Source organism: Malus sylvestris, chromosome 12, assembly GCF_916048215.2.
Source record: "Malus sylvestris chromosome 12, drMalSylv7.2, whole genome shotgun sequence".
NCBI classification, from domain to species: Eukaryota; Viridiplantae; Streptophyta; class Magnoliopsida; order Rosales; family Rosaceae; genus Malus; species Malus sylvestris.
Window position 1 is genome coordinate 30860612 of NC_062271.1, and position 58152 is coordinate 30918763.

General features: G+C 38.4%; 5 protein-coding genes and 2 long non-coding RNA genes across 11 annotated transcripts; 6 read left to right on the forward strand and 1 right to left on the reverse strand.

Moving 5' to 3' along the window:
* Positions 1 to 4469: 4469 nt before the first annotated feature.
* LOC126592629 (uncharacterized) lies at positions 4470 to 6368 on the forward strand. The gene is made up of 3 exons (XR_007612733.1): positions 4470 to 4790; positions 5421 to 5480; positions 6159 to 6368. It is a non-coding gene; the product is annotated as an uncharacterized LOC126592629 (long non-coding RNA).
* A 2684-nt stretch (positions 6369 to 9052) lies between these two features.
* On the forward strand, positions 9053 to 9541 carry LOC126592369 (uncharacterized). The gene has a single exon (XM_050258057.1). The coding sequence runs from the start codon at positions 9053 to 9055 to the stop codon at positions 9539 to 9541; it is 489 nt and encodes a 162-aa protein (XP_050114014.1).
* A 6701-nt stretch (positions 9542 to 16242) lies between these two features.
* Positions 16243 to 20322, reverse strand: LOC126594265 (uncharacterized). 3 transcript variants are annotated; one of them, XM_050260506.1, is made up of 2 exons: positions 19911 to 20322; positions 16243 to 18889 (listed from the first exon to the last, which is right to left on the reverse strand). In XM_050260506.1, exon 2 carries the CDS (start codon positions 18698 to 18700, stop codon positions 16451 to 16453), a length of 2250 nt encoding a protein of 749 aa, XP_050116463.1. In that variant the 5' UTR covers positions 18701 to 18889; positions 19911 to 20322; the 3' UTR covers positions 16243 to 16450. The 3 variants fall into 3 exon arrangements, with proteins under 3 accessions (XP_050116463.1, XP_050116464.1, XP_050116462.1); XM_050260507.1 differs by having other exon boundaries at positions 16243 to 18899; XM_050260505.1 differs by having other exon boundaries at positions 16243 to 18819; positions 19911 to 20321.
* Positions 20323 to 25041: 4719 nt separating this feature from the next.
* LOC126593781 (myosin-binding protein 1-like) lies at positions 25042 to 30149 on the forward strand. Its single transcript, XM_050259894.1, has 4 exons — positions 25042 to 25268; positions 26090 to 27316; positions 27490 to 29076; positions 29469 to 30149. Exons 2-3 carry the CDS (start codon positions 26236 to 26238, stop codon positions 29052 to 29054), a joined length of 2646 nt encoding a protein of 881 aa, XP_050115851.1. The 5' UTR covers positions 25042 to 25268; positions 26090 to 26235; the 3' UTR covers positions 29055 to 29076; positions 29469 to 30149.
* A 746-nt stretch (positions 30150 to 30895) lies between these two features.
* LOC126594208 (phosphoribosylaminoimidazole carboxylase, chloroplastic-like) lies at positions 30896 to 35760 on the forward strand. 3 transcript variants are annotated; one of them, XM_050260421.1, is made up of 17 exons: positions 30896 to 31048; positions 31134 to 31419; positions 31530 to 31745; positions 31844 to 31955; positions 32202 to 32264; positions 32383 to 32521; positions 32609 to 32664; positions 32803 to 32876; positions 33014 to 33161; positions 33295 to 33468; positions 33621 to 33708; positions 33800 to 33916; positions 34347 to 34444; positions 34546 to 34663; positions 34753 to 34847; positions 35037 to 35143; positions 35235 to 35760. In XM_050260421.1, the coding sequence occupies exons 2-17, from the start codon at positions 31187 to 31189 to the stop codon at positions 35326 to 35328; spliced, it is 1932 nt and encodes a 643-aa protein (XP_050116378.1). In that variant the 5' UTR covers positions 30896 to 31048; positions 31134 to 31186; the 3' UTR covers positions 35329 to 35760. The 3 variants fall into 3 exon arrangements, with proteins under 3 accessions (XP_050116378.1, XP_050116379.1, XP_050116380.1); XM_050260422.1 differs by lacking the exons at positions 30896 to 31048; positions 31134 to 31419; positions 31530 to 31745 and having other exon boundaries at positions 31874 to 31955; positions 32399 to 32521; XM_050260423.1 differs by lacking the exons at positions 30896 to 31048; positions 31134 to 31419; positions 31530 to 31745; ... (1 more) ...; positions 32202 to 32264; positions 32383 to 32521 and having other exon boundaries at positions 32955 to 33161.
* Positions 35761 to 42561: 6801 nt separating this feature from the next.
* LOC126594566 (uncharacterized) lies at positions 42562 to 44193 on the forward strand. The gene is made up of 2 exons (XR_007613330.1): positions 42562 to 42729; positions 44014 to 44193. It is a non-coding gene; the product is annotated as an uncharacterized LOC126594566 (long non-coding RNA).
* Positions 44194 to 49596: 5403 nt separating this feature from the next.
* LOC126594040 (GRF1-interacting factor 1-like) lies at positions 49597 to 53003 on the forward strand. Its single transcript, XM_050260240.1, has 4 exons — positions 49597 to 49913; positions 51622 to 51698; positions 52169 to 52253; positions 52385 to 53003. The coding sequence occupies exons 1-4, from the start codon at positions 49833 to 49835 to the stop codon at positions 52790 to 52792; spliced, it is 651 nt and encodes a 216-aa protein (XP_050116197.1). The 5' UTR covers positions 49597 to 49832; the 3' UTR covers positions 52793 to 53003.
* The last annotated feature ends 5149 nt before the right edge of the window (positions 53004 to 58152 follow it).

Consider the following 58152-nt stretch of genomic DNA (forward strand, 5'->3'; position numbering starts at 1 on the left):
TCACAACTTTGTGTCAATCAACCTTGTGTCAACTTTGTGTCAACTCCTTAATTCAAGGAGCTTGTCTTCCCTAAACCATTTGGTCGGTTGTCTTCCCTAAGCCACCTTTGTGGTGTAAATCAAGAGGTCAATCTCCTTATATATTGTTGTACAATTGTAATGATATTATGATGAAAATACAAAACATACTTTGAAAATCAATATCACCACATCTTTTCCTTCACTAATCTGTTGTTTTTCTGTGAACTCATTTTCCAAAACTTGCTCCGTTTTCGAATTTCTTACAAATATCAATGGGAAATAGTCAAGCAAAACAGCAAGAACGCCGCAAGCATTACGAATTTCCGGCCTCTCATTCTCCAAACACTTCACTTCTGAGCCATGATCATACTCGCTATTCGAATAGTATCCAGGTCAAACTAACTAATGTGTCTGGAGATGAAGCTGTGCAGACTGGAACTGCACGAGTGCACAAGGGGGAGATGAGAATGGAAGGCAATGATGCATTTTCTGACTACATTAATCGCACGAAATTTAAGATCAGACCTACGACCTCCAATGTTGGTCTCGAGAAGGTTGCATCCATAGCAAATGGTGTTTGTGAAACAAAGCAAGAAGATAATGAATATGAAATGTTTACGGATTTTGTCAATCGCTCTAAGTTTAAGATTAGAAAGACATCCAGCATCGGGAGCAGAAACAACATCTCCTTTAAGAAGTAGGAGACCCAAATTCTGCAACCACATGAGTGGTGGTGATTGCCGGCATGTTCATGGATTATGTTCTCCCTCTTTAATTCTTTCTCATATTTACGTCCTGGATACACAGGTTATATGATGTTGTTGATAATATAACGTGTATGTATTTCTCAGTCAATAATATTAAATCATTCTTCTTTCATGTGTTTCTAGAGCCCATTATAAATATGCTATTCTCGAGCAATCTTAGCGAATGCAGGTAACGATGATGTTAGAATGAAAAAATATCCCATCAGTTTACCCACGTAATTAGGGATCTTTAATACATACGCCTATAAATCATAGGACAGAGATGAGGAGATCCATCCATGAGAGGGTGACAATTGTTCTCTGAGATGATAGTCTGTAGGTTCCATCTTAGGAGAAATTTTTAGTTGTGATGGGAATACAAATGGTACATCACGTGTTTTTATGTAAGCGGTGAAAGTTTTTAATTTTTAAGTTATTAACCTTTTAACACACATATCTCACCATTTATATAGAGACACATGGTGTACCACCTCATGTGACGGTCATACTGAAAAATCCCTTCCATCTTAAGACTGCTACTGTAAAATTTCCATAGTAATGACACGATGATTGGCATACGGTTACTAAGAAAACATCTTTCTAGAAAGAAAATCTTCTCTGTAGAATAAAGTTAAAATGTCTTTTTCCCTTTCACAATTTTCCATGCGTTCTAGATCACAGAATTTACTCATTTAGTAGATATTGTTTGTTGAGAACAGCGAATTTAATGGACATGCTATTATTAGTAGCTTGGCACATTGTTTTCCAGTTGATGCGTTCAGGAGAAACCGTTACAGTTTTAGCATGAAGCATTCTAGCATGGAAGAAAAGGAACAAAAAAATGCATCTGGAAAATCACATTAAGATATGTTTTATGTTGAAATACGATGTCGAGTATTTGCAAGGTTATGTTAAAATATGAATTTTATCATATATTGAGTCTAAAAAGGGTGACTTAAGCCAACAAGGCTCACATGACATAATGAGTGGGGAAGGTACAAAGGAAAAGGCAAGATGAGAAGATAGCTAGCATTCCTCGTAATGTATTGAATGAATTTTAAAAAGTTTAGTGATGCAAAAATACCACAAAAACTATAAAATAAGTTAGTTTTCCTAATATTTTTTTTTGTTGAAATTTTCCTAAATTACAATAATGCATATATGCAGAACTTTGCTAAACTGATTAGAAGGACTCGCTGATTTTGATAAAAATGTAAGGGCAACTTACACTTTACAACCTCAGGTTTAGGGTCTATAACTGTATACAACATCTTCAAAACGCATTCACTGCCATACATCAACTACAATTTTATTTCAATATAATACCTCCATTAGATTTTCATCCAATCCTCCATTAAAAGCTAACGTGGCAGCATGATGTCTTCTGTCATGTCAACTTTTAATGGAGGATTGGATGGAAAACCTAATGGATGTATTATATTGAAATAAAACAGTACGTGATGTGTGAGAGTGAAATATTTTAAAGATGTTGTATAAGGTTGCAATAGACCCCAAACCTGAAAAGATAGAGTGTAATTTAGCCAACATGTAATAAACCATGCTATTAATAAAATAACCCATAAGTATTTTTTTATTAAATTCAAATTGGAAAAAAAGAAAAATCCAATAAAATAAAATAATAGCAGGGATCATATAACATAGCCATAGGACTTCCGTCATCTTGAACATCACCACAATTTTCTTTGTGTGATTTAGCAGATGAATACATTGAATCGTTTGGTCCATCCTGCTTGTTTAAGATTTTGAACTATTAAACAATGGATTATTAATATCCAAGGTCGCCAATTTGGAAGAGCGAGGGTTTCTCCATGTGCCAAAGTTTCATTTTTCAACTACCATCCAAGATTCTCTATCTTTCCTGCATCAACTTTTCATTGCTTTTGGAAATTAATTAATTAATTAAGCTTTGATATAATTTTAATAAATAGCTGGCCAAGATATTAATTACATAATCCTTTTCAATTGCTACTTTGCTAGTGGCTTAGTGCTGTATTAATTAGTTGTGTTTAAAGCAGGATTTAATTTCAAAACCTTAGAAAATTGGAGCCGAAATAACGTGGGAATATTTTCGAAACATCACATTCTTTAGAAAAAAATATTGAGAAAGTTCTTCCTTCATTAGGAATCTAAGCCAAACTTCTCCCTTCAATTCTGCAGAAAAATCAATTACTTTCCACACAAGGAACTTTCTCCTTAAACTTTCATTCATGCAGACTATAAATATCGACCTCTCTAGCTTTCAATTACAACTTAACCTTGGAAATTGTCTTTAGTCACCACATCTTTTCCCGCACTAATCGGTTATTTCTCTGTAGTTCCGTCACTCATATTTCCAAAACTTGCTCAGTTTTTCGAATTTCTTACATATATCAATGGGAAATAGTCAAGCAAAACAGCAAGCACGCCGCAAGCAATTCGAATTTCCCGCCTCTACTGCTCCAAACACTTCACTTCCGAGCCATGATCATACTCGCTATTCGAATAATATCCAGGTCAAACTAACCGATGTGTCTGGAGCTGAAGCTGCGCAGACTAGAACGGCACAAGTGCACGAGGTAGAGATGAGAATGGAAGACAATGATGCATTTTCTGACTACATTAACCGCACAAAATATAAGATCAGAGCTACGACCTCCAATGCTGGTCTCGAGAAGGTTGCATCCATAGCAGATGGTGTTTATGAAACAAAGCAAGACGATAATGGATATGAAATGTTTACGGATTTTGTCAATCGCTCTAAGTTTAAGATTAGAAAGACATCCAGCATCGGAAGCAGAAACAACATCTCCTTTAAGAAATAGGAGACTCAAATTCTACAACCACATGTGTGTGGTGGTGATTGCAATCATGTTCATGGATTGTGTTCTCCCTCTTTAATTCTTTCTCATATTTACCTCCCGGAATAAACAAGTTATGTGATGTTGTTGAATTGTCATGTACGTATTTCTCAGTCAATAATATTAAATCATTCTTTTTTCATATGTTTCTAAAGCTCATGTGCTATTATAAATCTACTATTTTCTAGCAATCTTAGTGAATGCAGGTAACGGTGAGTTAGAATGTAAAAAGATCTCATCAGTTTACCCACTTAATTAGGGAACTTTAATATGCATATAAATCATATGATTCAGGAAAATGCGACTGCATTTCTTCACTGAAGTGGAGAGATACTTCTTAATAGTGATTTATATGCATTGCAGCAAGCTTCAGACAGGTAATTTTTCGCCAAGTCCTTGACAATTGGCATCTGTTTCTTTACCTCTTCGAAAGTCTATAATTTAAAAGGCGAGACTCCTTTGCATGGCTAGCTAAGCAAAGATAGATGTTTGGAAAGAGCTCAACCATGAAGTGCTTCTGCATGTTGATATTCAAAGATTACTAACTCAATACCAAAAATATGTGGGTAATAAGTTTTTCTAACTTTATCACACATCTCACTATCACTCTCAATTGGACAAGGAAATAAAGAAGTAAATGAAGAAGCAAGCTTTTGTGTTGGACAAACTGCACGGAAAACAAGCAAAACACTTTGATATATTTAATAAGAGTTTACAAACTCAATTACTTACAAGCTGAAATGGAAATGGAATTCTGATGTAATGTCCTAAAGCCTTACAAGAGGCTTAGTTATACATGCAAAAAGTGATGAACCAAGTGCTTTTAATAAACAAATACTGAAACACCCCACCCCATTTTTTTTAAAATATTGTTAGTCTTAATTGGTGAGCCAAGGGGGACCCACCCCTGATTTCTGTCCCCAGCCTCCCATCTCTCTCTTCCTTCTTCTTCGTCTCTCTCTCCCGTAACTCTCCCTTAGCTCTCTCCCTCTCAGCTATCCCGTACCTCTCTCCCTCAACCTCTCGCATCTCTCTCTTCCCCTGGACTCACTAGGACCGAGTCACCATCGAAGAGAGGCTCGCAACGAACCCCGGACCGGAGTAAGCTCCGGCGACTTTCGAGGCAATTTACGGCCAAACCACGGCGAATTAGACGTCGTGTGAGGTACCATTCTCTTCGTCTCTTCAAGGGCTACAACTTTTGTTTTTGTCTCGCTTAATTTCGTTGAGTAGTGATAAAGGTATGGCCGTTTAAAGTTAGGTGGTTTTCCGGCCGAATTTCCGGCCTTCCCTCTCTCGGCAAAACCAGGCCATCCGGCCTCTCCCCTTCCCCCCCCCCCCTCGGGCCTTAGGCCCGTGATGTCTTAAGCCCAGTTCCCTAACCCATTCAGTTTTTATTTTTAGTTATATGTTTTTAAAACCCAAAGGGCTCGGGCCCTAGTTTTGGTTGGCCTTGGGCCGGTTTTCAACCAAGGGCTTAAAGCCCTGATTTCTGTTAGGAGGCCTTAGGGCCTTGTGTAGTGTGTGTGTGTGTGTGTGTGTGTGTTTATAGTATATGTATGTGTTTGGGCTTAAACCCAAACCCCTTTCCTAACCCTAAACCATTTTAACCCAAAACCTTAGAAATCCTAAAACCCATTAAAACCCTAAACCCATCCAATTCCAAATTCCCTATTTTATTTAATTCAAACCCTTCTTAGGGTAATTCGACGCTCTGGATCCGTTTCCAATGTTCGTTTTCCCAAATTCAATTTCTATTATATAGTTTTATTTATTGTACCATTTATGTGCTTAGGGGCAATTATTGTGACGTTTCCGTCTTCGCTAGTGGCGCAGCTTTTGGCAACTAAGTACTGTGAGTGGACCCCTTCTAAAATGCATGTTTTATAGTAGAAATGCATACATGAAAAACATGATTTAATAGTTATGTTTTATGAAGTACTTTATGAGATGATATGCTTACTGATGCTACTTTGAATTATTACTATTTTTCCTATAACCCGTGTTCTTATAGAATATCTGATGGATGACGATATGATACTAGAACATGTTTCGAACACCTCTTTATAGTATAGATGATGAATGACTTTATACTATGAAGTTGTTTTTCAATATATATATGTTCAATGGTTTTGTACTTACCTAGTGGTCCTTTCCGCTACGGGACGTAGGGATAGATTCCGGTCCGTCCCGGGCGACGGTTTGGTGTTGGCATAGGGCCTGGAGTGTGTTTCCTCTGGCTATTTAGCACAGGGACGGGGAGCCGGCATGGGGCCTGAAGTGTATTTTCCTCTGACTGTCTGCTCAGAGACGGGGAGCCGGCATGGGGCCTGGGGGTTATCGGACAATTCACTAGTGATTATTATATATGAGTTATGATTTGAGACATTGCACGGCATTCTAGGTTTCGGAAAACCTATGTTTAACATTATATATGTGTTTTTATAAAACCTGGGGGTTAGTATGTTGATAACTGTTTTATTATATATATATCAACTTGGTCCACTCACCTTTGTTTTGCGCCCCCATTCAGGACTTAGATTCAAAGCACCTAATCCTGGCGTGAAGACACTTCCGCAGCAGCATCTTCGAGTCCTCTCGGGGAAGGACCCACTCCTTTGTTCTTACAATCTTATCTTAATTCTTTTTAGTGATTAGGTTTAGTTGTATGCTCTGAGCACGTTCCTAAACTGTTAACTCATTGTATTTCAAATTTCTAACCCTTATCTATTTCTTATTCTTAGCTTTTGTATCAATTAATGGCTTTCGTCACCCTCGGGTGTCGGCCAGCACGTGTCGGTCCTGGTATTCGGGGAATATCAGGGTCGGGGCGTGTCAAATACAACATGTTAGCTTTCCTAAAAGCAGTTCAGCTATCACATGGTAGCACACTGCTGTCTTGTAATCACCTTTCGACTGACAGATAGAGGGAGCAATGATGTTTGTAGTTGTAGGTGAACAACCTGAAAAAACAACATACTAGCTAAAAACTGTTCCACCACTTTCTGAAAAGTGTTTCAACAATTTCTGAAAAGTATTACACCAATTTCTGAAAAGTGTTCCACCAATTTCGGTCACTGTATTTGATTTGAACTTCCAACACTGCATCTCTATTTTTGTACGCGCTAATTGGGGACCGAGATAATATAAAACAAATCCAACCTAAGCTACATATGTAGGGTTGACTCCATTCAGGCAATAAAACATCTAAATAATATTCTGGTTTGTACGCGCTTGCTGGATCCTACTTTTATGAAGAGTTTCTGGCTAAGAAGCTGGGAATATGATTCCCATACACCACTTCAATTGAAGAAATCGCTCCTTTACGAGTAATTTTTTACTATTCAGCCAAAGTGGTTTTCCCTTCATTTCTGTATATATTTTTCAGTTTTCGAGCAAGGATCGCAAGAACATGCTCTCGAGATTTCTCATTACTTCATCTCCTAAACTTAGCATACAAGCTTGCACAATTTAATTTCTAACATACAAAAACAAAAAAACAAAAACTCAAAGTAATGACGTGAAAAAGAAAGAACTAGTCTGTTTATTCCCTTCGGGATCTTCAATATGCGTAGAAATCATGTGATGCGGGAAAATGTAACTGAAGTTAAAGACTTCCGAAAAGTGGTCATGACTTTTATTAACTTCAAAAAGGAAGGAATCAGATGATAAGTTTTGGATAAAAGGAAAGACTTGATTATGATTGCAAAAACCAACCCAGTGTAATAAAAGCTACAGCTTGGTGCAACATATATACATTTCCTCCAATACCATCCTCAGGAAAATGTACTGTAACTGGGCTAGTGTTTAAACAAATTCATCTTTGAACTACGTATGCATCTCCATTTTTGTGCGCGCTTATTGAACGAAAGAACATAAAATAAATCCAGCTAAGCTACATATTTTGCCGGATTCCATTCAGATGATAAAACATCTAAATATATTAGCTTGTTTACAAATAATGCCTAGAGAATTTGGAAACCAGTAGTAATAGGGTGCCCTTCCACTTAAAGAAATTAGGGGTAAAACAAGTGGGAATACGATCCCATATATCACTAATTCATTTTAAAAAATAAAATAGATCTCCTTGATGAAGAATTTTTTAATATTTTAGACAAAGTTTCCCCTTCATTATTTCTGCATATATTTTTAGTTTTCGAGCAAGGATCGCAACAATATGCTCCCAAGATACCTAACTTCTCCACCCATCTTACAAATAAGCTCAAGGTCTCTCATCTTTCCATTAAAGCCAGCGAAAAATACTTCTCCTGCCATTCTTCATTAAGCTATCAAATTATTTCGTCTCCTAAAAACCAAATGGGCAAGAGTCAGCATAGCTCAAACTCCAAGTGTTTGTGCAAGCACATCTTCAGTTCTCCCTGCCCCATTTGCAAATTAGCTGCAGCACCAATTCATGCTTCAAAGCTGGAGAAAAACGTGAATAAAGCAAATATGACTCCACCAACGAAGGTTCTTGCTGAGCTCAGTCATGCCAAGGCTAGTTCAAAAGTTAAGAAGCAAAAGTCCAAACTAGTGCCACAAATTACGAAAGCAAGTAGGACAATAAGTCTGGGTTACAATGATGCATTTTCTGACTACATTAATCGTGCAAGACTTAGGATCCAAGCTATGTCCAACGTTGGAATGGAGAAGATTGCGTCCAGATCAAGAGATGATGGATATGATACAAAGAAAGAAGACGATTCAAAAGATGCATTTTCCAATTATATAAATCGTGCGAAGATGAGGATCAGAAAGACATAAAGCATTGGAAGTAGAAAGATCTTCTCCTTCAAACGAGAGTAATTAAGGAGAGTGCAATTAAACAAGGGAGATTTAACGTTTGTATAAAATAATGAAAGTGGCTATGCTTAAAGTCTTGATGTGAAAAACTTAGTAAGGGCTGTGTGTGATTGTAGTGATTATCTTCCTAGTTTGTTTTTATGCTTAATTACTGTATCATTTACTTGTAATTTCTGTGCTCCTCCAAATAATATGGTGGTTCCTTCTGTTTGTTATTCAAGATTTCACTTTATGGGCTGTACGATTTCCGTCTCGGCACGTTAAATCTAAATCTTTAAGTTGATTTTATTCAGAACAAAGCTGGTGTCTTCTGTACAATATAATGCCTAGAGAATTTGGAACTTGTAATTGGCTGCGCTTGCTGGATTCCACTTCATTAATTAGGGGTAGAGAAATCTGGGAATATGATCCCACACATCACTTCATTTGAAGAAATCATGAAGTACTCCTTTGAGAGGAATTTGACTATTTCAGCCAAAGTTTTCCCATCCATTTCTGCATATATCTTTAGTCTTCGAGCAAGGATCACAAGGGCTTATATACATATGCATGCTCTGGACATTTCTCATTACTTCATCTTCTAAACTTACGACAAGCTTGTTCATTTCAATTTCTTGAAAAACAATGGCAAAGAGTCAGCATAGCTCAAAATCCAAGTGTTTCTGCAAGAAAATCTTCAGTTCTCCTTGCCCAATTTGTAAAATGGCAGCAATGGCTCATGTTTCAGCCGCACAGGAGGAAAGCAAGACCAAGGAAAAGATGCCTCCGCCAACAAAGGTTCTTGTTGAGCTGAGTCACACCAGTGCTAGTTCAGAAGTTGAGAAGAAAAATCCAAAAGTAGAGGCACAACTTACAAAAGAAAATGGGACAGAAAATATGGGTGACAATGATGCATTTTCCGACTACATTAGTCGCACAAAAATTAAGATCAGAGCTGTATCCAATGTTGGTATGGAAAATATTGCCTCTGGATCAACAGATGATGGATATGATACAAAGAATGAAGACAACGTGAAAGATACGTTTTCAGATTATATAAATCGCGCGAAGATGAGGATCAGAAAGACATCAAGTATTGGAAGCAGAAAGGTTATCTCCTTCAAACAAGAATAATTGGTAGAGTGAAAATATACAAGGGTGCTTTACAGTTTGCTTAGAGGATCTCGATCTCCAATGACAGTTTCCATATTTATGTCTATGATTCTGCTTAAACTCTTGATTAATAAGGGATGTGTTGGTGATTCCAGTGATTATCTTCCTAGTTTGTTCGAATACTTTACCTGTATCATTGCTTGCAATTTCAGTTTCTGTTCTAAATACTATGGTTCCTAGTTTGTTTGAATGCTTAAGCTGTATCATCGTTGGTAGTTTCGGTTCTTCCTAAAAGAAATTATTGTCATTTAAAATGTAGGTATTCGAGATTTCACCTTACCGTTATAGTTTTCAGCCACAGTTGTTAATTCAAGATCTTTGTTAGTCGGCAATTTGGTATTAGATAGAAAATTGAATTGATTGAAATAGCTGTGATTTTCAGAATTACATGATCGAGAATGAAGAACTTGTACGTAAAACATGAATATGGTTCGAAATTAAAGAACAAAGTTCAGCAAATGACAATCATGTTCTACAACCAAGTGTTACATTCACAAGCTGGTTTGGTAGTGTCGAAGCTGCTCAAGCAGATTGCAAACGCAAACAGTATAGCGGGTAGCGACAATCCAAGGTGAAGACATCTTTTCCAATCTTTCCAAACTGTAGGATTACCCTCTCTTGCTATTCAGCCGAAACATTGCGGGACCGATCAACAGTTAACACAAGCTGGAAATTTTTAACAGAAGCCACTGTAACACGCCCTCTAAAGTTAAGGCACCAGCATTGTAGCTGCTCATGCCACCTAGGAGACTTATTTTTCAACACCATTGGTTCTGCACCCGGGAAGCATCACCAAAGGAAGCATCTTGACTTCAAGGAAGAAAGTGAATTCTTCTTGACTTTAGGATAGTTTAAGATTCTCCCAGAATAATTTTCCACCCAAAGTAAATCATTATTTCGAACTTTCAATTTATTTATAATTAGTGGAATCATTACATTTTTGAGCTTCGACTATAAGACAGAGGCTCAGGGAAAAGCGGTAGAGAAAAAACCTAAGAAGACTTGGAACTAACGGAAGACATATTGCGCAAAACCAAGCGCATTGACATTCTAGGATTCATACAGTCGACCTCACTTAGTAGGATTAGGCTTGGTTGTTGTTGTTCGGTAAGCATCACATAATTAGCAGATTCGTACGTATCAACATGTTGTGTAAAACTGTTGGAAAGCATCTAAAATCTCACCACGTCTAATGTGCTTGCTAGATTCTGTATTTGTGGAGATAAGGACGCATTGTGTGTGGGAATATGATCCCAAACATCATATCACTCAGAAAAATATGAAAAGTCTACTTTATGAAGAACCTTAGCCCAATATGTTTCTCCCAGCTGGTTTCTTTCACACACCGCCAACAAAACCGTGTCCCTGCCTTCCATACTCCAAATCCTTCACCATCAACCCAAGTTCAGAAAGCTAAGAAAGATAATGATGATCAAAAACCCATGTCAGAGCTCAGAAATCAGAACTGGATACCAATGATATATTTTCTGAATACATTCATCTCGCAAAGATGAAGATCAAAAGTAGTAGGAATGTTCGCGGTGGGAATAGGAGTGCCTCTAAGTTCTAACTCCAAATTAGATGATGTACATGTTGAAAAGAATGAGGATCATACCAGGGACATATTGAGTACATTAAACGTGTCAAGACTAAGATCAGAAAGACGACGAGTAGTATTGGAAGCAGCAGAAAGAGAATTTCAAAGGAGGGCACACACGAGAAATTGGATAGCCTTGAATTTGAGTAGAAAAGGCCGGTTGACAAATCCTGGTATTAAATGTTGGTACTCCCTGAATAATTTGATGTGAAGTCCAAGTTGAGAATAAACTTCTTGTTGCTGTGAAATAGTTTCTTTCGCTCAGTTGTATTTTTATATACTATAGTTTGTGCCGGAGGCTTGCTTGATCAAATTTTCTCTGAACCTTACCTGTTTTTGGTTTAATGGATATGTTTTGTTGTGTACTTCGCTGCTCAGTTACGTCATAATTAGTTTGATAGAATTTGTTAACAACAACCAAACCTTATCCCACTAAGTGGAGTTGGTTGTATGAATCCTAGAACGTTACTGTTTGAATTTAGCAATCAAATCATAGAGAAGCTGGTAAGCTAGCCAAGCGAGGATTTTCGAAATGAATGGTCACAGAACCTCATGAGCGTTTTTTGATGTACCTGTTGATCTGTTGGGACTTTATGAACTGAGGAGCGCCTGGTGTTTGTCCTACTTGTAAAGCCCCATATTTGCAATTGCCCATTTAGCTTCTGTTGTGCTAGGATAATACCAAACCAATTGGAACCAACTCAAGCTAACCCACATGAAATATATCAAATGAAATGCAAGAACAAAATATTAAAGACACCAAGATTTTAACGAGGTTCCTCAACAATCAGTTTAACTGGAGTACGTCCTCGGAGCAGTAAGAGCTCACCCAATAATTTACTATCAACCAAATGGGAATTTACAAAGTGTTGGCAAGCTAACAACCCAAAGGCCCAATACACCCAATAACTCTCACACACCAAAGAAACCAATAGAGAGAAATATAATGAATAATTTTCTCTCTATACAAAGTTCAAAGCTATTACAACAACAACTACCTTGGTGGATGATTACTAACCAAAGAGATGAGCTCTCTTTCAATGAGAGATGAGGCAGTCTTCTTTGTTCTGCTGCTCTGCTGCTCTCTCAAAGATGGGCTGCTAAAACAAATGGTGTTCTCTTCCTTCTCTCACATTCGGCTGCACACCTTCATCCATCCAAAAGTACCCAAAAACAAAACCAATAATAAGGCTACTTGCTAGCCTTTACCTTTTTTTCTACAAACATCATCATGACCCTTTTTATCTTTTCAACAAACATAATGATATTTTCTACCTCCTTTTGTTTATTTTATTTAGCCGAAAGTTGTTTTGTCATTTGGCCATTATCCAACAGCTTCCTTACTTATCCCTTCCACTTTTTGCCTGTGGCTCTTCCTCATGTTGCCTACTTCCTCCTGGACAAAAGCCATGGAGGCATCCTTTCAGTCTGCAGATAACGATCCTCATATTCAATTATCTCATCCGCCAACTTGTCCACATTTCACTGAAGCAGCGGATTTGGTTCTCATGGAAGCAATAGTTGCACTTCAGTATCAGCAAACAACTTCTTCTCCTCTTTGGGTTTAAACACATAAGGCACGTAATAATCAAGTCTCCTTAGGATACTGTCTTCGTCCGCCTTCTCCATTCGTTCCATCAAAGCAGCCCTATCAGTGAAGCCCAGGACAAATATTGAACGTGATCAGGAACGCCATCAATGAGATTATATGGAATCCAGTTCATACTCATCTGCTCCAGTGGGATGGTTCCTTCTGTAGTAGCCCGAATAGGGCAAAGCAGATTTCTTGGGACGGTGGGATAGGTGATACAACAGCCACCAAAGCAGGTGGAAACGAAAAATCAGATGTCGATGCAGGATCCAGTTGTACAAACAGATCAAGTTTATTAAACAAAGCTTTTGGTCGACGTTCCAATATGAACCAATAATCTATCCATATAATGCACAACCACAAGTCAGATAATGACCAGTATCTTATGAAGCTCTCAATTGGAAATCTGCTGTTCGATGTTTATGGCATTGCTGACACCCGTAGTGATCTCTTGTGGACACAATGTGAACCATGTGATACATGGCTACTATAAGCAGATTAATCCGAAGTTCAAACCGAAAAAGTCCTCAACATACAAACCTCGTGAAGTACGAGAGTGCCATACAAATAGCACAGGCAGATGTTCACCTCAACACTCTTGCAGTTACAGTTATGCGTTTGGATGCGGTTCGATGTCCCAGGGGGTATTGGCGAAAAAGGCAATTACCATAAATGTGAAACCCGTCCCAAAGTTTGTATATTGTCATTTTTACGGAATTATGAAATTACATTTTTGCCTCTTACCCCCTTACCCTATCCGGATTCCCCTACTATTTTTAGATTTTTTAGTCATTATTTTATAACTCTTCCCCTTTCTCTCTCTCTCTCATTGCCATATGGCACCACCTCATCCCTTTTCTCTCCTTCTCTCTTCTTTCCCCTAATCTCTCTCTCAACTCACTCACACTCTCTCTCTCATCAAACTCTTTCTCCTTCTCCCCGATCTAGACACACACCTTCACACCCTAAAAATCGAGAACACCACGACGGCGACAACACCCCCACCATCACCTCACCCAGTATTTTCTTTCCCTCCTCATCTGTGAAGCACAGAGAGCCCATGAAAACCCTCCGGCGAGCCCCGTGGCTTCCGAGCCAAAATCCGGCCAACTTCGGCCACTACTTAGGAAACCAAAGGTACCATTCTAACTTACACTCTTTTATCTTCATTTTGGTAGGCAGTTTGTAGGTTATGGTGGAGAAACGAGGTCGATTGGAGCTTGGGAAGCTCCGACTTCCTCCTTCGTGAATCCAGCCTGAGAACCGGGTTGTTTCGACCCAAACCCGAAAACCCAATTATTACTGACCCAAATCTTTGGGCCAAACTTTTAACCCAAACCCCATTTTAACATAGGCTTTAGGCCGTCCAACTCTGGCCTTAGGCCCATTAAACCCAAGCCTAATCCCCTTTCGAAGCCCAACCCAAAACCCAAGTGACCCCAGGCCATTGGGCAGTGCAAGCTTGGGCCTTCAGCCTAAGGACAAGCCTAGAAACCTTTTAGGCCCAAGCCCAAACCCGGTCCAACCCAGAACCCAGGCCGTGCGTGGGCCTGCATATGGGTGTGAGTGAGGTCGTGCTCGTGCTGGATGAAGTGTTCTAAATGAAGAGTTCTATATGACTTCGGGCAATACTGATACCACTTTTTAGCACACTGTATACGATATATGTTTTACGAAGGTTTTATGGCATGCTAGGGTTTTTGGAAAACCTATTACATATTATACTATTGAGTTTTCATAAAACTTTGGGGGTTAGTACGTTGATGATAACTATTTAGTATTATATATATATATATATATATATATATATATATATCAACTTGGTCCACTCACGTTTGTTTTGCACCCCCTCATGACATAGGAACGAGGCATACGATCTGATCTACGAGGCATTCCCCTATCAGTGATATCGCGTCATCCTTTCTGCTTGACATCATTGTAATAACACCTTCTGTTTGTATTTTGAATTAGATGTATGCTCTGAACATGTCATGCATTACCACTATCACTATCATTGTTGGCAGTTGAATATTATTTTATAAGGTTTATGTTGGAATATTACATTGTGTAGTTCGTGCGAAATTTACATGCATGTTTCACATGTTCTCAGCATATGCATTCATTAAATGACTTGCGTTACTCTTGGGTGTCGGCCAGTACGTGGCCATCCCGATATCCCCTGGACATTGGGATCGGGGCGTGTCAATAAACCTACCTCAATCTTGGGAAAGTTAGTGAAGTAATTGGGACGGTGTGGTTACAACGCCTTTGAAGATGACAAGACTCCATATTTTGAAGAATGGGAGGATTGGTAGGAAGCTACCGATTCTTACCTAGAACTCTCGGGAAAAAACTGCCGACTTGAAATCGAGAGAATCAGTAGTTTCATACCGATCCTCCCATTCTTCCTTCCATAACACTAAATTTGGTGACGGTGTGGTTTCGACGCCTTTGGTTACCAAAGAAGACAAGACTCCATATTTTGTAAGCCCACAGGGGATTAGTGTGCCTTTTAGTTCTTCAGGCAATGTTTCAAAAGGCAACATGTTCATGGACACTGGCACGCCTCCAACCCTAATTCGCAAGATTTTTATGATTGTTTGGTGGCGGAAGTAAGAGGAGTCAGATTCCAATGACACCAATTGGAATTGATCCATGTTTGGGAACTCAGCTTTGCTCAAAGGGCAAGAATACTCTGAAAGGGCCAATACTGATTGTGCACTTTTGAGGGTGCTGATGTGAAGTTTAACACCAATACAAGCATTCATACCACCAAAAGATTATGTGATTCGTGTAGGAAGCACTTTAAGTGTTTTGTCAGGGTTCACTTGCATTTTTATTAAAAATAGATTTAAAAAACATTTTCATTAAAAGCGCTTTCAACCATTTTAAAATTTCTTTCGAAATGAGCCGAGATTTTTTACTTTGCAATGCAAAGTTTTCCTTGGGATCATGGTATTAATGGAAACTTTGCTCAGTCCAATTTCTTGATTGTTTATGACCTAGAGAAAAATGGTGGCATTTTTTAAGCCAACTGACTTCCTTAAGATTAACATAGAAGTTACATTACATAACAATAAAGGTTCTTTGGACCATGATTGTTATCAGTCTTGTATTTCACGTTTTGTTTAGTTTTCTTAAATTTTTAAGTTGGGCGTAGTCAAGGAGAAATTCTTGGATTTGGTCCCTTGTGCCACGTCAGTGGTCCATCCCTTCTCAAAAAAGAGGGAAATCCTCGTATTTGGTAACACCCAACCCTACACATTTCACCCACCTCTTCAAGTCTACCGCCCTATACAGGCATCTGCACACAAGAATCTCTCGTACTAATACGAGCCCTGCAAAAGAGAACTGGGATACGAGCCAACATGTGCTAACAGGCCCTACAAATTTAGGACTGCACCAAGGCTTGTTGCTCCCTTTTGGCACGGCAAAATCTCAAAGTGTATAACCAGTGATACAAACACCATGATATCACCGTCAACGTTGAAAATTATTGGTGTTAATAACATTCATATTATGACAGGATATCCATATAACTTCCACGAAATACACTATATAATTACCGAACTAACTAACAAAAACTACATAAATAATCACAAAGCAATAATTCCTTTGCACAAACGAGGGACGTACTCAGATTGTATAGCAGCAGCAACTAATCTCCAAGCAGTGACACAATCTAGATGGGGGCCGCACAAGTCGTCCTAAAGTGGCCGGTTTGATTGCACCGACTACAATGCACCACTCGCTTCACACGGCCACGGTCTTCTGCTCGGACACGCTTCTTTCTCGGCCGTCCTGGTGGGCGGAGGGACTTAGGTGGATTGATTAGAACATCAACAATCATGCTCCCATTTGGATCTCCCTCGGATAACTCCTTCCAGAGGGACTTGTCTGGAATAGGATGTATTGTTTGTGAGTATGTCTTCCGATAGGTGGTGACTGTGAAGCAGCTCTCTGTAAATCGGTTGACTTGCTGCCTGCACGATTTAAGTGCTGCAACGGCATGTGCACATGGCAAACCATAAAGCTGCCAGGCCCGACAAAGGCAGCAACGGTTTCGAATGTCCACTATGTTCGTCCCTTCATGGGATATAACTTCAAATTCAGCCTCATTAGCACGAAGGACCTGATAAGTGCGTGCACGCTCTTCAGCGTCCAAAACACGTCTCTCTGCACTGGGCACAAGAATCGATGTCCACTGCATACTGATCTCTCGACGCTCATTGAACCAAGTCATCAGCTGCCTTCTGACGTATTCCATCATCTGAATGATTGGAAGCCCCGACGCCTCCAATATCCAAGCATTTAGAGATTCAACTACGTTAGCTGTCAAATGCCCAAATCTTGTTCCCTCAAAATAAGCAGTAGCCCACAAGCGAGGTGGAATTCGCCGAATCCAATATGCAGCATCTTGTGATATCTCTTCAATCTCCAAAATTTTTGCTTCAAATTCTATAACAGTGAGAACTTGAGCAGCCTCCCATAAAAGATTAACAAGCATTGTATTGTTAAACTCTTTGCGGAAGCTATCACTCAAGTGACGCATGCAAAATCCATGAAAAGCAGTGGGAAAGTTTGCTTCAACTCCATCTACAATGCCCTTCTGCCTGTCTGACAAAATTGTAAGCCTAGGCATATTTTCTGTATTAATCTCAAGCAGATTATGAAGTTCAGAAAGAAACCACATCCAGTTATCATCATTCTCCTCATCAACAACCCCAAATGCCAGAGGAAAGAGAGCACCATCACCATCAAAACCGGTCGCAAGAAGCAAAGTTCCCAGATACTTACTTTTCAAATATGTCCTATCAAGTCCAAGGAGGGGCCGACAAGCATTCAGGAAACCATAAATTGATGCCTGATATGATATGAAGAGGCGTTGGAAGCTGTTATCATCCACGCATGCATAGACGGATGCAATACTCCCTGGGTTTGTCCGTTTAAGCTGTTCACAATATTGTGGAAGCAAGCGATACCCTTCTTCAAAGGAACCACGCATTGCAGCCATGATACGCTCCTTGCCTCGCCAAGCTTGCTTGTATGATAAGGTGATACCATGAACTCGGTGAATCTCCTCCAGTATCTCCTTTGGCTTGTAATTAGGGTTCTCTCTAAGCCGTTGCTCCACAGAATTTGCAACCCATTGAACTGAGGCTTGCTGATGGCCAAGATGAGAAATTCCTCCACATGTATGATTATCAATGATGGTCCTGATTGTGAAAGTTGGAACTCCAGGAAGCTTTGCAGCATGAATACGCCATGGGCATCCCTCAGTGGCACATTTGGCAGTGAAGCGAGTCTTGTCAGATTTAATAGTCTGCATTTCAAAGTGTAAAGCAATAGCAGTATCCCTTAGTGCCCTCCGGCAGCTCTTGACATCAGGGAACTCTTGCCCCACTGACAATTCATAATTGGGATTTACATGCGCCGTACGGGCCTGAATCACAGGACTGGGGCTGAGTGCAAAATCAGATTCCTGGATACTCAAACCATGGGCAGATTCTATCCCCATTTCATTATTTTGAACCATAGACAGTTCCATATTTTCATCAAGTTCTTGGCCCTCTGAGACGGCCAGTTCATTGTTCTCTAAGACCATACTATGGTTCTGAGTAGGAAGAGCCATTTCATGGTCATCATGATTAGGTTTCTGATCCACACCTAACTCGTTATCATGCCCATAGCTGTGACCATCATCCCCTTCTTGGTCATGGCTCTGTCCTAAACCCAATTCATGATCAGCATGCCCTAAACCCACGTCATGGTCATGGGCCTGTCCCAAACCCAAATGATGCTCACTAGACTGTCCCAATTGAAAATCATGATTTTGCCCAAGTCCTATGTTATGATTGTGGCCCAGTACTTGCTGATTCTGCCCAAGCGCTAAATTGTGACTTTGCCCAAGCATCAAATCGTGGTTAGCCATCAAAGAAGTCAAACCCGCTGTATTAGGTATAACAAAGACAGCAATAGCTCCACAGTCTCCCAAAGAAACAACCAATTTATAGTTGGAAGCACTGCCTTTCAAACTGTACTAAAGCATGTCTACAAATCAATATAACTACGGTCAGTAAAGATTCACATGCCTCTATCACATCAAGCATCAACTCTGAATCTGCACACATCTCCATACACAAGAAAATAATACAATAAATATGGAAAATATGAAAAACACACTTAGCAAGACAAACAGTCAGCAATTTCAACGCATTCTTTCACTTCTCAAATCTGCATGCCTCCAAAGCAAGTAACAGCTACAAACAAATGCCTAAACCGTGATCAGAAGCAATGCAATTGAAAAGACAAAGAAAGTAGAAGAAATTTATACGTCGGTGCACCAATTTGTCATAATAATACCATAAAATATATATACACACAACCCAAGCCAGATTCATGAACACAACATACCAGACTGAACAACCCACCTTTCAGATGCTTATACCAAATTTACATCAAACCAAAAATTGCCACGACATTTTACCCCGACACATTTAAAACATACAACCGTGGCTATTGGAGATCTAAACCAGTCAGACAAACCAAGTATCTCCTCTGCTTCTGCTGAGAACAGTATAAAAACAAATGAAATCGAAAAGTCTAACTAAGCCTTTCACATTCTAGATCTCTTACAGCACAAGCGTCACTCGGGTATCTCACCTATGCCCTGGACATTATATAAACCAAGCTTGCATTCTTCAAACCGAAACATAAAATAATCAAAAAATCTATAATTGAACTCCCCTCCCCCTTGCTTTGAAACATTTTCCCAGCCACAGAATCAACATATTTATCTCATTCACAAATCACAGAACAGTAACTCTTACTTCATACAAGAACAGTAACCACAGAATCAACATATTTATCTCATTCACAAATCATCATGGACAGTGAAGCCAAAGCAATAATCTTTCAACCAGACCAATCGTTAATCCCAAATTAACAGCAAAACAAGCTAATTTAACACAAAATAACACAACCATTAAAATGCCACTCAAGAAATAAACGATCATATTCATTAAACTTTCAAATATTAATCAACTTTCAAAAAATTGAAATAAACTCCAAACAACACAGACCCATCAAAGAAAACCCACAAAATAAAAGCTCTCAACAGTGTAAATCAAGCAAAAAGGTACCTGAAATTATCCAAACCCTAGCTCCAGCCAATTAAATTCACAAGCTCATCTTCAAAATCGATCAAATCGATCAAATCAACAGAAAGACGAACTGGGTTTTACTCAAAACACCAAGAATCGAAATCCCGAAGCTGCAGAAGGCGGATCGAGCTCGAAAGTGGAGGTCTTGGAATTGCAGGAAGAAGAGAAACAGAGGGTGCAGAAGAAAAAAGGGGCAAAAAACAACGACAATTTGAAAAGACGGAGTGGAAGGAAATTGGCGGGTAAATTGTGGAGAAAATCGTGAAGGGCAAGAAGGAGAGGAAGAGAGATTGGGAATTACAGGGGCAGAAGAGGCAGTGTATGTTTAGGGTTGAGAAGGGAAATACAGGTATGAGGGCTTTGAGAAAAAAAGGGGGTATTTAGGTCAAAGAAATTGGGAATGGTTTTTTCGAATTCCTGTTTTGCCCTACTTGGTTTAGATTGGCTTTGCCTTACCCGGAATGGCAAAAGGAACACACAAAAGAAAAATAAAGAGCTCGTCTGAATGTAATTTGAAAATGACTGAAAGTGCTTTTAGAAAAAATCTTTTTAGGTTTTAAAGGCATTTAAAGTGTTTTCTACAAAAAGCATCAGTTATGTGATTCCTTCAGAAAGCACTTTAAGTGCTTTTTTAGGTTTACTTGCATTTTTACTAAGGATTTGTTCTAAAAACATTTTCACTAAAAGAGTTTTCAATCATTTTGAAAGTATATCCAAATGAGCTCTTTGTAATTGTGGCCTAATGGATGGACTCATGATACAAATTTGCAGTAAGAACACGTACTCAATATAAACACCTAAATACGTCGTTGATATGATCTATCGAATCACATGTATGGCCTGATAATTTGTGCATGTGTCGCACCATTCACTATTGGTATTCCTCTTTACTTGTAAGTAAGAGGTTTTATATTCGAATCTTGTGGATGTCGAATTCGGTACCAAATTAGGTTGCATGTTGTGTGGCTTAGCCGACTACCCCTCCCCTTAGTGTAAAATATAACTTTTTTCAGGCGGTGAAATAAATCGGCACACTCATTTTTACCTTTCAGACACTTTTTTAGTTTTGACCGTCGGGTCGAATAAACTAACCATGATCAAAAGATAGAAATTGATAAATAAAAAAAATATGTAGCAGATAAAAATAAGTATGTGAATATCATTACTCTTTTTTTCCGTCTCAAATCAAATTGGTCTTTAAACTTCTTAAAAAATTGGAGCATTGATCTTTGTATTTTGATAAGTTCGAAGAATATAAATGTCCAATGGTTTGTAATAATGTCATTGTAGGCGAGAATACATCACTAGAAACATGAGTATTTTTCCAAGATGCAGCTTCTCTCTTAATCTTATTTACGTTTGTAATGATTATGTAGGGCATTTCTAATCCTTCCTATGGTTTTGGGATGCATTCCGATATCACCTTTTCTGCGTACAATAGTTTCACTATAATTTGGCATTTTCATTTGCACGCTAAATCTTCCCTTGAAACCATTTGAATTTGCATTTTGTACGTTTTAAACAAACCTTTATAAATGAACCCTGAAATTGTTTTGGATTATAAAAGTGTTTTCTCGAGAAATTTTAGATATTTATTAAAATTTTCAACATGTTTCTTATAGCTAAACAGTTTGTGAACAAAAATGTTTCTTTAAAGAACAATTCCCAACAAGTATTAACAAAACTATTTCGTACCAAAAAAATAACACTCAAATTCTTCCTCCAAAATCCCTTAAAAGCTAAAACATAAAAGAGAAAATTGTAATAGTGATCCATCAACTTTAACCCAATTAGAGTAATAGTCCATCATCTATGATCATTTTCGTCGACTCCATCAGAACTTTTGTAAAAAAATGAGTCATGTTTGAAAAATCATTTATGCAATTGTTGACCCTAAAAACTACCAAACCTACGTGGCGCGCAGGCCGAGTAATTAGTAAGTTAACTACGTTATTCGATTGTATGCGGGGCGTGCCAACTCGTCGGCCGAGCTCGGCCGAGGAGCAAAATTTGTTAATGTTGTGTTGGGTGCGCAGCTGACTTCTTGATTTTGCGATTGTGGCCGAGGAAGGAACACGTCTCGGCCTTCGGGTTCTAGAGCCTGAAGACAAGGCTGCTAACTTAGCGAAGTTCAATATCAAATTCGGCTTTCAATGTGCCGAATGTAGTAACTCGTAACACCTCACTTCGCCGAGAAGGCTGATGAAATGACCTCAACCAATAAAGATTCAGAAATCTTTCTCGACCGAGACTTGGATAGGTAATCAACCGTCCTCGCTGCAGTGCTGTTGATGCCAACGGAAGATGCTGCGAGATCGGCTGATTCTACGGTGACAGAGCTATCTATGCCGACTTAAGATATCACCGGTTGCTTTCACAGTGCTGTTGATGCCAACGGAAGATGTGTCAGCGAAAAGAGAAAATAAAAATCTCAGTTGTTGAGAGAGTTTGCGCAGGGCAGTTGTGTGTTGAATTGGAGATCCTTAACCGTTGTCTGCGACTTTGTATCTATAAGTATCATCCTCATCCTGACAACCGCCGCCAACATCAAAGTCCTCCTTCATAACAATCTCATGCAAAATAAAAGATTGTTATCACTTACCAACACGAAACCATCTCGTGCTAATTAATAGCATATTAGCATATACCAATTAGTGCTAATAAGCATCTTGACTTGAAATAATGATATGCATGCATGGCTCCACCAAATCCAATCACACGTGGCTATCCATCTCCAATTTAACATCTTCATCTTCATGCAAGCATAATTCGTCGGGCGCTGTCCAAAAGCATATACCATTTAGAATCCTTCACGCATTCTGGCGTGGATCAGACCCAACTGCATGCAATTACCCAACCTGATTAAAAATCCCCACCATTATCTCAATATTTTACGCAAGTAAATCCTGATCCAAACGTTTAATGGCCTCCACGTGCTGGAACCATGCAATCACACAAAAAATATTCAACTTGATCACATCTCCCATTTATCCATGTCGTCTTATCCTTGGATTTCGATAAGTATCACTTTTCCGTGTTGATCAGGATGCGAACCAAATGTACAGTCCTTGTACAATGCAACTTCTTTTATTTATTTGACTCTTCGAGCTGCAACTATAAGATAATTACCAATTTAATAAATTCCTAACATAATGGTAATATCAAATATGGCCTCTTTGATCGAATGACTCAAAGTATACAGGCCGAGTTCGTGCAAAATTACGGCCTCTTAATATTCAGAATCATCCGACCGTATAGAATTCTGCTCATTCAACGGTCTCTATTACTCGGACCAATGGTGTAAATTTGGGTCCAAACAGCAACTAGGTTAAAGTTGAGGGACTATTGTTCCAATTGGGTTAAGGTTAAGAGACAATTTCTCTCATTAGGTTAAAGTTGATGGATCATTTATACAATTTTTTTATTTAATTTTCAATATTTGTTTCTTGATTCAGCCTCAGTGGCTCGTAACTCATTGTGACAAAAGTTTTAACGGAGCTGACAAAAAGGACCATAACTGCACGTTTCGAGGAGTTAAATGACCAATGATCATAAATTTTAAGTTTAAGGATCATACCTACCCATCAAGTGACAGTACGATACGGGCCCGCTCCTGGCTCTGATACTACATGCCCCCTCACATGGGACCTAATTAGTGGATCACACGTGGGAGATCCACACATCGATAACCACGTGGAGCCAATGAAACTCACCCTATACGCGGGACCAAGGAACCCACCATCATCGCGCAAGGCTAATGGGACCCAACCATCAAGTGGCAGTACAGTATGAGCATGCTCCTCACCATTATCGCGCGAGGCTAAGGGGACCCACTTGTCACATCCCGGCTCGGGACGGATCACTTCCCAGGCCCACTTCACCACCGTAGCACGATATTGTCCGTTTTGGGCCCCGACCACGCCCTCACGGTTTTGTTTCTGGGAACTCACACGAGAACTTCCCAATGGGTCACCCATCCTGAGAGTGCTCTCGCGCGCTACTTGCTTAACTTCGGAGTTCCTACGAAACCCGAAGCCAGTGAGCTCCCAAAAAGCCTCGTGCTAGGTAGGGATGAGAATATACATTTAAGGATCACTCCCCTAAACGATATGGAATGTTACAATCCACCCCCTTAAGGGCCCGATGTCCTCGTCGGCACACCACGGCCAGGGTTAGGCTCTGATACCATTTGTCACATCCCGGCCCGGGACGGATCACTTCCCGGCCCCGCCCCACCACCATAGCACGATATTGTCCGCTTTAAGCCCCGACCACGCCCTCACGGTTTTGATTCTGGGAACTCACGAGCAACTTTCCAGCGGGTCACTCATCCTGGGAGTGCTCTGGCCTCCTTCCTGCTTAACTTCGGAGTTCCTACAGAACCCGAAACCAGTGAACTCCCAAAATGCCAGGTAGGGATGAGAATATACATTTAAGGATCACTCTCCTGGGCGATGTGGGATGTTACACCCACCCATCAAGTGGCAGTATGGTACAGGCCCGCTCCTGGCTCTGATACCATGTAGAATTATCAGAGAGACGGATCATATAGCTCACTTCCAACAATACCGATATTGTCTCCAATTTGGTAATTACTAAGTGCACAATTCGTCAGGTGTGAGGTTTTATCACAAAAAACTTCCGTATAATTGGAGTGGGATTAGGGTATTTAAACTCTTCTTTTGTCATTAATAAGGTCGATGGAACATTTCAACAGTACAAAGTTTCAATCCGTGGCCTCAATTCTTGCTACAATTCTGGTTTTCCAATTTACTGATTTTATCCCCTCCAATTTTTCTCCGACAATGCTACTCTTATTACATTTTTTATACAACATATGTTGATGGATCCATCTCTATTTAAAAACTGATACAAATATAATTAAAAAAAAGAAGAACTTTAATGTAATAAGAGTAGCGTTGCTCATCTTCTCTAATCCACGTTTTCTTCTCTTTTAAGAATTTTTTTTTTCCTGGGAATCTTTGCTGTTCGTATTTTTTTTTGGTGGGAAAATCCTCGCTGTTGATCCAACAGCCCATCCAATCTTTTTATTTTCTTTTTATAGTGGGCACTTTCGGTACTGTGTCGTTTTCTGCTTTATGTGCAGCCGACTTTTTGGCGTCTGTCAGCCGACTTTTGAATTCTAACAATGTGGGACGGCAACGTGCGTCGTCTGTTGTTGTAAAGCTTCAATCTTTCGGTTGGCCTTTCGTTGCTGTCTGTCTCTCGGAAACTCTCTCACGAAACCCATTTACTCGTTTGTTGGTTTTGTTTTTGTCATTAGTTCTGAAAAATTCACTCATTCCACTTCTTTCTTTGGTTCCACCACATGAACAGGTCAGTTTCTAATTTCGTAGTTATCTGATCCCATTTGCTACATTGATATGTTGTCGTTATTTGATCCTCATGTCGTAAATATTTAATCTTTATATTATTTGATTTTGATCAGACTAATTGCGATTTGATTTCTGATCATTTTAGTCAACTTTTTGAATTGTAAATGATATGATCTGAAATTTTTGTTGCTGATTGAATTGGGTTTCGGTTAAATAATCTTGTTTCTGTTGTGTAAAGTCAAGTCTGCTTAATTAGATTGAATCAGGCCATTAAACCTTCTGATGGGGTATTGGTGTTTCAAGTGTTGAAATTTAATTTCTAAATTTTTTTTGTTTTTTTGTTTTATTTCTTAGAATCTTTGCTTTTGGTAAAATTGTATCTGCAATTTTGGATATTGGTTGTTTCAGATTTTTTTGTTTGATCTTCTGGGATTAATTGGTTACTGTCTGTTGATATGAATTTGTGCTTTTTAAGGCGTTGACCCTCAAAAGTTTCTGGTTTTGATGGAAATTTAAGCTTTGGATTATGTGGGTTTTGATCCTGTTAAGAAATAAGATTTGGGGTCATTAGCATTGGTTTAATCTGCATTTGATCGATTCTTTCGCTGTCTGGTTTTCGATGAGAAAGGGGGGTTTCTGTGAGAAATGAGGTTGTGTTTCATAGAGGAATGTTTTGTCTATGCATGTCACTTGCCTTTTCTGTTTTCGGGTTAAGATGTTTCCTTTTCAGAACTATTTTCGATCAATGTAAATTTAGGGATCATTTTGTTATGTTTAGATTGTTCTGTGGTGCTCTCTCAGCTAACGGAAGTTGTAATGCAGGCCTAGATTCCGGTGTTAAGTTAGCTGTTTCGTTGATTGTTCTGAATCTCCCTTATCTTCCTTGTCTGCTGCGAGAAACGTTACTGAATTTCACCTTGGATTACTGATTCACATTTGAAGGACTGGAGTGTTTCCTCTTCGAGCACATGGCTGCCTCGGGGACTTCATCTGCATTGTCGCGGAAAGCCCCCCAGGATTGGTCTAAAGCTTTGGTATACGCTTTTTTTGAATGGCTGCTAATTTTTGTGCTGTTTGTTGACGCCATATTCTCATACATAATTACGAAGTTTGCTTATTACTGTGGATTGCGAGCGCCTTGCCTGCTGTGTTCAAGAATTGATCATGTTTTGGGCAAGGAAAAACGTGGTTATTATTGGGACCTGTTCTGCGGCAATCATAAGTCAGAGATTTCTTCGTTAGTTCTTTGCCGCGCTCACAATAAGCTTGTAGATGTTCATGGAATGTGTGAGAGTTGCCTCTTCTCATTTGCAACAATTAATAGATCCAATGCTGAGACATACAGATTACTGGTGGGTAAGTTGGGGGATGATCCTAAATTTGATTTCGATCAGGATCCATTACTTGGGGGTCATAATCCTTGCTCTTCGAGCAGAACATTTTGTTCTTGTTGCAATCAGCCGTGGATTTCTCAGGGGGATTCTCAAAAGTTGATTCAGAAAAAGATTTTAGAATCTGAGGCTGAACTTGATGTGCCCGCCTCTCATGTTATTGAACGTAATCATAAAGAACCGAGGAAACAAGATGAACCATCTATGTCAGTGAGAACCACTCATATTCGAGACAGCGGGCTACACCCTTTATCTCATGTTGGATATACCGAGCTCAAGGTTAATTCTGATACTGAATCGGAAGTTCATTATTCTGACGATGATGATGATGCGAGTGCTTTGATTCATGAAAGCCACGATCGCAAGAAAGATTTATCTGCTCAATATGTTGAGCCTCGCGTTATTACTCCAGCTCCGAGAGATCCAACATCTGTTCCTGAGCCTCCAGTTTTGGTGTCAGAGGTACAAGTTGATCTTATGTCCCACGGTAGTACATCTGTGGCATCTACTGTAGCTATTTCCCATGGACTGGAGGAACTTAACTGGCAACAAGTTGAGAGCAAGGCTGATGGCCCTGCGTCAACTGGACCCGTTGTTGACAATCCAGCTCCATCATCAAGTGCAATAAAACCCCCAATTGAAGTATCAAAACAAAGAAGTGAGTTTGAACTTTTTTCAATTTCCTATTGTCTTGATTTCGCTAATTTTATCCTCTCTGAATTCAACATATTATTGCTTCTTGTATGACATGCTTCTGCATTAAGCTCCCATTGTTTACTGCAGTAAATTAACTTCACAATCATCATTCTTGTCTGTGGTGGTTTCTCTCAGTTGACGTTACTGGAACTTGTGAAATTGATCAAACATCTGTGGTGGAATCTGGGGAATTGTACAAGGGAGAAGTCGGGCCACTTACAACATCTGAAACAGGTGTGGAAACAAACCCCGTTTCAAGCAATGCTGATGAGCAAGTAACCAATGTTCTAGATCTTGGTGATGCTTATAAGCTTGTTGTTGTTAGTAAAGGAAAGCATTTGTCTGGTGGGGTTGCAGAAAAATGGATTGGGAAGGACTCTTCAAAAGTTAGTGAAGATTTGAAGGTCTTGCTGTCACAATTATCTGCTAATCAAGGGCTTGAGCAATCAACAAGCACAATGAGTCCGAGATTGTCTGCAAATAGTGGAAGGGCATTGAGTCCGAGATTGTCTGCAAATAGTGGAAGAGTAATGAGTCCGAGATTGTCTGCAAATAGTGGTGATTTGAAAGCTTCCGATACTTCCAATTCTTTTGGAATGCAGATACTTAACAAGAGGATCTCACTTGAAAGAAATGAGTCTGGGCTGTCTCTGGACGGGAGCATTGTCAGTGAAATTGAGGGTGAGAGTATGTTTGATCGATTAAAGCGGCAGGTTGAGCATGATAAGAAAATTATGAGCGCTTTGTATAAGGAGTTGGAGGAAGAAAGAAATGCTTCTGCAATTGCTTCAGATCAAGCAATGGCCATGATTACGAGATTGCAAGAGGAGAAAGCAGCGCTCCATATGGAAGCACTCCAGCAGCTAAGAATGATAGAAGAGCAAGCCGAGTATGATAACGAAGCGCTGCAAAAGACAGAAGACCTTCTTGTCGAGAAAGAGAAGGAGATACAAGATCTAGAAGAGGAGCTGGAATTGTATAGGAATAAGTATCCCAATGAATCGATGCTCGCTAATATAGCAGAGACAACTGGTGATATCCAGGCAAGGGATATTGGGATTGATCATTCCGAATCAAGCAACATGGAACACAGTTCAAGTGTACATAAACACGTGGATAATGGAAAGCCTCGTACACACAGCAAAGTTGAAGGAGCCGCGACGACTTTTGGTGATGAGGACGGTGGTAGTGTAAAAACTTCACTTTTGGATTTCGAAGATGAGAAGAAACAAATCTTACAATATCTAGAGATTTTAGAGAAGTCACTTTCTTTGTTCTCTACCAATGGGATAAACTCGGATTCGTCCAAAGGTGATTGTTCTGAAAATGGAGGCTCCCAAGAAGCTGTTGCAAAACGAGAGAATGACCTGCCAGTGCAACATGAAGTGTCTGTATCATCGTCGGGACATACTGATTCACTTGAAAACCCTCTGTCAAACGGCAAGGGACAGTGTGAAATTCATAGCAGCGAGCCAAACTCTGCAGATCTCTGTCAAGTGACAGATTTAGCTTCTCTCCGGGTCCTGATTTCCAATGTGCTTAAGAGGTTGAAGACACTCGAGGCAGACCGAGAGTTTCTTGAACACACGATTAAGTCGCTTAGATACGGTGAGGAGGGACTGACGTTCATTCAAGATATAGCTTCTTACCCGGGGGAATTACGAAAAATCGGGATAAGAAGTGATCAAACATCAGCTTGAGTCTGCAACGCCATAACAACAGGTGATTTCCTTATTCAAACATCATAGGGCTCGTTTAGTGCTTTTAAAATGATTGAAAGCGCTTTTAAAGAATATGTTTTTGGGTTCCAAAAACACTTGAAGGAAGTACTTCGAGTGCCTTTTCAGGATTCACCTGCATTTTTACGGATTGGTTTCAAAAACATTTTCACCAAAAACGCTTTTAGCTATTTTAAAAGCACGTCCTAGTCTTGCCAGCGTATCTTATATCTCTTCCGAGTACATAGCTAGGTCTGTTAACAGCTGTTTCGTTTCAATTTACAGACTCACGAGAAACATAACGCATGGATAACACAAGTATTGCAGTTATGTTCGTGTCGAATAAATTTAGAAAGTTTTTCCCTTTTCCCTAATATGTACATTGTTCTATGTCAGGTGGCGAGTAGTAGTTTTCACTCTTCTCTGTTTTGTCTAGTCTTTGGAGTGAATAAATCAAAGAACAATCGAGGGACAAAAGAAACGGGAGGAGCACAAATTGAGAAAACGGGAGTTTGAAAATCACTACCCTCGAAGATTTGGCGTAGCAGGTGTACAGTAATATAGCTTTTTTTTCCCTCCACAGTCGACAAAAAGAATATGATAGGAGTTGAGTCCCTCCCTTATACTATACAGTTGGTCGTTTTTCTCCCTTCCACCACCTTTTGTGGATAGATTTTTCTGTGTGCCGGAAATAATTTGGTACACCAAGTATACTAATACAATTAGTTGGAAATTTAAAAAATATATATATATATATTTTCACACTTGGTTTACTAGACATGTTCCCCGGCACACTAAAACATTTCTCATGTTTTGGGTCTGACATATTTCACATTTTACCTTGGAAATATGTAGATTTGGTGAGCTTTTCATTTTAAATTTTATTATTTTTACTAATTAGAGTTTGAGTGGGTTTGTTTTATTTTTCTTCGTTTTGTTTTTTGGTTTTTAATTTTTTTCACCTTTTTTTTGGTTTTATATGGAGTGGATGAGTGATTTAAATGTAAAACGGGTGATTCTAGTGTGTAAAACTGTGAAGTATCAATAAAAAGATTGATGTCATTTCGTTTTGTGCAATTTCATAGTTTATTTTTTTTCATATTCATCTTCATCTTCATATAGAGAGCGGGGCGAGTCTTGATGCAACAGTAAGGTTACTCTTTTGTGACTAAAAGGTCATGATTCGAGCATTGAAAATAGTTTCTTTGCACAACAAGGGTAAGAGTGTGTATGATAGATGTTCATCCTGCGATTCTCGCAAAGTTAGGAGCCTTGTTGGCTTCAGGTCACACTTTTATTCATCTTCATATAAAATTTTCATTTCTAGTCTATTCGGAGTCAATAGACGTCAACTTAAATTGACAAAATTCACATCGAGAATAAATTAAATTCTTTTTTTTTTTTAACGAACACTAAAAGGGTGAGGAATTAAATTCTTTGAATATGGATAGGCCCTTCAGCCTTTAAAATATATAACCAACTACGTCATATAATTTATAAAATATAATTTAAATTAACAATCTCCTATCATTATTCTTTCGGTCATTTGATTTACAAAATATAATTTTAAATTAATTGTTACATTATCTTTCGAGTAAAAGTCATTTAGCTCGTTTATTAATCCGTAATCAGATTGAGGAAAATTGAATTGATAAGAAATTAAATTGAAGAAAAATTAGAAAGGGGTATAATTAGAATCAAATTTCTATTGAAATTATTTACTTAAATTGTCTAAAATCGAAATCGAAATAAAAATGACATTGATCTATTAAAATCGATTGCTAATTGACATGAATCGGAATTATTAAAATCGTCTACTATCCCATCTCTATCTTTCCCATATTTTCATTTTCTATCGTGACCCAATCCCTCTTCCCCACCCTTTAACCCATCGCCGCCGCCTTTCCTGTAACCACCAGCCACCTCCCATGTCACAACCAGCCGGCTCCCCTTGATTTTGGTCGTCGCCAACCGACGTAAGATCAAAACTGAAATCCAAAATCTCCTATCTTCTTCCCTTTTGATTTTGGTCATGAAATCTGTATAATCTTTCTTTGACAGGGACAAGTAGAGATAGAGGTAGAAGGAGAGAAGGGTAGTTTACTCCCTCTAAAATGCTTCAGCAGAGCTCTAGCTGCTGTGACTCCCTCTTCGCGTCGCCGGATTTCGAGTTCAGGCCGTGTTTGGCCTCGCCGAAAACCAAAACCGCATTCTCCTGCTCCATGGAAAAGCACAAGCTGCTTTTCACTTCTGCTTCTTCTTCTCTCTCGCTCAAGCAGCAGTTCCAAACGAAGCGCAATCCAGTCCTCGCCTGCCGAGCGTCACGTGACCCTCAACTGACTTCTGGGTAAATGGTCGTTTCCCGGAATTCGTTTCAAGTTATGTAAAGCAACGATTTTTAAGTAAAGTGGAAGAGTGTTCGAATATATGTGTAGAATTTGCATATTTGTTGTGCAGGAGAGATGATGCAGCCGTTCATGGAGTTGCTGATGTGATTGTTGGTGTTCTTGGAGGAGGCCAACTGGGTCGGATGCTCTGCCAAGCAGCTTCGCAAATGGCGATTAAAGTGATGGTACTGGACCCACAAGAGAACTGCCCAGCTAGTGAGATTGCCCATCATCATATGGTTGGAAGCTTCGATGATAGCGCAACGGTCCAGGAATTCGCGAAGAGGTGAAGATTTTATGTTCTTGTAATCCAATTTTATGTTTTGCTGTTTTGTGTAGTTGGAAATATTATGTATGGAGGGTAATCGTAATAGTGGTAGTTAGGTGTGGAGTGCTGACTGTGGAAATTGAGCATGTGGATGTGGAGACTTTGGAGAAGCTTGAGCAGCAAGGAGTGGATTGCCAACCCAAAGCCTCTACGATCAGAATAATTCAGGTTTGTGTATTCCTTTCGAGATTGCTTTTTATTTTTTATTACCCCGTCAATGCATGTGAAAGTTAGTATGTTACAAACATTCATACATTTGGACAGATTGTTTTATGTATTTCATTCGTCCCAAGGAACATTCACATTTTAGGCATAAAATTTTACCCTTGTATTGACGTGTTGCGACATTCCATGTATCGCTGCATTGTTCTTTTGTAGTGTGTTAAGCATTGGCTCGTGTTTTGAATGTAACAGGATAAGTATCTCCAAAAGGTTCATTTTTCAAAGCATGATATTCCCCTTCCTGAATTCATGCAGGTTTGTTACTCATTTCTCCATCTGATTGAAGTATTAGCATAAGTGATATTTGTAAATTTGCTTTCTATTAGAGAGCGCAAGATTATATATTATTTACTGTAAAATGTGGCTAAGGCAGATAGATGATCTTGAAGGTGCCAAGAGAGCAGGGGACCTCTTTGGCTATCCTCTTATGATAAAAAGTAAAAGGTTAGCTTACGATGGACGTGGAAATGCTGTTGCTAAGAGTGAGGATGAGCTTTCATCTGCTGTGACTGGTAATATGTTCATCAAAACGGATTGTGATTGATGTTGATTCAACTAGTAAAGGCTATGCGGTTTTTATAGTTCGAAATTTGTTGCAGCTCTTGGAGGGTTTGATCGTGGTTTGTATGTTGAGAAATGGACCCCATTTGTAAAGGTTGGTCTCTAGATGTTACTAATGAGCATTGTTTGATGATTTACATTACCACATATTAATCCCCAACAAAACACAAATGATTCTGAGTGAGTTCATAAGAAAGAAACTTCCCTTACATTTTTGGCAATGTAACTGCAGGAGCTGGCTGTTATTGTCGCAAGAGGAAGAGACAATTCTATCGCGTGCTACCCTGTTGTTGAAACAATACACAAGTAAGCTGCAGATTGAGTTTTGAATTGTCTGTCACCAGCCAATCTTTGATCTTAATTTGCTCATATCTGTTTATTTAGGCGATAATATCCACATAAAGCCAGATGAGTTCATGCATGTTTGGGGATCATTTCTGCAGGGAAAACATTTGTCACATTGTAAGGGCACCTGCTAACATGTCATGGAAGATCAGAAAGCTGGCTACTGATATTGCAACCAGAGCTGTTCGTTCATTAGAAGGTGCTGGTGTCTTTGCAGTTGAGTTGTTCTTAACAAAGGATGATCAGGTAACAATTCTACCTCTTTTAACAACTTTTTGTTATGGTTATTTATTCATGATCAATTTGTTGACGTATTTTAGTTCTCTTTTAAAAGTCTGCTGCATTTAACTAAGTTAAGAATGTACTTACTTCTTGTCAGATTTTGCTAAATGAAGTAGCTCCTAGACCTCACAATAGTGGTCATCACACAATAGAGTCTTGCTACACTTCACAGTATGAACAGCATTTGAGGGCTGTTGTTGGTCTTCCACTTGGTGATCCATCGATGAAAACTCCAGCTGCGATTATGTACAATTTACTTGGTGAAGATGAGGTCAGATTCAATTCATTACTGTGGTGATCACCATCTGTCAGCATTTATCTTCTGATTTTAGTTCTAAAAAAAGTATAGTTTTCACTATGCTCGTGGAAGATAAATCACTTAATCAAATGCTCGTGGCTGTCATGCCTCCTTTATGTTTTCAGGGGGAATCTGGTTTCCTTCTAGCTCAGCAGCTGATTGGAAGGGCATTGCGTATTCCAGGGGCCACTGTTCATTGGTATGATAAGCCAGGTTAGATTCTGCTTATGTTCATATTACAACGTCTTGCTTATTTCTGAGTCATACTCATACTCAAGAATCACCTATTTTTATGATATGGCAGAAATGCGGAAGCAGCGGAAGATGGGTCATATCACCATTGTTGGACCTTCCCTGGGCAATGTAGAAAAGCTTCTAGAGTCGATCCTAAATGAAGAAAGATTCGATTGTCAGTCTGCAGGTAGTTGTAGTAGGGTGGTTTCACATGATTATTCTGAGGTTGCAGGTCCTATGTCGTTATATGGTTATACGTATTAACCTTAGCTGGCTTCATTATTACATGTACTAGTAAATTTCATAAATTACTAATCATTGTTGTGGAAAATTTACTGTAAAATTGGAAGAGTGCAAGGGGAATGAAAATGGTTGAATTTTGTTAATAAGTCTGGGGAAAGAAAGGCAAGTCAACCATGCTATCAACAATATTAACCTTTTATATCTTGTGGTGATTCCCTTCCTTTCCTTGTGCCTGTAGCTGCACCCCTTCATAAACCAAACTGCATAGGATCCATTTTCATTTCATTGTACTTTAATGGTCTTAGCAATTTTTTAATCAGAATAAACTTTTTTTATCTTCAAATCACCTTCATTTTGCTTTTTAACAAATGCAGTCACACCACGTGTTGGTATCGTAATGGGCTCTGATTCAGATCTTCCTATTATGAAAGATGCTGCAAAGATTTTGAATATGTTTGGAGTACCTAATGAGGTTTGCTTTTCACATGTTACTGTTCACTGTCAATTGATCACCCGTTAGTTGTGAGCTATGCCTTTTATTACTATATGATGTTAATGTGATATAATTTCCAGGTGAGAATAGTTTCAGCACATCGAACTCCTGAATTGATGTATTCTTATGCCTTGTCTGCTCGGGAGAGAGGCATTCAGGTCATCATTGCTGGTGCTGGTGGGGCAGCTCACTTGCCAGGCGAGTCATATAAACTATGCTTCAAACAAATTCGTCTGGTGCAGTATACATTATATGGGGTTAACTGAACTGCCGCTTGAGTTTTGCAGGCATGGTAGCTGCCCTCACTCCTTTGCCCGTTATTGGTGTCCCTGTGCGCGCTTCTACATTGGATGGAATCGATTCTCTTTTATCCATTGTGCAGGTACATATTATTTCAGATTGTTCTGCTTTTTTCCCTATAAACTTATGCTTTGTTCCATTTTTCTTTTCATTGCTGCAATTTTCTATACTGTTTGACAAGAATAGTATGTGGGTTTGGTTCTATTGTTGGTACTAGTGAGTTTTTATGACTTGTCAGGAAAGTTATTTTGTATCTGTGTACATTATGCAGATGCCGAGAGGGGTCCCAGTTGCAACAGTAGCTGTAAACAATGCCACCAATGCTGGTTTGCTGGCAGTTCGGATATTGGGTGTTTGTGATGCTGATCTAGTATCAAGGTAGGGTTCTTTCACTTGATTACGTCTTGGTTTAAATTTTTTGTATTCGGTTGCCTGCATTTTCTAACGAGGTAATTGAACTCGAGTGCAGAATGACCCAATATCAAGAAGACACACGGGACGAAGTTTTGACAAAGGCAGAGAAACTACAGAGAGATGGTTGGGAGTCTTATTTGAATCCTTGAAGTCGGAGAAACTACAAATATCTGTTGAATTTTTGCAGTTTCACTTTCTCTTGAAGTCGGAGTTTCCTGAATATGCTATTAAACATAGTATCTAGTTGAATTCCAACAAAGAGATGTGCAAAAGAATATCTGACAGCTTATTTAGTCGCAGAAAAATGAACAGAAGGATGTTTTTGAAAAAATGTGGAATGATTTTGCTTACGAACATCAGTTGACATTGTTCGGATTGAGGTCAAATCGGGAAAGAAGTACGAGGAAAAGACGACTCCGGCAGGGGGCAGATGAAGCCTTCTATTTATGTTTGTAACAGTATAAGATTTGTGTATCTTCTAATTTTGATCAGTCTTCATCTTGTGACGAAAAGGGATGGTTTTGTATTTCTTGTAACTTCCATTTTGATTTTTGAAGTAGTTTGGGTGCGTTTTCCTTTAATTTACATTTGGAATTAAAAAAAAAAATTGTCTTATGAACTTAAACACCTTTTCAATTTGACATATGAAATAAAATTTTAAGTGATTTGTTATATTAACTTTTTGAAATCATTAATTTGTTATCTCATGTTAATTCCGTTAAGTTTTTCATTCAAAATAGATGATGACTTATGTTTAGTGTTATTTTGGGTACTTTGGCACCTATTACTCCGTTAATAAGTTCATGATTAATTTGTCATATCACCTAATGAAACCTTAACTTCGTTAAGTTCTTCCTAGAAACTGTAGAATTTTAAGGAAATCAATTGAAATTGTTGTAAACTTTAAGCAATATTTTCTCATTACTTAGTACCATTGATTTTGGACATGATCAAGCAATGGACTAATATTTTTGATAGGGTAGCAATGAGATTGTCTGTTTTTTTTAGGGAACTTTAACGAAAAGCTCCTGGTACTGTTTACTTTAACGAAAAACCACATTTTTACACTAAAAAGTCAATCATAATACTATTCACTTTACCCTTTATTTTGTCGTTATCGTTAAAACTCAAAGTTTTCAAACCATTTTCATTAGTTTTCCTTTTTTTTTATGGACATGATTAACCATGTTGAATTCTCAAATCTTGCAATTAGTGAGTCTAATGTACTTTTTAAGTAGTTTATCATAAGTTTTTTAACCGAACAAGACATGTTTTAACTAGTCAAAATTTAAGAGTTTGTACAAAAAAGAAGCAAAGAACTAGTAAAAAGGAGATAAAAAATCCGAAATGATCCTGGACATTGGAAATTACAGAAATGTTGAAGAAAGTTGCCAAATGCCCTCATCAATACCTCAAGGTAGTAGAAATACTACGGGTACTGTGCTCGTCCATATGTTTCTGATCATGTCATGTACTTTATAAAGAATGCTGTTACACCAGAGAAATGGTTATTGATCCTGTCCGACGTCTGTGGCTTTGTGGGACGCGTCCCAGTGAATTTGAGGAGGAAGTGAAGGCAAGAGAACATCCCATGGTTTTAATGAACATATATCATGCCAGGAAATTTATCGAAAGGAAGATACATAGTGTAGACATCGAAATTGCGGTGAAATAAATGTTCACCAACGCATTAAAATTTTGACGTGTCAAGGCATACATGGCATATGCCACGTGTCATACAAATTGTACACAAGGTGTGTGACTCAACAAAATAAAAAGAAATACCCTTGGAGGATTACACAAGTTTTTCTTCTCATTTTGGGCAATGACAAGGCAAGCACATTTCAATCCATTGAAGATCAAAACAAGGTTTTCTTCTCATTTTGGGCAATGACAAAGCATGCACATATCAAGTTTAAAATGATATTAAGTGGAAAATTAGGCCATAAAATTACCACTTCAAGTTTAAAATTGTATTAAGTGGGAAATTAGGCAATGGTGCTTGGAAAAGAAAAAAATATTTTGTGGTGGTGATTCATTCTCAAAGCCTATAAATAGGCTTCTACATCAAGGTATCATGAACCAATTCACAAAAAATACATTTCTCTACTCCCAAAATGGAAGAGAATACTCCCCACACATCCAAAATTCTTGAAGCTTTGAAACTCTAAAGCTTTCAAGCATCCAACCTCCCAAATTCAAGCAAATCCCGAAGGATCAAGAAAGCCCTCTTCGTTCTTCGTCAAATCCTCCTTCAAGATCAAGCCCCAACGGCCCTTGAAGAAATTCCTCCTTCAAGATCAAGCCCCAACGGCCCTTGAAGAACTTCCACCAATTCAAGATCAAGCCTCGACGGCCCTTGAAGAAAGTGTTCAACAAATCCACACAACTGTTCATCCTAAGATCAAGCCCCTACAGCCCTTTTGGATCAACAACATCACCAAATCCACATAACTGTTCATCCTAAGATCAAGCCCCAACGGCCCTTTGGATCAACAACATCAACAAATCCACACAATTGTTCATCCTAAGATCAAGCCCCAATGGCCCTTTGGATCAACAACATCACCAAATCCACATAACTGTTCATCCTAAGATTAAGCCCCAACGGCCCTTTGGATCAACAACATCAACAAATCCACACAACTGTTCATCCTAAGATCAAGCCCCAATGGCCCTTTGGATCAACAACATCAATAAATCCACACAATTGTTCATCCCAAGATCAAGCCCCGACGGCCCTTGGAACAATCATCCATCTTCAAGATCAAGCCCAAAAGCCCTCGAAGATCCGTTCATCATTATTCTTCAAGATCAAGCCCCGACGGCCCTCGAAGAAAGTGTTCTTCAAGCCCCAAAGGCCTTTGAAGAACTTCCACCAATTCAAGATCAAGCCCCGACGACCCTTGAAGAAAGTACCATCGTTCATCATCCGTTCATCCTAAGATCAAGCCCCAACGGCCTTTTGGATCAACAAACGTCGACAAATCCATACATCCAACCGTTCTTCAAGATCAAGCCCAAAAGCCCTTGAAGATCCGTTCATCACTGTTCTTCAAGATCAAGCCCAAAAGCCTTTGAAGATCCGCTCATCACCGTTATTCAAGATTAAGCCTCAATAGCCCTTGAAGAAACACTCATCCTCAAGATCAAGCCCCAACGACTCCTTGAAGATTCGCTCAAATCCACCTTCAAAGATCAAGCCCACGGCCCTTGAAGAAACTTCAAATAGTTCATCCAAAATCAAGCCTCGACGGCCCTTGGATCAACGAAACATCCACAAATCAACACTTTATGGAGATCGAATCAGAGGATCAAATTTGAGAGAGATTGTAACCCAAAATCATCAAACACAAATATTATTTTGTGCACGTTGTTCTTGTCTCTTTCCTTTCATGAATTTTCCGTGTTCACACATAGCCCTATAGAATTTGTATGCCTTTAGTAAGTTCAGTGCTTGAGTTAACCCTATAGATTTTATGAAATACTAGGGTTTGATTTTGTTGGAGTTTTCTAGTATAGTTAGAACTTAGAAACTATTCTGCTTAGTTCTTTTGATTAGGCACACCAGCCAGTCGTGGTGCGGTCTATGTTGTCGAGGAAGCACAATCTGAAAAGCTCAGATTTCAGACGAGTCGTCTTAAGGCAACGAGCGGTCTCAGTCTGCCTGAACGCGGTTTAACTAACTAAATTATTTTTGGAAAGTTACCTGAATTAAGATCTAAATTAGAACAATTGCAACTCATATAGTAGGTTGCAACCTTTGGAAGTGTCTAGATAGTTTAGATACTAGAATTTCAGAAGCATTCATTACGTCTGTTGTCTTCGAGAGAAACATCCAAATTCTAAGGATCAAGTGTTAGAACCTTTTAAAGACAGTTGAATTCTGGTTAGACATCGTTCATTGAACCACTAGCACACGACTAGGTTCAAAATTCTGTCCAAGGACATTGCCAAAAAAACCTTTTATCTTTTTCATAACATTCTGATACTGGAGCTCAAATTGAATGAGAAAGGGTTGCTCCCTGTTTAAGTCAAATACAAAGGGAGCTAATATATATATAAGCTGTTGGTCAGACAGAAAAGCAGCAAAGCTTGGTGCGGGGATGGAAGTTTTCATATGGCAACGACTTTGACTTATTCTTTTCTTTTGCTTTTAATTTGCTGATACAGAGTCTTTACTCATCGTATGAACGTCTATACCTAGTTTGTATGCAATTTTAGTGAACTTACACGCCGAAATTAAACCTACTCAACCCTAATATATATATTTAGAACTTTCTACATGTTTATAGGGTTTTAAAATCCGCATTACAGCAGAAGTACCCTCACTAGTATTTAACTAAACGTCTAAAACTGTAAAAATAAAAATTAATATATGCATACATGTCAAGGTGCAATGATTCAAATTTTTATTCTTTTTCATCTTTTTGGGATTGAAAAGTTTTCCAAAAAAAAAAATCAGTATTGACTCATTCTGAACTCTTTTTATTTTTCATTTTCCACAGGGCCTCCACCCAAGGCCAATTCCTGCATCTCAATGGATGCTAGTTTAGAAGGTCAAACATATATGAAGTTGACCCCCATGCAAATTGTCCATCTTAAACTACTTTTATTCATATACTGAAGTAAAAAATATGGACCGGTTCAAGAGGGTCCATGTCCTTGATTCAGACCCTCTTTAATTCAAACTTCAAACACCGCGGCTCCAAGTCAAATTAATCAGACAATTACACACACTAAACTCCAATTAAACCCTAGTTAATTACTAATAACTTCACAATTTTGCATCTCTATATATACCAAACCCTCCCGCTTGTTTATATGTATACAAAAATGGCCTACTTTCTTCGGGAAAAGTACCAAAATGCTGCATTGGTTTTCACAATATTGTTATGCGTATCTGGTTTGCATGAAGTTTTGGCTATGAGGCCATTAGAGGGAGATCACTGGACGGAAAATGATTCTCTTCACGTTCAATCGCTTCGGGGCAAGGTGCCTCCGACCGGGGGCAATCCATGCACTCATATTCCAGGACGCGGCAGTGGACGGTTCACGTTTGAAATGGACGTTGCCGGTGGAGGCCATGCAACGCAAGCGGCTTTCCCAGGCCACGTTATTAGTTTTGCCGCAGCTACCGCTTCTGTTACGCCGATGACACTGAAAAGCAAAGACCAATTTAGTTCTTGATCATCATGGTTTCCCAAGGTAGCTGAATTCAACTATAAATTGAAGAATATTGACATTATAATTTGTAATTGTAATTATTTTATTTTATTTTTTTGTTAAATTTGTTTATTCTTTATTACCTTTGGGAGCTAGCAACCATGCTAAAGCTCAAGCAAGAAGCATGGTTGTTTCTCAACGATGTTAAGGAATCTGATGTTTAACAATTAACAGCAACAGTGCTGAATGAAATTTAAATTTATACGATTTTTTATTTTAATTTCTGGACACTTTTTTTATTAAGTTATATGATGGACTCAGAGAATGCAATTTGTCATGCATGAACAATTATGTAGGTTGTAGGTATGGTCTCCAAGGTTTTAGTCATAGGATGGCATGGGCCTTAAATTTTTGTACGTCTTTCCCTGTTTCATGGGGCTTCTTTTTGCGTATCAAAAACCCTACAAGCTAGCTTATCTTCGACAACATTCCATTCTCGAGACATGGTGAATCTATTAATTAAATAAATAAATAACCAAATTGGACGATATTAAATTAGAGAATTATACAAAACAAACCAAATATTGGACCAATTGAGAGAAAAACTTACCAGGTCCTTGAAGAAAGTTGAGGTTCTACCATAAAACTAATTAGTAATATAGGAAATAGCCCAACCTACTAATAAGCTCATGCAAGGTCTCTTCTCTCATTAATGTGAGATTTATTCTCAACAGTCTTACCGTCCTGATTTTGGTGAACTCTTGAAAAATTGTGTCAGAATTGTCAACAAGATGTATTGTTATTGCTTCATTGTCTCCATAATCTTCGATGGTATCCTTGCTTGGTTTATTGTTGCTCACATAAACAATCGAGCAAATCATTGACAATGTCGTAGTGACAATAGTGGATACTTCTCAATAGAAATTTCTGAGCAACATTGTTTGGACAAGGAATTTTGGGCTTCTTTTTTCAATAGAAATTTCTAACATCTTTAATGATATAGACAGTTGAGTAGAATATCCTCAAAAACATCAAGAAGTTATTTCAAATGAAACTTTCTTGGCTCCTCCCATAGCCTCTCTAGACCAAAAAATAATAGATAATTGTAACTTGTCACTAACTGTTCCTCTTCATTAAAAAAAAAAATTCACTTATGTTTCATTTGGCTGCCCTAATCTCACTTTTCTCATATGTGATACCAAATTAAAGTACCTGCAGCCTGCATGTCATTATTCTCAACGACTCATTGGTGCAGGGAGTAGGAATTCCTCATTGACAAAAAAAGCATAAAAAGAATGAAAAAAACTGGCTCTTTTTCATTATCTTTTTATTCGAAGCCATGAGAAATGAAAAGCTTTATTTTGCAGATGTACAACAAGTCCTCCCCTCTGAAAACATTTTTTTTATGTGCAAGAAAAGCGTGTGTTGTACGTGTCCTACCAAAAGCAGAGTGTCAAGCATATGGGACATGTTTCTGCGGCCAGTCACATGGTTAGTGCAGCACGGGAGGAAAACCAAGTACCTTAAGGGGCCCATAGGACCTATTGGTTTATAATAATTTTAGTGTAAACGTCATATCGTCATAAACAACTCTTGTATTTTTATGTAGAATTATACATCATATTATGTATAACACATGTAGTTATCTATTAACATTATAATTTGATTGCGAAATCATTTAAGTCTGATTCAAAATATATCACATATGACATCCATCTAACTTATACATTATTATTTACTCATATTGTAACACGTTAAATGATAACATCGCGTAACAAAATCCGGTTACAACATTTCTCACTAGCTAGGAGCCCAATGGCCATGGGATTTGTTGTGTGAAAAAGGGATTTGGATCCTCTCCTGAGCTAATGGAGAGGATCCTCCTGATCAGTTATCATGAGCCGTTGGATAAAAATCTAACGGCTATAATTATTATAACTTTAAAGGGACTCCCTGTTTGTAACCGTTGGATAAAAATCCAACGATCCATGATAACTGATCAGGAGGATCGTCTCTATTAGCTCAGGAGATGATCCAAATCTGTCAAGGGCATGCGGTGTGACATTTCAAGCCAAAATGTACAGGCATGTGGAACTGTGCATGTCATATTGAACGGTATTCTAGCAGCAGCTTAGCTGTCGTTTTGACTGCAAAACCTAGGCATATAATTTGGCACCCTCTTCTATGTGCTTCGACTCCCACAATCCCACCTCCCACCACCACAATTCTAAGCAAATGGTTGGTGACTTGGTTAAATTATTACTTTAGTAAACTACTCAGTATTTAAGGATTCTCAGCCGCTCAGGCTCTGGGGGAGGAGAAGGGAAAAATCTTCAGTGTGTCGGAATCAGTATGGCGAGAACGTTTTTGGCGCATCAACTGGGGTAATACAAGTGAATAGAATTTTTTTTCAAATATTTAACCATTTGTATATTGTCATATTTAATGTACTAGATCGTATTTTTGACATATTGAAAAATTTCTTCAAGAGAATAATAAAGGATCAATATCCCTAAGAATAAAAGAGTAAGACCATGAGATTATGAGTTGTTATGCTTATGACGTTTCCAATGTTGATACTTAAATTTATATGATCTCTATAAGTTGTTATACTTATGTTTATTTCTAATATGAAGACTCAAATCTTATATCGGAGTGAGTATTAATTAGGGTTTCTTTATTGGGGTATAAACTCAACACTGAAATTCAAATTATTTCAAACTCGCACTCTTGTTTGGGTTTGATTATAACTTTTTAGTTGTGTCATGATTGTGATCATTCTTCCTTTAACAAAACTAAACACATGCTACTGATACATTTATATTTTTAGCTGTTTGATTCTTGATCAAGAATCCAACAAAAAATATCTAAACTTAAATATACCAGTATATAGGAATATAGGATACATCCAAACATGTTACAATTTTCGGGTGTTTTACGAATAACATAGATATTCAGCCCAATGCAAACATTGCATGGGAAGTCAATTTTGATGCTTGAAACATATAACAGTGTCCATCAGAAAAGAAAAATGAAATGAAAAACATAAAATTTGATGCTTTTCTTCGATATACAGACTAGGAAAAGACCAAGAAAGGGGCAGGACAGCTTTTACGGTTTGATATAGAGGAATCAATATTTACAGTCGCAAACAGTATTCCTCAGAATTTGATACTCTATTTTTTCGTACATTTTTTTTTTAAAAGATACTATAGATAATAGTAACTTTAGTGATTGTGCCAAGGAACGCTTTGCAATCCTCCACAATTTGTCTGATGGAAGACAAATTGAGGCTGGGATCCCTCAACACCTTCACAATCTGAAATAAAAAACCCCTATCAATTTCAAAAACTAATTTGGTGTTATTCACGCACTTATTTTTATTTTCTATATTTTTTTGTTAATCTTTATCTTTCGATCATTTTCATTATTCGTATCAATGATCGAAAATTAAAAAATATGTGTAAAAAGTAAGAGACAGTGAATATAGCACCACCAAAAGAATATTGCAGATTATGCAGATACTCTTAAAACGAAGATGTTTCTGAACCTGGTCTGTCTTACTCTGAACATTGCACAAACCCTTTTTAAACTGTGCACGAATCTTATTCTTAAATACTGTGTTTTATTAGTTAATTACTTAAGTTTTATTTAATTGTTATTTGCAGGTGGAACCAGAAACCAGATATTCCTGATTAGGATAATGATACTGTGCTTTGTAAGTTGTATAAATATATAATTTCTGGTGTAATTCCATCACGTCCTCGGTAATACTGAGCTAATAAAATATATATTAGCAAACCCTAATATAATAAGATGAGACACAGTCACGTGGCTGCTATCGAGGAGACATACTTTCTGGCATCCTGACAGGTGCCAAAATAATATATATCACCCCACCAGAAAGGCCTAGTGAATCCTGAGAAAATAAAGTACGTACAATGTGTAAGTATGTATATATGGGGTGAAGTTTGAACTATGGGAGTCTCCTGTCGCTGTACATGCCAGCCCAGTAAAATTCCACCTACGTAGTACAAGTCCAAATGCTAGGGCCGGTCCTGAGTTTTTGGGTGTTCAGTGCGAAAATTCAAAATATGTCATTTTTTAATATGGAAACATATGTTTTAAAAAATGTTTAACGAGGGCTAGAACCCAGTCGAAGCTGGGGGGCCAGACCCTCACGTCTAAATTATATTACTTGAGAAAATATACAACGGGGGGACATAGTACCTAAACCCCGACAATCAAGAATACAATCATATACAACCATTCCTAGCAAAACTCCTTGAAATTTCAACCTTTAAGAAATTGTCTTTTGCCATTTTTGAAGCAAAATCATCAATTATATCATCATACTCCAAGTCTTCAATCTCATCATTTTCAATGCATAAGATTGCTAATCCATTTAGCCTATCTTGAGTCATAATGGTCCGCAAGTAAGATTTTAATAATTTCAATTTTGAAAAACTTCTTTCTGCAAATGCCACGGTTATAGGTACAGTCAACAATACAAGATAAGCAATCAAGACATTAGGATACATGTCAGTTTCTTTTACAAAGTTTGCTATTTCCATAGATGTCCAAGGGTTATTAGAGAGAAATGCTTTTTCAGGTAACATCATTTGCAACACCTATAATTCGGAACATAAGTCGGCTGGCAAATGCACAGGGTAGTCCTCCTCCACAGTTTTATTCTTTTTGACTCCTCTCAGTGAAAACTACAGAGATGAGATCAAATTAAAGAGTAAAAGTTTGGGTTTCTAATCCGAATGTGTGCTATTGGTTGATTATCTCTGTTCAAATGCAGCAAATAACCAATCGTTTCGGCCTTAGGGTTTATGTTAGTCCCTAGGGTTATATCTTCACTCTTTTATCTCCTTCAGAGGATAAATAGACAATATGAATAACTTTCAGGGAATGATAATATTAGAGTTGTGATATTTTTAATCATGCAAGCACAGCTGTATTGAGTTGAAAAATTATAATGCATGATAATATATACGTGAATAACTTTGATACTGCAAGAATAGCTTTTCCTTTATAATTTCTCACAAACCTTATATATCTGGTTATTGGCCATAGCATCGTTTAGAGACAAAGATTCCTAATGCTAATCCCCTTGTGGTTATCATAATTTTGGTAATGTAGCAATAAGTATCGTGCATGCAAAATGCTACATCAGTCCCTTCGAACGTGAATTTATTTAGACTATTCATATTTATGTAACTCAGAAAAATATTAACAATAAGAATCAGTACTCGTCATTGGTGCATTACTGTAATGGTCAACCCTAGTCAGACTTAAAATCACGGGTCGAAGAGCGGAGGAAGCTCTGAGTGCTAGTACTGTAGTAGAGTACACAGCTGTGGATATATTTGGTCTTGGCAGATAATAATGAGCAGGCGCGTGGAGGTAGAGCTAGGGTTTGGCACAGGTCGGGAGGGAAGGTCAGGGACAAGACCCAGGACCTATATGCAAAGGTGGCAAAAGCATGAAAGTGAAAAGAAAATAAAGCTAATGTCTAAAGGAAAAGACAGGATTGGAATATGAGTGCACAAAACAATTGAGACACCCCAACCACCCATCATGTTATCAAAGCTGGGAGCACCACCAACCTTACCTATATATCCATCTATCTCCTTCATGATTCGACTTCACTAGTTATTCACCCAATAATATGTTCCTTTTCTTTCCAAGTTTCCAACACTTCCAACACCATGGACTCTGGGATCCCTCTTAAGTAGAGCACAATAATTCATATAACCTAGCTTTTTATCATATCTCAAATTATAACCCTAATTTTTAACATGAAAAAGATAATTATTGTGGAGATATTTATGTACAAAATGAGGTAAATGTTCAGATTTCATGCTACAACGCGTGATTGATTTATATATTGTTTCTTTGACATCAAGTTTTACCTTTTAATTAGGTATTTTTTTAGATTTGGCTAACGAGTCGTGTTTTTATGTCATACATATTATATTAACAGATAATATCGTGTCAAACTTGTTATCTTAATGACTTTTTAACAAGTGACCCGATAATAACCCAACTCATTAACAGGTTGTGTCGTTTCGTGTTGGGTTAATGGATCATGAAAAAAAAATTCATGTCTAATGTATAGACTTGGAAAACGGGTCATGTTCTTGTCGTTTATATGTCATATCATTTATCTTAACGAGAATCTTAACATGTGATATCCTTTATCTTAACGAGAATCTTAACAAATGACCTGATAACGACTCAATTCATTAAAATATAACCCAATAATGATCCGAATCGTTAATGGATTAACCTAATCATTAATGGATTAACCTAAAATGTATTTTTTTTCGTATCATTTCATGTCGAATCAACGAATCGTGCAAAAATTATCATGCTCCACATGCATAAGAAAGTAGGGCAACTTGTTACTGTTAGAAGGAAAGCATCGTATGGTAATGGTTCAGTGACTTTCTGCCCCCACAAACCACAAAAAGAAATTGGCCAGTTAAGCCTTTTAAGATTTTTTTACCTTTTTCACATGACATTGTCACATTGCAACCGTAGCATCCCACAACCACAAAAATGCAACGTAGCATCTCGTCCCACAACCACAAAAAGAAGCTGCCCAGCATGACCTTTTAAGATAGTTAGATGGCATCGATATTCTCCTTCCGTGTTATCATATTTTAACTGTTTCATATATGATTTGCTTGAAATACTGCAACAGGGGCATCCTATGCAATTTCTTCCCAACAACCAGAAAAAGAGCTGCACAGCTGACCCTTTTAAGATAGTTAGATGCTCTCCTATTGGAGGCGTGTCTAGCTAAGGGGATAACTTTGAAAGTAGCTTTAACATTGCTAATCCATTGAGGGGCCCTAATGTGGGAGAGAGAGGATAGTTGGAAATGGAGTGGAGGACACCAGAGGTACAGGGCATGTGAACTCTTTGGGGTCCCTTTCCTGGCCAGATCATATTTTCCAGGATATAATGAATACATGATGAATCATGCATGCAGATGTCAATATATTTCTTCCACATATTCTTCAAATTATTAACTGATATGAGATAAAAAAACCAAATAAATATCTTCCTTTGAGGTGTTGAAGTAACTGGTCGAGTAGTTCAGCAAATATCACACTTCTACTTAACAAAAAAGGAATATCTACATTTCAATTAGTGTGCATCTGATGATAGTGCTGTAAGATCACCTAGCTGTGACATTTTGCAGTAAATTTCTTGCCTAGCCAAATGGAAATGATTAAAACACTTGCACAAATTCCATGGTTATATGCGGTAACTTTGTTTTCAGGAGAAAACTAATCTAGGGCATGATACATATTTCTATATCAACCGCAATACCGGATGTATGATACATAGTTATGTTAGAGTAAATGTAGAAATATAGAGAATAATCCGAATGATGACTTTGAGATACGAATTGGATCGTTTTCTTAAAGTGTTATTGGCCCCCACTCGAATGAGTTTGCTAAAAGGTTCTTGGCAAATCACTTCCAGGATATAACAAAGTATGAAATATTCGATTAGCAAAACCGAATTATATTCCCTTAGAAATAACTAGAAATAAATTGGAGCCCAAATGTTATATTTTGGGGGTGCGACTCAAAGATTCTAAATAAATATCCAAAGAATAATGGTTTGCTTCTGCTGCTTGCAGTTGCAGAAAAAAGTATGGAGGCAAGCAAGTGAGATCACGTGCCTGGCATCTGGAGAAGAGCGCGTGGGCATTGGTGAATGCAAAGGAAAGGAGCTTTCATGGAATCTATTGACGAAGCCAATACGTCATCAACATCAACAAGAGAGACCACAAGGGTTTGGACTCGAGCTGTGAGTCCAAATAACCCAACAGGCATTGCTGTGACCTATCATGTATGAAAATCCTAGTGGTACTAACATATCTTCATGTTTTTTGGATGGGGTGTGATATTCACACATTCCTTTTCACTTCTCTCATACTTTTTTAATTTTCGGCAGTCAGATCGAATGAATTAAAGAAGATCAAAGGACAAAAATTAACAAGGGTGTGAGAGAAGTAAAAAGGGGTATATGGATAGCACACCTCTTTTCGGATAATCATATCTTCATGTTTGATCCCTTGTGTTCTTTATAGGTCACGTTGCCCTAGTTACTTTATAACGAGCATGTTGCTGTGACGATATCTTAAGTCAATTTCGTGTTATTAAGTATGATTCAAGTGGAATTAAGTTATAATTGTGATGCTATAACCTATCACCTATAACATGTGAATGTGATGATAGTATCAACATTTCTTCTTGTTTAATTCAATTATTTTAGCATACTAACTTATCCAACTAAGATGTTACAATGACGATATTTCAAGTCAATCATATTTGCAGCACAGATCCACATAGGGACCCAAATGGCCCTAGAACCCTTCAGAGGTTTTTTTTGGGGGGGGGGGGGAATAGCAAGCAAAGGTCCTGCAAGTATCCTTTTGGATGTTGGCATGTGACTCTTGTGCTCAACAAGTATTTGATATAATGTTTCTCGATGTTAAATAGTACCCGGCTGGGGATCTTGAGAGAACTTAGTAGGGCCACTCGACAACACTTAGTAGATGTGGCTCGATAGAGGACGAGATGCACACCACATGCCTGACAAAATGCAAAACTGAAAAAAAATATACAAGATTTGTGCGTTGTGCGCTCTATTTTCTTTTCCAATCAGACCTCAAAGTTAGAACCTTAGATCTGTCAGTACATGCATGGTTACATTCAGTTTACATGCAACTAGATGTAAAGTTTGTAAACTGTGACAATTTTCTAAATCAATCACACATGGTTAAATTTAACTTACCTATCTATAACGGAGTGTAATTGCAATCATTTTCTAAGCTAATCATGCACGATCAAGTTCAATTTATGTACACCGAGAATGTAACTAAAACGGTATCCAAGGACCCAAACCACTCATAAAGTGCCATGTAAAAAAGCTAAAACACATTGCAAGCTTAATTGACTTGAGCTATGCTTATGGATTGTAGGTGAATTTCTCTCCTCCACGTCTTACAAGAAGAGAGAGGAGATAGATAGAAGCAACTGATGCCAAAAACCAAAACCAAGCAAAACTCCAAAAAAACATTATTTGCAATTCATTTGATTCGATGATCAGAAATTAAAAGAGCGTTTTGAAAGTAAAAGGTGGGGCGTAAATACTCTCTCTCTCTCTCTCTCCGCGCCTATATCTGTGCGGAGGTGGTGTCATTGTATGTCGGGAGAGAAAGTGAAAACAGAGAGAAAAATAGAAAATAGAAGAAAAGAAAAAGCAAAGGCATCTGTCAAAACTGTCTCTCTATTTGGTTGCACTCTTTGCAGTAAGTGTGGCCTCTCAACTCTGTAAAAAAAAAGCTCTGTTCCTACTTTAGGAGTGAGAAAGTTAGAGAGAGAAACAAAGAGAGAGTGTCTTTCTGTTTGTGGTAGAGGAGCAGAGCAGAGAGGTCGACATATATAAAAGAGAGATGCAGCAGCACCTGATGCAGATGCAGCCTATGATGGCAGCCTATTATCCCAACAACGTCACTACCGATCACATTCAGCAGGTCCTCCTCCTCCTCCTCCTCTGCTTTTTGCTCGGTTTTTTTTTTTTGCTTCTGCACTTCCATTTGGTTTTTGGTTTCTCCTGCCATTTTCTGTATCCACTTATTTAAAATAAATTAATTTACCCCCCTTTTCTAATCTCTGAAGTATTGATTTTTGGTATGCTTAATGGGTTTTTCTTGTTTGATTCCTCTTGGTTTTTTCTAATGGACTATATAGACATATATGATGGTATGTACATGTATCAATGGATGTTTCTTCTGATTTTTTGAAAGTTTCTTCATAACCTCATCAAGCTAGTTTCTTTGTCTGTTGCCAAGTTTGTGTCCTGTTTCTTAGTGAAGTTTAAATGGGTGTTGAGGATGCATACCTGGGTTAGGCCATTTGGTTGCGACGGTGTGCCTATCCCCTTGCACCAAGTTCGAATCCTCCTCCCGATAGTTTAGAATATCGTCTCATAAGAAAAAAGGGTGTTGAGAACTGATAAATGGTTTCTTTTCATGTTGGATATTTTGATTTACTATACATGTTATTTATTGTGTGTAGATTTAAACTTCGGCTCGTTTGGAAGTGCTTTTAAAATATAAGCGATTATGATGAAAATGTTTTTGTAATCGATCCTTGGTAAAAATGCAAAGTGAATCCTGAAAATGCGTTTGCAGTTGCAGGAAGCACTTTAAGTGTTTTGGGCACACTTCTAAACGAGCCCGATTCTTCTGTCTGTTGGAAATAGTGATTACTCACATAACCATGCATTTTCTTGTGCCTCATGAGTTTATCTGGTGTCCTTCCGGCTGCAACCTAACTTAAAGAGTGCTGCTTTTGTTTCTGTTTTGACAAGTTGTGACTAGTGAACTAGACTTTGTGCTTTCATTTACGCGTCGGTCTCTTGAAAAATCTTTGATGGCATCACTAGAATTATGAAAGTATTTAGCTTGATCCTTACAGATTGCATTTACAATATGTGCATCTGTTTTGGTTGGCCATTTGATTCCATTAATTTTGTAGGACATAAGTTGAAGGTTTTGCTAGTTTCTTCACATCATTCTCCTCGTAGATATATTACTATTTTGGACCAAATTGGCTGATCTAGTTTAGATTTCAAGTTGCACAGAAAAATTCGTTACGAAATAGCAAATTAGCATAATCAAAGACTAATCATTTGTAGTTGCACCGAAATGGTAGCTATGGATTGGTTTAAAACTATGATTATCTGCTTAAAGTGCTCGTTTGGCATGTTCTTCGGGCACCAAAACAGCGAAACCTTCAGGATTCTGTTCCTTTGAATGTTTCTAACGCAGGTCACGTCTTCATCTTGTTATCGAGCATGTTTCCAGTGTCGGTTTTCAGATAAGTGTGCAGCTATTTTGTCGACCCTGCAAAAGTTTGTCTAGTGATAGGAACTAGTGACCAATAATCTTTCTTTTGCACAGCAATGGTGTCTTTTTCTATTTGTCTCTTTCGGAATGTATCACTTGCCCCGGTTGCTTACTTCCATCTTTCTCATAAATTTGAGTAAGCAGTGTTGTTGGATTGATTCAGTTGGTTTGGTTACACATACTACTAATAATCGTACTTTGATTCTGTTCGTTAGCGTTACTGTGAATTTCTTACTCAGAAATTTTAGAACCTTTTCGCTTACCGCTCTTCTGGTCTGTATTATATTCTTGTTATCCTATTGTTAAATACCTTCTTTAAACTTTCCTGCAGTACTTGGACGAGAACAAGTCGTTGATTCTGAAGATTGTTGAGAGCCAGAATAACGGGAAACTGAGTGAATGTGCAGAGTGAGCATTTTATTTCTTAATTAACTGCTGCTTTGCTTATCTTTTGTTATCACTGAGTGCTATTGATTAGCTGCATGCTGTAAGCTGACACCCTCTTGCCTACAGTATCGGATTTATGAGCATGCATCATTTAGTTTTATGGATACTATCGATTTCCACGAATGATGATTCTGTTTAGTGTGGCAAACTTCTGTTTTGAGTATGTACTTTGTCGGAAGGATGCCGTAAATTCTTACCATGGCATAAATTAAGCCTTTTTGAAGGATGCCACTAAATTACTGCAAGTGATGGATGCCATTTATAACTATTTCGAGTACATAAAAGGTTGCGAAAACATCGTTTTAGTTGAACTCTGATTGCCATATATATATATATATATATATGTTAGGCTCGTTTTAGCTTGTGTCAAAAAGCAGAATTCTTATGTTTAAACTGCTAGATGGGTCAGTAATCGTTTGCAATTATTGCAGGAACCAAGCAAGGCTACAGCGGAATCTGATGTACCTGGCTGCCATTGCTGATTCACAACCCCAGCCTCCTACCATGCATCCTCAGGTACAAAACCTCATTTGCGAAAAAAACTAATAAACTTGAAGGGCACCGACTGAATCTGTTTAAGTGTCACCGCGTAATTCAGTGTCCCGAAATTGTACATTTCCTGATTGTTTTCATGAAATGCTTTGTAGTACTCTTCCACCGGCATGATGCAGCCAGGAGCACATTACATGCAGCAGCAAGCAGCTCAGCAGATGACACCACAATCGCTCATGGCTGCGCGCTCTTCCATGATGTACTCCCAGTATCCGTTTTCAGCTCTGCAGCAACAAGCCCTGCATAGCCAACTTGCTATGACTGCTGGAGGAAGCGCGGGTCTGCACATGCTCGGGAATGAGGGAAATAATGCTGGAGGGAGCGGGCAACTTGGGGCTGGAGGGTTTGGTGATTACGGACGCAGCTCTCCTGGAGAAGGCATGCATAGGAGGATGGCCGGTGGGAGTAAGCAAGATATGGATGGGCGCGGCGGGAGCTCTGGAAGCCACGGTGGAGATGGGGGTGAGACTCTTTACCTGAAATCGACCGATGATGGAAATTAAGCGGTGAAATGATGGACATTTTGGTCTGTTAGCATCTGAACTTAGGGAATTAGGTGAGGAAACGAAGTTAGCCGAGGAGGGGGAAAAAACTTGCTGCTTAAGACACTTGTGTTTTTATCTGTTTAGTGTTTATCCTCAAAACTTGAACTATGGTTATTTTAGTGAGACAATGCAGTTATGGTAGTATATCATGTAAATTTTTGCAGGCTAACTTCTTGATGCGCTTTCATTTTTTATGTTGAAATTTTCGTGCTCAATTCGCTGGGTTATTATGAATCAAGATTTCAGAGAGACGGATCAACAATCTTCTGCTAATCAACACTAATAGTTAAAAAGGGACGCAGAATCTCTGCTTTCCCACTTCCCGTGCTCTGTTGTGCCCTCTTGTTTTGTGTGGTCACGGTTAAGCCACGTCAACATTTTATATATATATTTTTTATAGAGATAATAAGACAAAAATGAATAGTAATATAAAATATTGACGTGGTTTAACCGTAATCACACAAATAAGAGGGCACAGAAGAGCACGAGAAGTGAGAACGCCGAGAATCTGCCTCTGTTTAAAAAAGCCTACAACTTGCAGTATCGTACAATACAGCAGGTGTGGACGTTTATAACAAAACGGTCTCATTACAATTAGTAGTTGATCTATTAGTTATGTGTTATGTCAAATTTCTGGCGCTGAATTTTTTACATTCTTCAACATAGCGATCACTTCAAATGTAGGTGTTTGCGAAATAAACTCGAAATTAAATATTGATTTTACTTCCCTAATGTAGTAAGGTACAGTATAAGCTTGCAACACTGCAAAACTGCTAGGAACACATGAAATTCACAATATCGTAACACTCTCCAAAAGAAAAAGAAAAAACAGAGGAAAACAGAGTCCTCTGTTTCCTTTCATCACACATAAACACGTGGAGGTCGGTAACTGCTCAAGATTTCAGCAACTGCTTCCCATAAGTTGTTTTCATCCATAAGCTGATCGGAAACAGCGGCCGGCGCAGGCGGAGGAGGGTGGTCCGAAAATCTGATCATCGTATCTGGTCTTGAGGCTTGTTCTTTTTCATGAGTGGCAGTGCATTCTTCATCAGATGGAGTGTTGGCATTTTGGCCTGTGAATTGCTGAACAATTGCTCTGAACTCAGAAGCACTTCTGGCTTGGACCATCATAGGGCTGGAGATGTACTTGATCATGGGTTCTTTTGATTTGGCGGGTTTTTTGCTTTGATGATCAGGCTGAGATTGTTGGAGGTGATTTTTGAGTTGTTCCATTTTTGAGAGAGAGAGAGAGAGAGAGAGAGAGAGAGAGAGAGATAGAGGACTGATGTTATGCTTACTTGGTCATATGCTTCTACATATATAGAGAGAGAGATAGAGGACTGATGTTATGCTTACTTGGTCATATGCTTTTACATATATATATATATATAGAGAGAGAGAGAGAGAGAGAGAGAGGACTGATTTTATGCTTACTTGGTCATATGCTTCTACATATACAGAGAGAGAGAGAGAGAGAGAGAGGAAATATGGAGAGGTTCTTGAAGGGGAGGAAGGGAAAGGGATCCTTTCCCTTCCACCAAATCCACAAAATTCTCTTCGGATCTATTCTACCAAATCCATCAATCCGGACTCTTGAAATTTGATCTAACCACTAAAGTTATTGTAACTTTTAAAGGAGCCTCCGTTTTTAGCCGTTGAATTAAATTTTAAGAACTCATATTGGTGGATTTGATAAATTTAGTAGAAGAGATCCGGAAATGATCGCTTTTCAGGAGAAAGCAACCAAGAAGGAACCTTTGAGACAAATTTGTGGAAAAAGTGAGGCAAGACTAAGAAAAAGTTGATTGGAAGACCTATGATGCAGACTATATCTACTAAGATATTATACATTCAATTTCTAAAATGGCTGCTTAATATTTTTGTCTAATTCCCAAGTTGCTGCTCACTTATCAATTACACACACACACACATTTTTGTCTAATTCCCAAGTTGCTGCTTCCTTATCAATTATACACACACACACACATATATATATATATATATATATATAGAGGATTGTATATGAAAGCGTCCAGAGATATCGTTTTTAATGTAGTAAAAATGCAATAACAGAATTCCGTAAAGATCGTGTATTTATTACATAAGAATTCTGTACTGATATAAATGGTTCTTGAATTTATCTACTGTCAATTATCTTAGATCTATAGTGAAAATCTCTGGTAAAAAGCTACTCTCGTATATTATACAAACAATGATTTCCATAAATGAAAGGCCAAATAATCAAATTACTTAAAAATGAAATTGTTTTATTTATTTATTTAGTTTTTAATTATATTAAATAGCAGTTATCAATTTTGATGATTGATGCAGTCAATTAGGGTTAGTTTGGTATTATTGTATTTTGAAAAAAAAAATTGTTTCTTTTGTACTGTAAGAATAAGTAGCTGTGAAATAAAGTAGTAAAGTGTTTGATAACGATAATTGTAAAAGTATTTTTAATAAAAAAAAAAGCAGTGTTATAGTTTTGATAAATATTTATGTTAAACAGCTGTGATTGTGTAAAATGACAAAAAAAAAAAAAAAAAAAAAAAACTTATGGCCTTTTCTTCCTTTCTTTTTCTTTCTTTCTTTTTCTTACTGCCAAAAAGTTCATGATTGTTTCCTTTTTCCTTTCTAGCTTTCTCATTCTTCTTTCTTTATATTTTGTTCTGCCAAAATGTTTCTGCCTTTTCTTCCATTTTTCATCAATGATCCCTCTTGAAATTTCAAAGTCCTCACCTACCTTCATCCCTTCGCATTTCTCTTTCAGTTCTGGTGATCTTGAACCTTCATCCTCACTCCCATTTATATTTCTTGCATTTCGATTTCCAGGGCATTACATGTTTTGGAATGTGCGGTGGTGGATGGGTGGGTGGAATCTGGGTTATCATCTAGTAGGGAGTGGGTTGAGATCATGGTCTGTGAGGTGGTGATGGGTGTATTTGGTGAGGATTGGGAGAGAGATGGGGTGGCGAATTTGGGGAGTAAGAAGAGATAGAGGGGATGGGGTGGTGAATCTGGGTAGTACGGCGCTAGAGAGCGACTGGAGAAAAGGGGGAGGGTGGAGTCCAGAACTGGGATGAAGGAGAAAGAGAGGGTAAGGTTGTCATTTTGAAAAATTCATTTAATGGCAATGTTCACTCGTGTATTGTGATAAAAAGCTGGTTTTACAAAGCTAGGTTTTGCTGCTTTGCCTTTTTAGCTTTTTTTCACTCAAAACTATAAAAAAAATACTAATTTTGAAAGTTTACCAAACACAAAAAAACTGGGTGCTTTTTTTTAAAGTTAAGCAATACCAAACTGGTACTTTTTTTTTTTGAAAGCTAGGAAAGATTCATTCCAGGGCACAGAGGCCAACGAAGAAAACAAGAGAGCCTACGAAGAGGCAAACAGCCAACAAGCTCAAGAAGGAAGGCAGCGTAAGGAGTTACAAACAGAGACACAACAACTAAGCTGAAGCGTCACTCCCCACACTACCACCAACAGCTAATGTGGACACGGAAAACCATCATTATTTAACACGAAAACAAGCGAAGATGGAGGCCTATCGACCCAAATAACATCACACAGCTCTGCACAATCACGCGACGTAAGAGCATCTGCCGCCGTATTGGCTGTTCTTGGAACCCAAGACCAGCGACAGTTCTGGAAGGTTTCCCCAAAGAGCTTTACTCTTGCTAAAGTAGGAATAGCCTCCCAACTGCCATTCTTTATAGAATTTGAAAGGCAAGAAATCGCCTCGGAAGAGTCAGATTCCAGAATAACCTCAGATAGACCCAAAGATGCACCCAGTTCACAGCCCCGCAGCAAAGCCATAGCTTCGGCAGCTGCAGCACAGGGGGCCCGAATGTGGTAACGAGCAGCCGCAATGAAATGAGCCTCAGCGTCGCGTAAAACCACTCCCACAAAACCCGAGCAAGACGTCTTGAACCAGCTGGCATCAACATTTATTTTCGTAAAAGGGGGGGAGGAGGACACCACAACGGAGCACTGCCAGGAACCTGGCCGACACTCTCCCGAAACCGATCAACTTCAGAGACACAGGAAACAGCTAGGAAAGACCCCACAGAATTAGAAATGGCCAGAACAACATTTACAGGGTTGATACGCACCTTATTAAACACAAAAGCACACCTGGCCTTCTAAATATGCCAACAAGTATAAGCCACCAATCTTTGGGTCCATAACAACTCAGAACGATTACCAATATCAGGATTAACAATAGCATGCAGCCAACTAATCCAAGAGTTAATAGCCAGCCTGTTAATCTTATAACTCAAAGCCCTACCAAACCATACAGCTTGAACCCATGGACAAAGGAGGAACAAATGCTCAACAGATTCATCATCACACAAGCAGATAGGATAGGTGGGGGAAGTGGTAGACCGCCTCCTGTACAGATTCGCATTAGTAGCCATAATATTGTGCAGAGAGTTCCATAAAAAATGGCGTATCTTAGGTTGAACATCGATCTTCCATATACAATTCCACAACTTCTCCGGGATGGATCGAACATTAGTCCCCCTCTGTTTCCTCCCTTTCTCACGGGCACATGCATTGCAGTTCTAAAAAAATATGGATAAACCATTTGAGTAAAGTATAATTATGAAAAAATATGGATGATCATTTTAAGTTTTTTCCATGTTGAAAGTAAAAAATGAGTTACTCATGATTATTTAAGGAAAATTAATGAAAATGACTTCAAAAGTTTGCATTTTAACAAAAAACTACTCTATAATTTTATTTAATGATAAGGACAAAAAAAAATAATAATAAAAAATAAAAAATAACCTCACAAAAGCGCGTGTATTGCAAATTCTGTAAACTTACCATATATATTGTAGCAGCCCACACCTTTTATTATTATTTTCTTTAGTAGCTTCAAACCCTAGCCTCATAGCCCCACGTGCCTCCTTTGTCACATCCCAGACCGACTCTGTTGTAGCACGATATTGTCCACTTTGGGCTTACCATTATCTCACGGTTTTGTTTCTGGGAACTCATGAGCAACTTCCCAGTAGGTCACTCATCTTGGGATTGCTCCAACCCGAACTCGCTTAACTTCAGAGTTCCGATGGAATTCGAAGCCAGTGAGTTCCCAAAAAGTCTCATGCTATATGGAGGTGGGCATGTACATATAAGGCACAGAGGATCCACTCCCCTGGGCAATGTGGGATCTAACATCCTTCCTCTTTCTTCATTTCATGTTTAGGAGCTTTAATGATGATAGTTAGTACTTTCAATGCTCCCGTTCTCACCATTTTCAACAAAAATGTAATAAACTATCTCCCATAATAATCTTAATTGATGATTTCCTA

Bases quoted from the DNA above. Each gene is read 5' to 3' on its own strand.
- LOC126592369 (XM_050258057.1), top strand. From the start codon at position 9,053: ATGGCAAAGAGTCAGCATAGCTCAAAATCCAAGTGTTTCTGCAAGAAA.
- LOC126594265 (XM_050260506.1), bottom strand. From the start codon at position 18,700: ATGGCTAACCACGATTTGATGCTTGGGCAAAGTCACAATTTAGCGCTT.
- LOC126593781 (XM_050259894.1), top strand. From the start codon at position 26,236: ATGGCTGCCTCGGGGACTTCATCTGCATTGTCGCGGAAAGCCCCCCAG. The intron at 27,317-27,489 runs GTGAGTTTGAAC...GGTTTCTCTCAG, and splicing joins TGAAGTATCAAAACAAAGAA to TTGACGTTACTGGAACTTGT.
- LOC126594208 (XM_050260421.1), top strand. From the start codon at position 31,187: ATGCTTCAGCAGAGCTCTAGCTGCTGTGACTCCCTCTTCGCGTCGCCG. The intron at 32,265-32,382 runs GTTTGTTACTCA...TGGCTAAGGCAG, and splicing joins CCCTTCCTGAATTCATGCAG to ATAGATGATCTTGAAGGTGC. The intron at 32,522-32,608 runs GTAATATGTTCA...AATTTGTTGCAG, and splicing joins GCTTTCATCTGCTGTGACTG to CTCTTGGAGGGTTTGATCGT.
- LOC126594040 (XM_050260240.1), top strand. From the start codon at position 49,833: ATGCAGCAGCACCTGATGCAGATGCAGCCTATGATGGCAGCCTATTAT. The intron at 51,699-52,168 runs GTGAGCATTTTA...CAATTATTGCAG, and splicing joins AAACTGAGTGAATGTGCAGA to GAACCAAGCAAGGCTACAGC. The intron at 52,254-52,384 runs GTACAAAACCTC...AATGCTTTGTAG, and splicing joins CTCCTACCATGCATCCTCAG to TACTCTTCCACCGGCATGAT.